Consider the following 72089-nt stretch of genomic DNA (forward strand, 5'->3'; position numbering starts at 1 on the left):
TCAAGACAATTTTTTTTATCATTACTGATTGGATCGAATCCAAACCCAATACCTCCCAAAGGGAGTTCAGAACTCCGAGGACATTCAGGCACACTTACTAAGAACCTAATTGAAGGGTTCCATAGACTCAAATGATTTTTAATCCGCAAACAGATGATTCCATTACATGAATCAACAATTCTGCCACTAGGAAACTGAACTGGTGTTATACCAATGTATCCATGTTTAGTGCACAGTGGCAACTGGTCTTCTCCATGTAATGTATAAAAATATGTCTCTTCATTTCTGTAACTCTTTCCATGTCTGAATAGAATTTTTTGTGGGGATCGAAAAGTGTGCATGCCTAAGAAACTGGGGCTAGAATACAACTACATAACGACTTAGAGAGTGACCTAAATCCGAGGAGAGATTTAGGAAGTAGTCTTGTAAATATTTAAATAAGTAACTCTTCACATAAATAATCTGACATTGTTTAGTCCTGCATTTTCATTAACAAGATAAAAATCAGCTGAAATATATCAAACTATTTGTGTTAGCTTTTCAATGAATCAAATTCTTGACTGAAATCAAACAAAATCAGTTAAGTTTAAATTTGGTTTTCCTTATTCCTTGTATAAATATGCCATATTCTTTATTGATGCAACAATACTGTTCATTTGCTACCTCTCCATGACAGAAGATAGAAAACTTGAAATTTTAGTAGCCATCATCGAATAAATTGATATGGAAAAAGATAAGATCTTAAAAGGGGAATTGACTATTAACAAAACAAGTTACTAGAGAAACGGAAGAAGAGGAACGGCGGATCATGATGAAGAAAAAAAGCTTAGACGCCTTAAATATGTTTGGATATAGGCCCAACCCAAATTTTATTAATTCTCAAACTCTTTAAAGTTTAAATTCTTTTCTATCTGATATTTATTTCGTTTATAAAATTTAATTTTGTTTATTTTTTGAAGTGTTTATATATAGAATTACTTATTTAACAGAATGATTAATGTTATTGCAAATAAGAAATTCTTATGAAATGTATATTTACTATTCAGTTTTTCACCAAACACACATATATACTATTCCAGCTTTTAAATTTAGTTAATTGTTTTAATTAATATATGTTTATTTTTTTTCTTTATTTTAGGAAAAGATTCAAAGGGAGAAGAGGAAGATGCAAGAAGAGATCGGGAAGGGAAAACACTTAAATGAAGAACATTGTATCCTTCATGCCCTTGGTGAGAGTCGCGTACAAGTTCATGGAGTTGGAAGGAAACCAAGCATCAACAATCATTTAATTCCAAATCAACATTACAAACCTTCTGTAACACCCCAAATTCTGGTATGTTATTTAAATAATTATTTTTCAAGTTTTCAAGAGGAACTCAACGAGTCAGTAGCCAGACTCGTCGAGTAGAGTCGGGATATTGAGCACGTTTAAGTTGGCTACTCGGCGAGTCCATATTCTGGACTCGACAAGTCCGCCAGTCTGGATGAAACCCTAATTTCAAGGGTTTGCACCCTATTTAAACAACTTTTTGGGACCCCAAGTCAGCCCCCAACACCCCCAGAGCATCCTTCTTGAAACCCTAGAACTCTCTTAGCATTTTTGTGTGTTTTGGTGTGATTCTTTGTGTTGGAATAGTGTCTAAGCATTAGGGTTGCATGTGCACATAGGAATGTTCATATGGCTAAAATCCATCAGTGGTATCAGAGCCTAGATTGGTTTCTATTGAATTGATGCATTGATTGCTTGTTTGATGCTTAAAAAATTGTTTTTTTGTCCTCTGCTTGATGAACTCGGCGAGTCCCATGGTGGTACTCGGTGAGTAGGCTCAACTCGGCGAGTCCATCTGGGTACTCGGCGAGTTCGAGCGTCAGAAAAAGGAAACTTCGGGATTTCTTGTTGTTTATCTTTGAGATACTTGCCTTAATCATATTAGATCAATATAAATCTGATTTTATGATATATATGAGTATATTCTTGACCTAATTGAAGATATTTATCAATTAATAAAATATTTGTTTCCTTATGTGATAATTGATTAATTATTTTAATTTAATTGGTAAATCATTTTGCAAGAAATCATTAAATAAATCAAATACGGATAATTATGTGATTAATTGTTAATTTAGATTATTTGTTATTTGATTCCCTATGTTTTAAAAAGGTTTAAAACTTGCCCTCAAGTTTTGAAATTTATGTTTTGTAATTAAAAGTTTAATTTAGACAATTTAAATTTCAAACCCTAGAATTTTTACAAGTTTAAAATTCAACCCTATACTAATATAATATTACAAGATATATATATATATATATATATATATATATATATATATATATATATATATATATATATATATATATGTATGTATAATTAAAATGCTAGTCTTACCGTTAGTAGGCCTCATTCACGAAGCCGGTCTATAAGGTGGGTATAAGGTTGCTGCCTATAAAATGGCGCTTAATGGGTGTACACTCACACCCACCGCTTGCTTGATCGGTGGAGGGTCGTTAGCCGAACGGGTTGGATAGGGCAACCTCATCTCTTCATTAAAAGTATAATATGAAATACAAAGTAACTACATGTTTTTAAAATTTCCCAATCTTAGTTACTTTAGGAAAAGTGAATTGATGCAATCCCATGAAATTACACTTTGCACCCTTGCTAAGAAGTTAGTGGAGCGTGTGTGGTTTACCGGCACACTAATTGGTTTTAAGCAAAGGTGGCAAAGGGTGATTCATTGTTTATCATAGTTCGATGGAGCGTGTGTGGTTTACCGGCACATCGAATAGATGATTGTTACAATGAAGGCACCATGTAAATTTGCATGGTAATTCACACCCACTTTGTGATCCTCGGTATCCCAATCACAAACGAGAGGGGCATATCAAGATTTAAACATGCCATTGAAAAGTTTCAATGAATCTCATCCAAACCTATGAATTCTCAGTACATTTAGAACTTAGAGTTATGTTTTCGTGATGGAGAATTAGTGAATCTACATTCACTTACCTTCAAATTGTTTGCATGTTAGATTACGGTATCCCTTTTCTAATATGTAAATATTGTTGTTGGATCCTAGCCCTAATTTTTCTTATTGGGTGATAATTAGGGATTCGTATTCTAATCTATCTTTGTCCTTTCTATTTGTAGATGTTGAACGCAAACAACGCTGCTGCTAGTTCATTCACATTGATGAGCCTTTGTCAGAAGGTGACTTTCGATGGGACGAACTTTAGCGAATGGATAAGATACATTCGCATAATTGCTCGCTATGAGGACAAGGAGTATGTCCTAGATGAGAAGCTTGAGAAAATCAACCCAAAAATCGTTACTCCGCCTGAAATGACTGCTTTTTGAGACTCATGAACGTGATGCAATGAAGGTACATTGCATCATGATTGCCACCATGAATGCCGAATTCCAAAAGTCCTATGAGGACATGTATCTGTATGAAATGCACCAAGACTTGTTGGAGAGATACCACCAAAACGTGAGGCAAGAGCGTTATGAGATTTTCACTAACATGATTTCCGCCAAAATGGGTCATGGAGAATCTCTTACCGTGCACCTGCAAAAGATGCAAAGGTATGTCGACCGTCTTCGCAAGTTGAATGTTGACTTTGGGGAAGACTTGGCGATCGACATGGTGCTTCACTCTTTGCCTCCGTGTTACAATCAATTTAGGATGACCTACCACATGAACAAAGAAGAGGTCACCCTAAGTAAGCTCCAAGGTCTCCTTAGGGTTGCTGAAAGCAACCTCAAGGACAAGTCTGTTGCACCCGCTCCCAATCCACCCGCTGCTCCTGTTTTGGCCATTGGGCAAGGAAGAGGTAAGAAGAGGAAGGCTCCGTCTAAGAGCCACCGCAAGGGAAAGTCCCGAGATGGTTCGTCTTCTAGTGGGACCAAAGTTGATCCTGCTAAACCCTGTCCTAACCCTAAGGAGGCAGAGTGCCATCATTGCCATAAAATAGGGCATTGGAAGAGAAGCTGCCCAGACTACCTGCAAGCCATCAAGGAAGGAAAGATCAAGCCATCTTTCGCAGGTATATATACAATTAAATCTAATGACTCATCTCATTCTATTTCTTGGGTCGTTGATACCGGTTGTAGTTACCACATTTGTTCTGATTTGCAGGGACTAAGAAGAAATAGGGATGTGGCGCATGGAAGAATAAATCTAATCATGGGGAACAAAAGATCGTCGCTTGTGACCAAGATTGGAGTGTATTCTTTAGTGCTTAGGAATGGTTTATCTTTAGATTTGAACAATTATTGCTATTCGCCAGAAATGGCTAGAAACATCATTTCATTTCATGGTTTGTTTAGACAAGGTTTTAGATTTTCTTTCAATAATGAGAATGGTTCTATTCTTGCTTATCTAAATGGTGTCTTATATTTTGAAGCAATACCATGTAATGGAATTTATGAAACTGTTATGATTGTAGATAACTTAGGAAATGATGTTTTATGCATGGATTCTTCCAATGGTATGGATAGAGCATCCTTGTGGCATTGTCGTCTTGGACATGTCAACAAGAAGTGCATAGCCCAACTCTAAAAGGATGGAGTGTTGAAGTCATTCGACCTAAGGGAAGATGACACATGCGAGTCTTGTTTGCTTGGAAAGATGACTAAGTCACCCTTCACAAGTACATGTGAAAGGGGTGAGGGTCTATTGGACCTAATACATACCGATGTATGTGGACCGTTTAGATCAACCACGAAGGATGGGAACCGCTTCTATGTGAATTTTACCGATGACTATAGTAGATATGGGTATATCTACTTAATCAAGAAAAAGTCAGAAACTTTTGAAAAGTTCAAGGAGTTCAAGAATGAAGTGGAGAATCAATTGGGCAGGAAAATCAAGATGCTTCGATCCGATCGAGGAGGAGAGTACCTAAGTCTTGAATTCCACGACTATCTCAAGGAGTGTGGAATAGTTTCACAATTGACGCCACCTAGGACACTGCAGTTAAATGGTGTGGCAGAAAGGCGTAATCGAAGCTTGTTAGACATGGTTCACTCTATGATGAGTTGTGCTTCGCTACCTATCTCTTTTTGGGGGTATGCCTTAGAGACTGCTGCCCATATCCTTAACCGAGTCCCTACTAAGAAGGTTGCCAAAACACCTCACGAGATGTGGACAGGGAAAGCTCCCTCGTTAGCACATATCAAGGTTTGGGGTTGCGAGGCTTTCGTAAGACGAGATACTCATGACAAAATTGAACCTCGTAGTGAGTGATGTATTTTCATCGGCTACCCGCAGAAATCCTTTGGATATCTCTTCTATAGACCGAAGGACAATGTTGTCTTTGTTGCGAGGAGAGGAGTTTTCCGAGAGCGAGAACTCATAAGCCAAGGAGACAGTGGGAGGCAAATCGAGCTTGAAGAGATTCAAGAGTCGATAGATGAAGGAACCTCTACCGCTGGCACTCAACTCGAGGAGGAAACTCCGGTTGAACCAATTGACGAATCATTACCTCTTAGACGTTCCGAAAGAGTTAGAGTTCAACCCCAGTTTTATGGTTTTCATATTACTACCGAAGGGGATACGTATATTAGTGATGGTACACTAATAAATCTAGATAAACCTAATAGCTATAAGGAAGCCATGGCAGGCCCGGAGTCTGTAAAATGGAAAGAGGCAATGGACAACGAGATTCAGTCCATGTATGACAACAAAGTTTGGAATTTGGTTGATAATCTGCCCGGACGTAAGACCGTTAGGTGCAAATGGATCTTCAAGAAAAAGAACGACATGGATGGAAAAGTACACACATATAAGGCGCGATTGGTTGCGAAGGGCTTTACTCAAACTCCCAGAGTTGACTATGATGAGACCTTCTCACCAGCTGCGAAGATAAAGTCTATTAGAGTGATGCTAGCTATTGCCGCATTTCATGATTATGAGATTTGGCAAATGGATGTCAAAACCGCCTTCCTTAACGGGAAGTTGGCTGAGGATGTTTACATGGCTCAGCCAGAGGGTTTTATCAATACAAAGCATCCAAATAGAGTGCGCAAGCTTGAGAAGTCCATTTATGGACTTAAGCAAGCGTCTCGCAGATGGAATCTTTGCTTCGATGAGAAAGTCAAAGAGTTTGGATTTGTACGAAGCGAAGATGAATCATGTGTATATGTCAAAGCCAGTGGGAGTATAGTCAGCTTCCTCGTTCTGTATGTCGATGACATACTACTCATAGGAAACGACGTCCCGACTCTGCAGGAGGTTAAGTCCTGGCTCGGGAAGTGCTTCGCTATGAAGGACCTCAGAGAGGCTTCCTACATTTTGGGAATAAGGATAGTGAGAGAACGAAGTAAGAGACTAATAGGACTTAGTCAGAACACTTACTTGGATAAGGTACTAAAACGTTTTAGTATGGAAAACTCGAAGAAGGGAGAATTACCGATACAAAGTAATGCCAAATTGAGTAAGACTCAAAGTCCGAGTACCGAAGCTGAAATAGCATAAATGAGCCGAGTACCATACGCTTCCGCAGTTGGCTCAATCATGTATGCTATGACTTGTACTCGCCCTGATGTAGCCTTTGCTTTGAGCATGGTTAGTAGATATCAAGGGAACCCTGGCAGAGCCCATTGGATTGCGGTTAAGAGTATCCTTAAGTACCTTCGGAGGACGAAGGAATGGTTCTTAGTCCTCGGAGGGAGTGATGACTTGAAGGTGCGAGGGTATAGTGACGCCAGCTTTCAGACCGACAGGGACAACTACCGTTCGCAGTCGGGCTGGGTCTTTACCCTGAATGGAGGAGCAGTGACTTGGAAAAGTTCCAAACAGGAAACCGTAGCTGATTCAACGTGCGAATCAGAGTACATTGCAGCGAGCGAAGCGTCGAAGGAGGCAATATGGTTAAAGAACTTCATCGGTGATCTTGGAGTTGTACCTGCCATAAAGGAGCCCATGGAGATTTTCTGTGATAATGAAGGAGCGGTTGCCTTGACCAAGGAACCGAGGGATCATGGTAGATCTCGACATATCGACAGAAAATATCACTTTATTAGACATCGTGTAGAAGAAGGACAACTCGTGGTGAAGAGGATATCATCTGAAGACAACCCAGCAGATCCGCTTACGAAGGGACTGAGTAGGGTTAAGCACTTACAGCATGCTAGGAGTATTGGGCTAAAGGATGATATTAGTATTTATTAGATAGTAGTAGAAACGTGTAATAGATAAATGTAATTAACATTTGATGATTAAATAAAGGAGTATTATTTATGAGTAATGTTACTGCCTTATGTTAATTGTTTAACTATTGTTTCATTTTTTTTTGCATGTTTTGACTTCCAGAATAATTGAGTTTATTAAGAATAATCGAATTGTTCAAATTGTCCACAATCGTTCATATGTTGGAAGTAGGTATGAATGAAGATTGTCATGAATTGGTGTGTAGATTGTCTAAATGGTATTAGACATAGCAAAAGTTTGCTGCAACGTTCATGAGTGCTTATGAACTAGTTTTGAGCATTGGAACAAACACCCGCTTGCTGGAATCACCTTATGGAATGTGATAAAAGGTGATCGCAAGATGATAATATCATATGGTCTTAAAGCCAAGATATATGGTTTGTTATTTGTTAATTGGTTGTACATTGATAATGCGAAACCGCATCAGTAACTTGATGTTATAAAACGCATTGTTGTGTATAGTTGATTAATGAATAAGTAAATGCATATAAGTCGAAGTTTATCTGTTACTTTTATCCTAAGAAGGTAAAAGCGACATCTCGGCCGCTCGATGATTTGATTTGACTTATGTGCCAGGCCCGGTCAGAACTGAATTGATGTGTTCGATTAAGTTCTATGTCAAATAAATCGGAGATCGAGAAACCAAATGCTAGACAAATTAGTTCCATAGAATTGTCAGCATGATATCTAAACAGAGGACTGTACGATCTCTTATCTGAAGGACAAGATTGATTAGATCAGAGCTTGACAGCGTCTTTGAGAGTTACGATTGCAATGGATTATGCTTGTGTATATAGTTACTAGACTTATCCAAGTGGGAGACTGTTGGAATAGTGTCTAAGGCTGCAACTATATTAGGCAATTATTTGATTCGGTTGTGCATGGTCCTTTTGGGTTGCCTTCACCATAGCAACTTGATAGGATGATTTATATGAGAGAAGGAATATTATTAATATATTATGAGAATAATATAAGGAATAATAATATTATTATTATTTGATTAATATAAGTCATAAATTAATTAAGAATTAATTTGGTGACTTAAAGAGATTAATTAAATAAAGGGGTATAAACTGTCAATTGTATGATAGTTTGATTTTGGGCTATAAATCCCTTAAGGATAAGGGGGGGGGGGGGGCGAATTCTAGGGCTTTGGATAGGCTTAGATTTCGTCCAAGGGCTTATCTATTAGGGTATTGGATTGCTTAGGGCCTAAGTTATCCAATTAGGGTTTAAGGGTAAAACCCTAGGAGCCTTACAAGTATAAATAAACCCCAAGGGTCAAGGGAAATCGACACTTGTGCTTAGAGAAGAAACCATGGCCGATTTGATTCCCTCTCCTCTCTCCTAAATCATCTCCTTTGCTAGTTGGTGTTTGTAAGCCATTAGAGGAGTGAAAATTGGGACTCTAAAGCTCCAAGAACAAGAAGATCAAGCAAGTAATTCAACGTAAACTTCTAATATCTGATTTCATATTGTTATTATACTCTATTAGCCATTAGAAGTCTTGGATTCAATGTATGTTCAATTAGAGAAACCTAGATCCAAGCATTAGGGTTGCATGTGCACATAGGAATGTTCATATGGCTAAAATCCATCACTTTGAAGATCTTGAGAGAAGAAGGAAGGTAGATCACGAGGAGAAGAAGGAGATCCAAGATCTTTGTGGCATTTTTCAGAGTATAGTGAGGTATAACTCGACCCTTTTCTGTTGTTATGCTTTAATCCCCTTTGGAACGCCATTAAAGCTATTCTTGAACCATTTGTTGGCTTGGTAGTAGCATAGATGACTCATTGAGATGAATAGCCTTCGGATTTAGCTAGGTTTGAGTTCCAGAAGCTTAGATCTAGTACCTTTATGGAGCCATTTTGCATGAAAGCTCTAGATCTACTCTTATAGTGTGCTTTGAGCCTTAAAACCTTCATTTGATGTTATTTACACGTAAAGTTGGAAACTTTATGTGTTAATCAAGCCCTAAGAACCCAGATCTATGAATGGAATGAACTGGATTCAAGCAAAATCGAGTATCTAGTGTTTGCATGTATACGACTTGGCGAGTCGTTCTTCAGACTCGGCGAGTCGAGTTGCGAGTCCCCTGTTTTCCACCTTTTCGAGTTATGCTGAGTGGAACTAGTGAGTGAGAGATGGAAGAACTCAGCGAGTCAATGCCCTGACTCGGCGAGTCCAAGGCAATCTTCATGCCTCAAGAACAAATTCGACGAGTTGTTCATACAACTCTGCGAGTCACAGTCAGAGTGTTCATATGTTGAAGGAGAACTCGACGAGTTGTGCATACAACTCGGCGAGTCGGATGCAAATTGACTGAGTGTTAGTTTTGAAGAGGAACTCGTCGAGTCTATGCCAAACTCGACGAGTAGTAACGGGCTGAAGCAAGAAAGTGAGAGTAAGGACTCGACGAGTTAGGTCAACTGAATGTTGACTTTGACCGATAGGTTGACTTTGACCGAGGGTAAGATAGTCTTTTTACCCTCAGTATTATTATCAATATTTGATTGAGGGTACTTATGAAAATTGTAGCCAGGGTGAAGCCGGTGCCACAGCCGACAGATTCCGGAGCAGTTCTTTCAGCAGCTAGGCTACGAGGTGAGTTTCCTTCCAGTAGGAACGGGTCTAAGGCCACAATGCCGGCCTGATTAATTAGTAGTAGTTTCCGGACATCGGTCCGATGCAGTAGTTAGAATGTTTGATGCCTTCGTGGCTCAGACAGGTTTTGTGTGTTATGTGTTTCGGGTATGGCCCGACTCAGTATGCAGTCCATGTTGTTATGCTAGTTGATATGTGCGTGCTATGTTATGTTCAGTAGTTCTGGACTTTGGTCCGATGCAGTCAGTTCCGGGCTTAGGCCTGATGCAGTTAGTTCCGGACTTCGGTCCGAGGCAGTTAGTTCCGGACTTAGGTCAGATGCAGAGGGCAGGGCCTTGGTTAGTTCCGTTTCCTTGTAACAATAGGTTCAGAACAGTTGGTTCATGTAATGGAACTTTCTGTTTGAAGACTAAAAATGGTTTGACTCTATGGAACCCTTCAATCAGACGCAAAGTAAGAGTGCCTGAATGTCCTCGGAGTTCTGAACTCACTTTGGGAGGTATTGGGTTTGGATTTGACCCAATCAGTGATGATTACAAAATTGTTTGGATATCATATGAAAAAGACAGTTCATTTGTTTATGCAGTGAAGACGGGCACTTGGTGTGAAGTTGCTTCCCCTAAACCTGAGTTTACTTCTGTGTTGTATGAGACTTTTTTATTCAATGGAGTGTTGCATTGGGAAGTAACTCGTGATCATATTAAATCACAAGATATATACCCTCCTTCCTATATACTGACATTCGATTTGAGTGCTCATGTTTTTGGTATGATTCCATTGCCTGGACCCACTTGGGATTGGCTAACAACAGGAATAACAACCATCCAAGATTCTCTAGCTTTGATTTCTTATCGTATGGATGTTGATGATACGTGGATTCGGGTAAACTTCCAGTTGATGGAGCTTTTCAATTCCAACCACAACCGCAAACGACCAACGAGTGTAATTTGTTGCTCACTACTTATGGGGAAGGGTTCCAAATTTATAATCCCAAGACAGGGGTGCGATTAGGAGTACTTGGATTCAATGCTGCTTCTAGTTTAATAGACTTTCGGGAGTGTGTCGAAACACTTCATTTGTTAGACATGGGGGAGGCTGCTTGCAAAACAACTCAACTATGAGGAAAAAATTTACATCATATATTTGGGTTTTTGACGCATTTTGATTACCATTTTAGTCTTTATCATTGGTACAAAAGAGTTGATGTTACTTACTGATTCCTTCATTCTATTAATAAAAAACCGAATATGTAATTTCCCACTTCTTTGCCAATAAAATGAGATCTTATTGAGGCTGTTTTAACGGCTTGACTTTATATAAATTGAACTTCAAGAAGCAGGAATTACATTGTACAATATAGAAGGTGTTGGCCCATGAGTTCCATATCAAATCCCTACACCATTTAGCTTTATTTTTAACCATAAAATGCTCAAAGTCTTGGCCTCATAAGTTAGAGTAGACAATATCTTCACTTTGCTATTGAAAATCATATCGTGCCTGTATGTCCATGTGGTCAATAATAGCACCCTTGAAATCGCTTCAAAAATATATTGAGACCTGTTTTCACACCATAAGTAGAGTTTATACCTTGGAAGGCATCAAATGAGTAGTTCAATATAAGAGTCCATGAAAGCATTGCAAAGCGGACACATGGTGCTGATGGGTTTTAGCCATAAGAACTTTCCTATGTGCGCATGCAAAACCCTAATGCTTGGATCTAGGCTTTTTAATTAAACATGCTTTGAATCCAAGACTTCTAATTACTAATTAGGTATAAGAACAATATTAAATCAGATCTAGAATCATACATTTGAATCTCTTGTTTGATCTTGTTGTCTTGGAGCTTCTAGAGTCATAATTGTCACTCCTCTAATGGCTTAGAAACACCAAATAGCAAGGAGGATGATTTGGGAGAGAGGAGAGGTGAGGGAATTCGGCTCGGGGTTCTCTACTTTAGATGAAGTGCCGATTTCCCTTTGCCATAGGGTCTATTTATACTTGTAGACTCCTTAAGGGTTACAGCTTAAACCCTAGTTGGATAATCTTCTCTTAAAGCAATCCAAATCCATTCCTTAGATAGACTTGGACGATTTTAAGCTATCCCTAGCTTCTAGAATCCGTCCACCCCTATCCAATATGGATTTAAAGTCTAAAGTTTAACTATCAAACAATTGACAGTTTATACCCTCTTATTTAATTAATCTCTTTAAGTCACCAAATTAATTCTAATTAATTCTATGACTTATATTAATCAAATAATAACATTATTATTCTTTATATTATTCTCATAATATATTAATAATATTTATTCTCTCTTAATAAATCATCCTATCAAGTTACTATGGTGAAGGCAACCCAAAATGACCATGCACAACCGGGTCAAATACTTGCCTAATATAGTTGCAGCCTTAGACACTATTCCAACAGGTGCATGCGTTGATTACCCCCTAAATGCGAGGTTGAACCAGGTGGACAATCTATCGAGTCTCAACTGCTAAATGAGGACGTTTATTTTGTTGGGAACTACCTTAGACCAATGAGGCTAAAGTCATTCATTGTCAACAGTCGAAAGGTAATAAAATTATGCTGCATTTGTTTATAATAATGTCTTTTTGTCTTCTTGATTCTACGGGCTGTTGGCCCTAATGATTTCTAAAGTATTGTGGAAATAATTGTAATTTTGCTACCTGTATTCTTGTAAATTAAATTACTAAAAGGATTCTATCTCAATGGTATCCAGTGTTGTCCTTACTCCTTGAGGTTTAGTGTTCAAGTCTCGTCGTGGACATAAATGGAATTAAGGAGTATTTTAGGAGTAAAATAGAAACACAATCTTATTGTAAAATAGAAACACAATCCATGGAGGTTGAGTGTTAACTAACCATTTGGCCCCATCATGATATATGTATTTCTATTATTCTATATATGCATAAATAACTAATTGTAAACTAGAAACACAATCTTATTTGATATTTGATATTTGATAATCTTATAGAAATAGCAAGCCTAACAAACTTGGAAGGTAAATAAATAATTAACAGATTCCACTAAATACTAAAAACTTCAAAAGGAATTATGAGTAAATTTAGGATTTTGATAAATTAGGAAACGAGAATTCTATAAAAAAAAACCATCCAATCTATTAACACATACCTTGAGATTTGAGAAAATACACAACCCTAGACTAAAACTCACCGCTGCGGGAAAAAAATGATTTCTCACCGGAAACATTATAACCACCGCTGGACTTCCAACTAGAATATATCGCCGCCGCCGGAGTGCTCACCACCATCTCTCTTGTGTCCGCCTCTATCGGTCCATGTCTCTCCTCTCCAGGGCCGTTTTACTACCCTGGGCTAGATAAGAATTTTATGCCCTTATATATAGAAAATTTACAAAATAAAAAATGCAGCAAATTTTATAATCAACCATATAATACAAACAAAAATCATCTAAAACGATTTCTTTGTGCATTTTTGAAGCAAAAACATCTCTTATTTTACAATAATTAATATTTTGCCGCCTCTAGAAGTCGAAAATCTGATTAGAAATGATCTTTTGACAGCAGCTAGAAATATTGTTCCTGCTTCACATCACATCAAAAAACACGAAGGTTTAGAAAATTTGTTTATACAACAAATATTAAACACAAACATATTAGAAATTAAACTCACCGGAATCCTAAAATCTGATTTCTGAAAAGTCATATACAAATCAGATTTGGAGAAAACATATTTGAAACAGCATATACAAACAGATTTCAAAATATACAAATCTAATTTCTTAAAGTCTGATTTCTGAAACAGCTCAAACTTGGAGAAAACGGTAGAACTCACCTTAAGTTGCTTACAGAAACAAAAACACCTGAATCAAATATAAAATCCAAGAAGTAAGAAATAAATCCGATTTATAAAACAAAGCAAATTAAACACATATTTCGAATGAACTCATCCAAATACGCTTTCAGAACCAACAAAACCCACATCTGATTAATGCAACAGTGAAAAAATGATAATAAATAAAAATCCAATAAGTTTTTGAGGATTCCACTCTTTTTTCCTATAATCAAATAGAGTAGAAATCAAATAAATAAAAAACTAATCTGATTTCTGAAACAGAAACCAAATCGAATGAAATCATTTAATAGTTGGAATATCAATATTTTTTGAAATTAGGAGAGTACAGAAAAACTCAAGATAAAGGTGTCGATTCTACTTATTATTTTGAATCTCAACTATTTTCAAGTGAAATCGACGAGTCTCATACTCTCATTCTATTTTTCAAAATAACTTATGAAAACGAGTTAAATAAGAAATTAATTAGTTTTTTGAAAACCTAAATTAAATAAACATAATTTTCGAATGAAAACACCCAAACTTGATTTCTAAATCAACCAACAAGAAACAAATCACACCAAAATCAATGAATAACTAAATCAGAACTTCAGAAGAAAGATTAGAGAAAATCGGACCTTGAAACCGGACTAGATCAGAGGAATCGTTGATATATCGTGACTAAGTGTCAACTAATAAAAAAAGAAATTGAGATAACGAGATTTGAGAGATATATGTTATCGATTTATGGACTGGAAGTGAAAAATAGAGAAATCAAATCGTACTTTTTTATTTGTTGGCGACGTTTCTAGGTAGGCAATGCCGCATTAATCCCATTGACAAAGCCAACAGGTTTCTAGGCAGTAGGCACCAAGCGAGAGGCGACGTTTGGTTTATCTATGCGAATGATCGAGGATACGATGATTATTCATTTGTTTGGCACGTCTCTTCCTTTCTCACGTTGAGCTCACATCACAGAACAAAATATGGGCTAAGTTTTTGGGCCATTATAATATATAGTATATGTAGCCGCACCATTTTGATGCCCTTAAAAGTTTGATGCCCTGGGCCTAAGCCCAATTCACCCATGTATTGGGTCAGCCCTGCTCCTCACAGCCATTGAGTAGCCTGAAACTTCGACATCGACCTCTGCTAGTCCTTTGTCGGAGGGCTTTCTCCACCGTATGCCACACTGCATCTCGGACCAGTGAGGCAACGACCTCCGTTGACATTGATTTATATTGACATTGATCTGTAAGTTGCTCTTTTATCTCTATCTTTCTTTCCATTTCTTTCACTAACATGTTACAATATCTACGTTTTAAAGAGTACTCGTTATAAACCTGTACCACTTTTAAGAGAATTAGCTATTTAGCTAGTCTATTATGAGGCTTAAGTATTTTTATTATTATTTAGACAAAATGTAAAAATAGTTCATGTGGTATGCATTTTTATGGGGTTTTAGTCCAAACCCTGACTTTTTGGGCTTCGTGGTCATTTTGAACTAGTTTCATTGCGGATTTGGTCCCTCGGTAAACTGAAATGACTTTAATACCCTTGATTATTTATTTTGTATTTCTAAATTCATTTTTGTTAAGTTTCAATAATTATTTATTCATTTTAGTAATTAAAAAATGAAAAAACCTTGATCTCGTCACCGCTACCAAGTCTACAAACAAGATACTCAGATTTGAAAACGAGGTCCTCAGATATGAAAGTTATCATCTCCTTGAGCTCGTCTCGGCTAAAAGAGAAGACGTACGGCGGCGGCGTTAGGGGTTGCTTTAACAGGAGGAGGAGGAGCAACACCTTCAAGAAGAAAAAATCAAATCGAGTGCATGGGTCTCCGATCTCCTCCTCAGCTGATGAGCTCCTCCTCCTCAGATTTGATTCCGTGTGTGTGGAGAAGAAGGAGATGGTGGAGGTTACCAGAAAAATCAATTTAAAGAAAAAATGAGGTGAAGGACACGATGGTAGTGGGGGACAGTAGGTGGAGAGTGTATGTGTTCTTGAGTGTGTGTTCATGAATATGAATCTATGTTCTTGAGTTTTGTATTTGGAGAGAGAGAGAGAGAGAGAGAGAGAGAGAGAGAGAGAGAGAGAGAGAGAGAGAGAGGCCCTCTTTTTATATTATTCATCCTTGTAGTTAAGTTTTAGCCAAACATGTTTTTTAAATTTTTTATTAGAAATGAAAACTTCACTCTATTTTCTTAAAACGTTTTCTAGAAAACCAGAAGTCCAAAAGTAATTTTTAACAAACAAACACATCCTGGGTCTCTTACTTTAATTAGACGGAGACATTGAACAGTAATTAAGGAAAATTGCAAAGCCTTTTCTAATGCAAGATAAAAATACTCCGTTAATCCAAACAAAATAAACAAAATCCACAGATCCTAAACATATCGAGATCTATCTAAAGATTTAAAAAAAAATCTTAAAACCCTATTCTCCTTACAACGTCATGCCGTCAACACCAGACACCACCATTCCCCGTCACCGCTGCCCCTGCTATATGCAGTCCCCGGTCTTCAATGACAACGTTTGAAACCGCAATAGTGGATGCTGAATGCCATCCCTTAACTCATGCCTATCGTCAGGTTTTGTCGTCAGAACCTTAATATATCTCACGTCTTTTATTTGGCTATACGTAAAAATTTGTCATAATAAAGAGAAATGATTCTTATACAGTTCTACCCAATATCCAAATAGCCAAATAGGATACGCTAGATATGACTGAGAATTCTTCTTTTAGTTTGTTGTTATATATGTTTACTTGTATATATATCTTGTGTACTTGTTAATTATTTGGCATTGGGACTCGTAAATCTATAATGCAAAATATCTAAAATGTCATAAATTAATAGATATGATACTAACCTTAAAAATGAAATCACACCAAATAGCCTTTGAAGCCTTTTCTCATATATATGCCCTATGCAGACGACAATTATGAACTCTGTCGAGACGACTTGTCGTCTCTAAAACTTATACCGACAACATGTGGTCTGTAAAAAGTCGTCGGTACAGGTCCGTCGCTAAAAGTCGAAAATGTCGTCGGTACAGATGTCGTCGGTATAGCATAGCCAGTCCAGACGACACGTCGTCTATAAAAGGTCATCGGGATTGATTTTCGAGGAAATAAAGAAATGTTTTATTCGGACCCTATACCGACTACGAGTCGTCGGTAAAAGTGTGACCCTATAGAGACGACTTGTCGTTTGGAAAAGTTGATCAATACAGACCACATGTCGTCTGCAATGGGAAAACCATTTTTACAGTTATAAAGCTATACAAACGACATGTCGTCTTTATAGCCCTTTTTTTAAAAATATTTTCCACATGTTTTGTTATATATACCATTTAAAACAAATCCAAAAGAGATATTTGTAGAATAATATAAACATAACATAACATACCATTAAAATCCAAAAACACTTAATAAACATATCATTCATAACATACCATTAATTTAATTTGATTTTACAATTAAAAGAAATTCTTCAGTTGAATTACAACATTTGACTATTGTAGTGTTATTATGAACTACAAAATTCATACAGAAATAAAAGTGACCAAAGGGATGCTGACTAAATCCTCCAAAGGGTTGCTTTTTTTTTAACCCATTTGCATTTATTATTGCTAATTGTCCAAAAGGCTGACACTTAGGAACATGGCTTCCTTCTGCAAGTCCTTCTTAGCCGATTATTATGATTACTGTTAAGAAGCATGAAAATATTAGTTAAATAGGTCAATATTGATCACTCTGTAGTTATACGGTTAGGTCTTTGGAAAAAAAATGAAAACAGATTACAAAAAAATAAGAAAAAAATGTGAAGATATAAAGTACATTGCTATTGACTGCATTTACCATCTAAATATGGAAAATGCACTAAATGGCAATGTACTTTTGCTTTTGAGTGAAGAGGTAGATAAGGTTAATAGCAGAAAATACAATAATCTTTGGGAGAGTACTGTGCCACATTCCATATTCGATTAATACTTTTTAAAGAATACTATACTATAATAAAACCAAATACACCCAACAAAAAATAAGCATATGATTTTGAAGAAAACATAATCTCAACTGACCTTCGGATCTTGTTCTCAAAGTATTTTGCTGCTTCATCATCCGGAAGACCAGCAAGATTCCATTCCAAAGAACAACTGAAACATGGTATTGACTAGGGATGAGCATAACCGGATACCCGCCTATTTTAGCTGGAATCGGAACCACTCCCAGAACCGGCAGTTCTGAAATTATTGGTTTTGGAACCGGAACCGCTTACAGCGGTTCCTAGAAATTTGGAACCGCTCCCGGAACCGCCAAGACCGGTTCCGGTTCCGGGTACCCGGTTTTTTGAATATTAAATTTCTTTATTTTATACATATGCCATTGAAACAAACTTATAAAAGCAATAGGAGTTCAAGATATAAACTAAATATATTAAAAAAAAAAACTTGATCTTAAAACAGAAACAAGTGGAATTTAACAAGTCAGCAATGTCTGTAGTTTCAATATGTGAAGGAAAAAGAAATTAAGAATTATCAAGAAACTAAGAATTGCAAACAAATTAACAATTGAATTAACTAACTACCTTTGCACCCTTCTCTTCATATCATCAATACTATTTCATATTCACAAAGAGACAATACCTTTAGACACTGACTGAAAATAAACCCAGGGAATATCCTTGTCACCATATCCAATTGAACGAGCAACTTTCTTAAAAGAGCAAAACTGCTTTTCAGGGACATAAATGTTTTCCTGATAAACCTGCATAATGTACATGAATGGTGTATGTCACCCTACTTAATCATGCTTTTACTAAAATGCCAATAAAAGTCTGGGGGGATTCATGTAACATTCTTTACCTCAGCTACTAGAAGAACCTGACCTTCTTTCTTGCAGAACTCAACAATGTCTCGTTGTTCTCTTCAGCAAGAACCTACACGTATTTAGAAAGAAAAAAAACTGGAAATTAATTATCATAGCATAGAGAAAACACATTTATTAGTGTTTAAAAACTAATATAGACTTACCTGGCCATTTGGGTTTCCTGGATTAATGAAAAAAAGGGCTCTCAGAGTAATACCCTTTTGTCTAGCAGTTGAGCTCAAAGACCTCAACTCCCTACCATGTTGCTTAATCAAGATAATAAGGAACCTGAAAAATCATTATGCATTGCTCTATTATCTTTCTTGTATCCAAAACGTTTTCAAAAAAGATACAGTGCATTTCCTTAAACCCTTAAACTGCACTTCCTGTTTTACCCCTGTGACTATATGTCTATATGCACCAGTAGCTCTACCAGGAGTTTGATCAAGAATCTGCCATGCTCGTTCGATGAAATCAGCATTGTAAGTTTTATATATGCAAATTAGTATACTTGAATGCATATATTGATTAAAAAGATGGAAAGTTTTCTATAAATATACTCATTATTAATTATTTCCCCGATATATACATCCCTGACATGCTTATTTAATAAGGTTTTTTAGTGAATCCAGTTCATTACATTACCTGAGCTAGAGAGACAATTTCACCACGTACAACATACTCACATTTCAAGACCTGGAAATTAAGGGGAAAAAATTAGTACAAAGGACATTCTAGCTAACCTTTCCTTGTTGGTGTTATAGAAACAGTAAAAGGGACTGGATCTACTTGAACTTAAAACCCCTAGATTAATCTTCAAAATCAAACACAAAAATTAAACAGTTATCTTGTACCGAACTCCGATTCAGGCGTTAAGATTTAAACTGTATAAAGCTCAAGTAAGCGAACTAAAGCAAACAAGATCAAAGCGATGAACAAAGTGAAAAACATAAATGAGAAGCAAGGAAACGACCTTTGGGTTGAGGGAGTCGATAGTAAGCGGCGGTGTTGACTTGTCAGAAGCCATGGATGTGTCGGAAGGAAGAGATGTGAAGAATCGAGCAAGCCTAGCAGAAGTGTAGTACCGATTTGAAGAAGAAGACGATTGATGATGGGGATTGAGATTACAGATGAGTAGAACCTGGGAAAGGAATAGAGATTACAAGTTCCTGGTATAGAAGAAAAAACCGGACATCCAAAGAGTCGAAATCCAAAAGAGAAAGGGGGAGAAAACCTTTGTTGGGCAGCCGACTGGGATCGGCGAAGCAATTGAGAGGAAAATGTCTGGGCAGTCGACTGGAAAATGAAGACTGAAAGGGTTTTTGTTATGGTAAAACCCTATAGAGACGACATAGAGACGACATGTCGTCTCTATAGGTAAACGAAAACGGCATTAAAAAATAAAATAAAATAAAAAAACGGATCACGCGGATCGGTCCCACCTTTTCCAAACGACATGTCGTCTGGATAGCTTGACCAAAACGACATCGTATTCCATTTCTGCAAGACGGATAAAAAAATATATCAAAATTAATTTTTAAGCACCCTATAGAGACGACATATCGTCTGCATAGGCTGACGAAAACGGCATCGTATTGCTTTTCTGCGACAAAGGATTAAAATAACTCGAAAATATGTTTTTAATTCCTCCTCACAACGACATGTCGTCGGTATAAAAATTCGATATACCCCCAATATTTTGCCCCTTCCCGCCGAACCTATGCAGACGACTTGTCGTCTGTATAGCTTTTCTGGTCAACGACATGTGGTCAATGTTTGAAAATTCTGTCCAGACGACATGTCGTCTCTATAGATCGACTTTTGCCGACGACATATGTCGTCTGGATAGGTGTCGTCTGCAAAGGGTTAGATCCTTGTCGTCACAACCGCAATAGTCGATGCTGAATGCCATCCCTTAACTCATGCCTATCGTCAGGTTTTGTCGTCACAACCTTAATATATCTCACGTCTTTTATTTGGCTATATGTAAAAATTTGTCATAATAAAGAGAAATGATGCTTATACTGTTCTACCCATATCCAAATAGCCAAATAGGATACGCTAGATATGACTGAGAATTCTTCTTTTAGTTTGCTGTTATATATGTTTACTTGTATATATATCTTGTGTACTTGTTAATTATTTGGCATTGGGACTCGTAAATCTATAATGCAAAATATCTAAAATGTCATAAATTAATAGATGTGATACTAACCTTAAAAATGAAATCACACCAAATAGCCTTTGAAGCCTTTTCTCATATATAGCAGATTCATTCCGGCTTTTTTATCTCTTCTCATTTGAAACCCATGGTTTGCCTGCCTGCCTGGCACCCATCTAAATTCCAATGCATCCCCTAATTAAGTGAATCAATATTCAAAGGAAGATCACAAAAGACAAAGTTGGAAGTATGGCTGTAAAGATATCCAGATTCATCAACATTATAATCATGTATTGATGATATCTTTTTGAAAGTATATTAGATAATGTAGTTGATCATAACGAAGATCAAACTTTGATCATTTGAGTATCTGTTTTGTATACATAGGACATGCACAATCGGTTCATTGCATTTTAATAAGTTTATCGATTGCAAGTATGACAAACAGAACTAAATAGAATTGTATCACCAATATTTATACATAAATAAATAGGCTTATATATGCCCTATGGCTTTCATTCACAACCAATTACTTTTTTGATTTTATCTCAGTTTTGACTTTTGAGTTAATTTGTTAATTTAGATGCATGACAATTGGACCTAGATCATGTAACTGGGAACATAACTATTTTATTATAAATTTTTTGTGTAAATATATTAATTACTTCTGTTGGAGTTATTCTTGTTCATTAGTTACACCGTCAATCTTAGTTGATGAACATCTGGTGCATCCATTTACAAAAAACATGAATATATATATATATATATATATATATATATATATATATATATATATATATATATATATATATATATATATATATATATATATATTGACAAGAATTCTAAACTTATTCAAACAGAGAAGAATTTTAATTGCACCCTATTACAACTGATTTTTATCTTGTTGGAAAAATGCAGATGTCAGAATATATATGCGAAGAGTTGATTGTTGAAATATTTACAAGACTACCACCCAAATCCCTCCTCGATTTAGATCACTCTCTAAATCGTTATATACTTGTATTTCTAGCCCTGGGTTCATGCGCATGCACACTTTCCGATCCCCACAAAAAATCCGCTTCACGCATGAAAATATTGACAATAATAAAATAGCAGAAGACGTTTATACATTACACGGAGAAGACGAATTGCCATTGTGTTTATGTCCCAAACGTGGATATATTGGTATAACAACAACAATTCTGTTTCCTTGTAGCAATAGGTTCAGAACTGTTGATTCATGTAATGGAACTTTCTGTTTGAAGACTAAAAATGGTTTGACTCTATGGAACCCTTCAATCAGACGCAAAGTAAGAGTGCCTGAATGTCCTCGGAGTTCTGAACTCGCTTTGGGAGGTATTGGGTTTGGATTTGACCCAATCAGTGATGATTACAAAATTGTTTGGATATCATATGAAAAAGACACTTCATTTGTTTATGCAGTGAAGACGGGCACTTGGTGTGAAGTTGCTTCCCCTAAACCAGTTTACTTCTGTGTTATATGAGGCTTTTTTATTCAATGGAGTGTTGCATTGGGAAGTAACTCGTGATCATATCAAATCACAAGACATATAGCTCCTTCCTATATACTGACATTCGATTTGAGTACTCATGTTTTTTGGTATGATTCCATTGCCTGGACCCACTTGGGATTGGTTAACAACACGAATAACAACCATCCAAGATTCTCTAGCTTTGATTTCTTATCGTATGGATGTTGATGATACTTGGATTCGGGTATGGAGAGATGCTTCTTGGTCTGTGGTTTTTAAATTGGGAACAGGTAAACTTCCAGTTGATGGAGCTTTTCAATTCCAACCACAACCGCAAACGACCAACGAGTGTAATTTGTTGCTCACTACTTATGGGGAAGGGTTCCAAATTTATAATCCCAAGACAGGGGTGTGATCAGGAGTACTTGGATTCAATGCTGCTTCTAGTTTAATAGACTTTCGGGAGTGTGTCGAAACACTTCATTTGTTAGACATAGGGGAGGCTGCTTGCAAAACAACTCAACTATGAGGAAAAAATTTACATCATATATTTGGGTTTTTGACGCATTTTGATTACCATTTTAGTCTTTATCATTGGTACAAAAGAGTTGATGTTACTTACTGATTCCTTCATTCTATTAATAAAAAACCGAATATGTAATTTCCCACTTCTTTGCCAATAAAATGAGATCTTATTGGGGCTGTTTTAACGGCTAGACTTTATATAAATTGAACTTCAAGAAGCAGGAATTACATTGTACAATATAGAAGGTGTTGGTCCATGAGTTCCATATCAAATCCCTACACCATTTAGCTTTATTTTTAAGCCATAAAATGCTCAAAGTCTTGACCTCATAAGTTAGAGTAGACAATATCTTCACTTTGCTATTGAAAATCATACCGTGCCTGTACGTCCATATGGTAAATAATAGCACCCTTGAAATCGCTTCAAAAATATCTTGAGCCCTGTTTTCACACCATAAGTAGAGTTTATCCCTAGGAAGGCATTAAATGAGTCGTTCAATATAGGAGTCCATGAAAGCATTGCAAAGCGGACACATGGTGCATGCGATGATTACCGCCTACATGTGAGGTTGAACCAGGTGGACAATCTATCAAGTCTCAACCGCTAAATGAGGACGTTTATTTTGTTGGAACTACCTTAGACCAATGAGGCTAACGTTTTTCATTGTCAACAGTCGAAAGGTAATAAAAATATGTTGCATTTGCTTATAATAATGTCTTTTTGTCATCATGATTCTACATGCGGTTGGCCCTAATGATTTCTAAAGTATTGTGGAAATAATTGTAATTTTGCTACCTGTATTCTTGTAAATTAAATTACCAAAGAGCTTCTATCTCAACGATATCCCGTGTTGCCCTCTGTCCTTGAGGTTGAGTGTTCAAGTCTCGTTGTGGACATAAATAGAATTAAGGTGTATTTTAGGAGTAGACTTTTTTGCTACCTTAGATTTCCAACCATTAGACTTTTTTAATCCGGCCTTTCTCATTCAATTTAACGAGTACTTGATATGCATTAATGGTCTTGTTTTGATTGTATGTTATTCATGTAGGCAAGCTCGAATCTAATGTGCGTCATAAAAAGTAGAAATTGGATTCTCTAACTATATGACCACATGAATGACCAGTTATATCTATGACAAACATGAGAGAGAGACAGATTTATTACTTCTTGTCGTAGAACGCTATTTCGTAAAATACATTAGGATTAAAATAAATGAGACTATTTATAGAGTGGTTGACCTAATAATAATGGGCAAAAAAATATGGGCCGAAGTCAATGCTGACAAAATTGGTCCCAGTGCGAGTCAAAATTTGCTCTCAAAGAAAACATGTTATGCTGCTTGAGCATTTGTTGCCCGCTTAAGGAATGTTGGCTGCTTACTCATAAATAGCCTACTCTTGCTAATAGGGGCGGAGCCTCTAAGCCAGGGGGCCATGGCCCCCTGATTTTTGACCTCCTTAATACTGATTTTATATATAATAGATTGGTTTTATTTGTTGACTAAGCATTTGGCCCCATGTTCATGATATACGTATTTCTATATATTCATATAAATAACTAACTATAAAATAGAAACACAATCTTATTTGATGTTTGTTAGTTTCTAAGCTCATATTTATTTAAATAAAAGAATATTATAAAGATTTAAGAAAAATTAAAATTATTGAAAATAATTTGATCTGGTAATTGTCAATGTATAATTATTAATTCTGTAAAATAATTTTTTATACCGAAATATAAATATTGTTATTATATTTTACTACTTTGCTAACTATTAGTAAATCATAGTCTACGTCTAAATGGTAAAACAATGACTATTGGTTTCAGCCCTTCCGATTGTCCGTGTTTCCCCGTGCTTGCTAATTGCCATACGCAACCTGCTTAAGCGGACTATCAATACGTAGCCATGCTTATGATAACTCCAATAAGCAACTCAAGCCTCTACACTCAACAAATTTGTTCATTTTTACCCCCTAGCTAGATTTTTCATTTAAAGGGAGGCCACACCTTAGCTGACACACTCAACAAGTTTGTTCATTTTTACCCTATAGCAGGAGTTTACCTTTAAAGAACGGTCACACCTTAGCTAATGGGATGAACTTGTTGGGTCGGAGCGTTGCTTTATTCAAGGGAGAAAAACAAAAGTAATTGACTAGAAATGGAGGAGGGCGTAAAAGGTTGTTTGGCAGGATTTGAATTTATAAGAGTTGAATTTTTAAGTGGCCTGAATTTCTAAGAGGGTCTGAATTTTTAACATCTGAATTTTCAAATGTTGTTTGGTTGGAACCTCTGAATTGTAGTGCTGAATTATAAAATTGCCATTTTACCATTCTATGTTATTTTTTGCTAAATTTAACATTTTTTTTTATAAAATAACTGAATAAACTTCTTGAATAATTATAAAAAATTTCCAAACACCATATAAAATCCAGATTAAACATAAATCCAAATCAAACATAACATTATCATTTCTTGATTATACCCAAAGCTCATGTTTCGTTGCTTTGTGAAATCTTTTAGAACCATCACCATCCATAACAAATCTAATGTTAATGAGCTCCGTAAACTTGTGGGTATGAAATCTCCTCTACTAATAGACACCACATTTTCAAGATATAACATTGTACTTTCATTTAGTGAATCCATAACATGCTAATAATCAGATTTCATCAAGCAAAACATCAAAGCATATGATTTCATCAGCAAAATATTATCATATTTCAGAAGGGAAAAAAAAAGCAAAGCATATGATTTCACTAGCAACATTAACAAATTTCAAAGATCAACAACAGATGTCAACGACAATTCAACACATAATAACAAGATCCCCAACAAATTTTAGCAAATGAACAAAATCAGCAACTTATATTAGCAACAAGGAACACATTTTCAATAAAAAAGAACAATGAGAAACTAGTAACATATTCTCAGCAATATATTTCACCAAATAAACACAATCAGAAATCAACCAATATATTTCAGAAATCAACACATTATCATAAATCAAAACTGAACCACAACTAACCTCAAAGTAAGGTTCTAGTTTGGTGGAACGACTTCAAAAGATGCTTTGAATTTAGAAAAAAAAAAAACTTTCACTGTAAAAAAAAAGAGCAACAATTCTCTGATACTCAAATTACAGGGGAAACATACTCGATTTTCAAGCATAAAACTTGAAATACATAACAATAGAAAAAGAAAATTTTACATGCAGAACACAGGCGAAGGCGACAAAGGTGAAGCCACCGGAGGTGGAGGCGGAGGCGGCACATGTGAAGCAAGAACAAAATTTTCTTGAAAACATTCTAGAAAGATTATACTTAATATCTAACATGTTATTATGATTATAATTATTCTAATTACTATTATTATTTCATGAATTTATAAATGTATTTTATATGTAAAAGAAACGCATTTGTTTATTTAAAATTGTATTTATACCTTTAAAAATAAATAAAGACACTTAATACTATATAAAAAAATTTGTAAAGGTATATAAATATAGGTATATGCATTTTTCATTTTAAAATTGTGTATAAATATTTGTATGTTTTTTATTTATGTTACTTATTAATATGTATATATAATGCAATTTATACGTATTTGTATCTATAAATACGTATATAACATTTTTACACGTATAGAGATATTAATAGGATTTTTATACGTTTTTATATGTATATTTTTAGATATATAACATTTTTATATGTATAAAGGTACAAATACATACACAATGTTTTCATCGGTAAATATATATATATATATATATATATATATATATATATATATATATATATATATATATATATATATATATAATTTACCTACTAGGTGACCGACTCTAGTAGGTAAAATTTGGCTAATTCAACAATGCTGAGAATGAGTTTCGGAGATGAAGCTAACCTGATATCAATGCTTTCATTATTCGCGTTTTTTGGCTTCGCTCTTCAAAATATCATCGATTCATGATTTTGGAGGTTAGATTTTTGGTAGCAAAGAACACAATAACAAATATTATGAAAGGAAAAATTAGGAATCTTTTGAGCAATTCCTGAACGACATCTAGAATTTGAGCGGTAAAAGAAAAAAATGGTAGCCTAAGAAGATGACATTTCCGTATGCTAAGGAATTTCTCTTGACCGGAGTGTCGAGCCCCTGTGTCCCCTCTTTATGCGTTCCTAAAGTACTTCTCCAATTAGGTATGGGGTTGTTTATGATTGTAAACCAGCGATAGAGATACCTACTATATGTAAGTCTTTAGTCGTCATAAATGGTGTTCTTTCGTTGAGATGCTACCATTTTCTTGAGAAGAGAAAAAGGTAACAATGGTGGTTTTGACAAGAGAGAGAGAGAGAGAGAGGGCCAACGACTGAAGAGCGGCTGGATTAGGGTTTCAAATTGACGAGCTGCTGTCTCTCGACGATAACGAATGAATAAGAGGCACAAAGGGTTGTTTCGGAAAATTACATAAGTATTTTAGGTGGGATAAATTGTTGGGCAGGGGGGGGGGGGGGGCTAATAAAATGCCATGTGACAAATTTGTTATTATTTATTAGAATAGGGGATAGGTTGGGAAAAATGAAAGCAATCGTTTATATACATATAATATTGGTCTTGGTGAAAAAATCAAGGGGCTATGGCCCTTAAGAGGATCTGACACAATTAGCATTTAAACAAGTGTCATTGTATGTAATTATTTATATTTCAAAAGCTTCCGGCTATTTTTGTCAAACATTCTTATAATAAATAAAAACTATAGCTTCCAACTACCTGTAACTTGCTACCTGCTACCATCTACCTACTACCGGTTAGACGGAGACATGGAGCGGTAATTAATGAAAATTGCAAAGCCTTTTCCAATAATGCGAGATAAAAATACCCCTTTAATATAAAATCCACAAATCCTAAACCGTGATCTATCTAAAGTTTTATAAAATGCCACAAAAATAGAGGAAAGAGGAAAACATGTCTCAAAACTTACCAAAAAGAAAAGCCTTCTCTAATGCGAGATTAAAATACTCCTTTAATAGAAAATCCACAAATCCTAAACATTATCGTGTGATCTATCTAAAGGTTTATAAAATGCCACAAAAATATAGAAAAGGGGAAAACAAGTCTCAAAACTCACCAAAAAGATAAAAAAAAAACCTTTAAACCCTACTCTCCTTACAACGTCAGGCCGTCACCACCGGACACCACCATTCCCCGTCACCGTTGCCCCTGCTATGTGCAGCCTCCGGTCTTAGTTGACAACCGTTAAAACCCCAATAGTCGATGCTGAATGCCATCCCTGAACTTAAGCCTATTGACAGGTTTCGTCTCACAACCTTAATCTATCTCACGTCTTTTATTTGGCCATATGTAAAAATTTGTGATAATAAAGAGAAATGATGCTTCAACAGTTCTACCCAATATCCAAATAGGATACGCTACATATGACTGTGAGAACTCTTATCTTAGTTTGTTGTTATGTTTATTTGTATATATATCTTGTGAACTTGTTAATTATTTGGCATTGGGACTCTTAAATCTGTAATACAAAATATCTAAAATGTCATAAATAAATAGATATTCTTGTTCATTAGTTACACCATCAATCTTAGTTGATGAACATCTGGTGCATCCATTTACAAAATAACATGAATATATATATTGACAAGAATTCTAAACTTATTCAAACAGAGAAGAATTTTAATTGCACCCTATTACAACTGACTTTTATATTGTTGGAAAAATACAGATGTCAGATTATTTATGCCAAGAGTTGATTGTTGAAATTTTTACAAGACTACCACCCAAATCCCTCCTTCGATTTAGATCACTCTCTAAATCGTTATATACCTGTATTTCTAGTCCCGGGTTCATACGCTTGCACAAATTCCGATCCCCACAAAAAATCCGCTTCACGCATGAAAATATTGACAATAATAAAATAGCAGAAGTCGTTTATACATTACACGGAGAAGACGAATTGCCCTTGTGTTTGTGTCCCAAACGTGGATATATTGGTATAACAACAACAATTCCGTTTCCTTGTAGCAATAGGTTCAGAACTATTGGTTCATGTAATGGAACTTTCTGTTTGAAGACTAAAAATGGTTTGACTCTATGGAACCCTTCAATCAGACGCAAAGTAAGAGTGGCTGAATGTCCTCGGAGTTCTGAACTCGCTTTGGGAGGTATTGGGTTTGGATTTGACCCAATCAGTGACGATTACAAAATTGTTTGGATATCATATGAAAAAGACACTTCATTTGTTTATGCGGTGAAGACGGGCACTTGGTGTGAGATTGCTTCCCCTAAACCTGAGTTTACTTATGTGCGACGTGAGGCCTTTTTATTCAAAGGAGTATTGCATTGGGAGGTAAATCGTTTTGACTTAGACTTTTCTTGTATACTGACATTCGATTTGAGCACTCATGTTTTTGGTATGATTCCATTTCCTGGATTGGCTCTGGACTGGTTGACAACAAGACTAACAACCATCCAAGATTCTCTAGCTTTGATTTGTTATCGCATGAATATTGATGATAGTTGGATTCTGCTATGGAGAGATGCTTCTTGGTCTGTGGTTTTTAAATTGGGAATAGGTAAACTTCCAGTTGATGGAGCTTTTCAATTCCAACCACAACCGCAAACGACCAACGAGTGTAATTTGTTGCTCATTACTTATGGGGATGGGTTCCAAATTTATAATTCCAAGACAGGGGTGCAATCAGGAGTACTTGGATTCAATGCTTCTTCTAGTTTAATAGACTTTCGGGAGTGTGTCGAAACAATTCATTTGTTAGACATGGGGGAGGCTGCTTGTGAAACAACTCAACTATGAGGAAAAGATTTACAACATTTGGGTTTTTGATGCTTTTTGATTACCATTTTAGTCTTTATCATTGCTACAAAAGAGTTGATGTTACTTACTAATTCCTTCATTCTATTAATAAAAAACCGAATATGTAATTTCCCACTTCTTTGCCAATAAAATGAGATCTTATTGAGGCTGTTTTAACGGCTAGACTTTATATAAATTGAACTTCAAGAAGCAGGAATTACATTGTACAATATAGAAGGTTGTTGGCCCATGAGTTCCATATCAAATTCCTACACCATTTAGCCTTATTTTTAAGCCATAAAATACTCAAAGTCTTGACCTCATAACTTAGAGTAGACAATATCTGCACTTTGCTATTGAGGACATTTATTTTTTTCGGAAACTATCTTAGACCAATGAGGCAAAGTTGTTCATTGTCAACGGTCAAAAGGTAATAAAATTATGTTGCATTTGTTATAATAATGTCTTTTTGTCTTCTTGATTCTAGGGGCCGTTGGCCCTAATGATTTCTAAAGTATTGTGGAAATAATTGTTTTTTTGCTACCTGTATTCTTGTAAATTAAATTACCAAATGACTTCTAGGACAGCGGTATCCGGTATTCCCTCCCTCCTTGAGGTTAAATGTTCAAGTCTCGTCGTAGGCATAGATGAAATTAAGAGGTATTTTAGAAGTAGATAGGTTATATTATATTTTCTGTTCAAAAAAGAAAAAGAAAAAAAAAAAACTTAAAAGTAATGCAAATGATTTAGGATATTATTTCATTTTGCTACCTCATATTTCCAACCATTAGATTTTTTTAATCCGGCCTGTCTCATTCAATTTAACGAGTACTTGATGTGCATTAATGGTCTTATTTTGATTGTATGTTATTCATGCAGGCAAGCTCCAATCTAATGTGCGTCGTACAGATTAGAAGTTGGATTCTCTAACTATAGGACCACATGATTGATCGGTTATGATTGATCAGTTATATCTATGACGAACATGAGAGAGAGATTTATTACTTCTTGTCATAAAAGGCTATTTCGTACAATACATTAGGATTACAATAAATGAGACTATTTATAGAGTGGTTGAGGGCAAAAAACGTCATGGGCCGAAGTCAGTGTTGGCAAAATTGGTCACAGTGCGAGTCAAAACTTGCTCTAAAAGAAAACATGCTATGCTGCTTGAGCATTTGTTGCACGCTTAAGGAATGTTAAGTTGGCTGCTGACTCATAAATAACCTACTCCTGCTAACAGGTGTGGAGCTTCTAAAGGGCCAGGGGCCATGGCCCACTGATTTTGGACCTCCTTAATACTGATTTTATATATAAAAGATTGGTTTTATTTGTTGACTAACCATTTGACCCCATGTTCATGATATACGCATTTTTATATATGCATAAATAACTAATTGTAAAACAGAAACACAATCTATACAACAACGTATTTTTGGCCCAGAGACGCATCAATAATCAGAGACAAAAAATAGTAAGCTTATGTTATATTTTTTTTCAAGAATCTTTTCAAATTTCAAATTCGGGCCATATGATGTTTTTGAAAGTCAAGGGCATAATTGTAATTTGACAAATGTTAATTTTGGTTTTAGTAGCATGCAACTGACTGTTAAATCTAAAATCAAATTGTATGCTTTATTGTTATTATCCCTATTACTCTCAGTTTCTAATTGGAATTCCCCATCTTTGCAGTGAACTGATTGTGTCACATATAAATAAAAAGAAAGGTGTGTAATTTATTTGTAATTTTGATTAAATTTTCTTTTTTTATCCATTTTCGTGGAATCTCCATTGTAATTAAAGGTGTGTATTCTATTTGTAATTTTGATAAAAGTATCCTTTTAATCCATTCTAATATTAGATTTAAGTTTAGTTAATGTTTCAGGCATAAGAAACATGACATGTTTATTGAAGCCTATGGTTACATATGCTAGGTATTTTAAAAAAGAAAAAGGATTTGACGCATGACATTTTAGGGAGTAGGGTAACCCCACCATCTTGCTTTACTGTGGACATCATTTGTGGGCTGAAAGGTCAAAAGCCTTATATAAAAAAGTGTCATCCTAAAAAATAGTGGTTATGTATTTCATCATTTATGTTGTTACTCTTAAAATTCGTTTATTTTTATGTAGTTTTTGTTTGTTTTCATTTCAAAAAAAAATAAAATAGACAAATAAACATGATTCGAAGATTGATGTAATTATTGTTTTACCCTTCAAGGATGGTTCAAGGTCACACATTTTGAATCTCATTTTTTTTCAGTCTGCAACTGCTGTCGTAGGAGGTGGAATTTTGTGAAAATGGGCTAGCAATGACTATCGGTGATCTGCATATGCTGATCTTCAACATAAGCTTGTTAAGAGGTGATATTTTGAATGAACGACATGCTGCTTGAAGTGTAAGTACGTTTCCATTATCAGTAAATGAATATAAATATCTTTTTATTATGAGTAAAGAGTAAAGTAGATTGTCTATATTGGTAAAAGGAGTAAATCATGTTTTTATTTCTCACAATTTGCCCAATAGGAACTAATATTTAATGTTTGTAATTTTCTGTTGAAAACATTATCATAAGTTGAAATGTTTTTTTGGGAAAGGATCCAACGATTCTTTTAGGATGAACTTCAAAATGTTTATTTTACCATTTTCTTTATTTTCTCTAGATTGCACAATAACCTTTTTGTGCCTCTTTTTGCATTTAAACGACTAAACTATTTTATGTTGTTATCAGTATCCTATTTGCTTCAAAAGTCAACATATTTTACTTTTAATTGAGGAACTAATGCATTGTTTTTCGGCTTCAAGGTATGATATTTAAAGTTGATTTTAAAAAAGACGAGAAATCCTTTCAACTTAAGGAAGGTCATTGGATGACCATAACCACAAATTACATAAATAAAGGAGATGTAGAGACTGTATCAACGAGCTACAAAAAAAAGTTCAAGTGACTTTTAAAGCTAGGAAACAACATTGAACCATCCTCAAATTTAATGGTAGCCCTTCACTTGATTGGCGTTGCATTTTTCATCAAGATATGTGTACTCAAGTAAAGATGGGTAGAGTTAGCATGATCCTTCATTTTCACTGCAAAATCAGTTGATTTTTGTTAACTTTCTTGAAAAATGTTAAGTTTATGATGTTGATCCTATGTGACAAAATGGAACAATTTAAAAAATTACTTCATGAGACTTTTATATTAGAATCTTAGCATATGTTTGGTTGATCATAATATCTCAATTGTCGCAAACAGGGCTCAAGAGATCTCAACTGGTTTATGTCAACCTAATGTTTAGCATATGTAACTATGTCTAGGCATCTGAACATAGTTAAATTAATTTTCTCACTCCCATTAATTTTAAGAGAATATGTAAATGGTCATAGCATTTACATATAATTAAGCCATATATGTCCATATGCATATATGATGCATGCAGTTGCAATTATGAATATAATCCTGATTTATAAATCATATATACTTCATTTAAAAATTAGCAAACACGAAAATTGAATGGATTTTTATTTTTATTTTTATTTTTTGTTTTCATGTTAGTGTTAGGGTTGGATACTTCTAACCTAGCATAACACAAAATCGAAATATTATTGGCAAATGATGACATCAAATGGAATTTGACATTTCTTGTATTTAACCCATGATTTTTAGAAAATTCAACCAATGTTTTTTACACAACCTAAAAAGGTACGTACGATTCATTAGAATTGTGTAGAATTGCGTAAATATGGATGATAGTTTAACTTTGTTACCTAACCATTTTTTATTTTTTTTATTTTTTATTTTTTTTGCTTTTTACTATTTTTTAGAAATTTTAATGATGAGTTATAAAAACTTTTTGATCGATTAGATCTTCGTAACAGGTAAGTAAAGAACGTAAAAAACAAGGAAATAAAACACAAGTATGGATCACAATGAGTCGAATGATTAGATTACTCAATCCTCAGCAGAGCTCGACTAAGAACTTCCGCTGTAGAGGACTTCTAGGGTTACAAAATAAGAACGATGAATATGCTGAACAATACTTTTCTAATCGTTTCTAATCATTTCGTTCTATGATGCATGCAAGCATCTATTTATATTAAACCCTACAAAACTCACGGATGGACAACCCATACCGGAGATAAACATGGACTAGCTAACGAGCCCAATAGACGCAACACAATACTGGACCTAACAATCTCCCCCTTTGCGTCATTTTGGAGCGAGACTACTGTTTCTTCTTGCTTGGACCAGCAGCGGGAGCCTTCTTTGTTGTATCAAACAGACGTGAGATAAGTGCAAGGATAGTCTGTCTGAAGCGAATGTACCATTGAATCATATCATCAAAGTACTTTATATCATCCGCTGTGTTCTGCTTGCACCGATGGAAGATCCCTAAGACGTGTTCCAAACAAGCAGTGGTATAGAGATGTTTGTCTGCCAAGGCGAAAAGACATTTATGTCCTTCGTTTCTGGTAAACATGACGGAGTTTCTCTTTGGGTCAATCTTCCCCATCTGCATCTTGTTGAGATCACTGGCAGAGCCAACAGGAGATATGGTAGGCTTTTTCTTGAATACGCTCGCTATCTCCTGATCCATCAGGGAAACTTCCATGACTTAGCATACAAGCATCCTCTTAAAGTGGTCGATGATCGGACCATATTCAGCTTCGTTTGTAAGAAGGATGTTGTGTAAGATAATCCAGTCATGGGGATTAAGGTTGGGAAGATCTGCAAGTGAGATGGCATGTTCGGTCTTGGCAGATCCCCGTAGTATCTTGAACCGAACGTTGGTGAAGTTGCCTTCCCTGTACGGCTTTAGAACCCGAACATTGATAATCTTCTGAGCGCTCCATGTTTGGTACTGTGGTTGAGCGGCCCTCAGATAGAAATCAACTAAGTCCCTATCAATTTTTGGATGAGGATGAGGGAACTCAGCAATGTTGGCAAAGGCATGAAAGATAAACGCCTTTCGGGTCAATGGCATATCGAACTAAGAGTCGACAGTGTTAGAACGATCTAAAGAGATCACGGGTTCTAGCCACAAGATACTGGGTGTTTCGATGGCTTCTTTAATCAGTCTCTTAAGAGTCCAAGGAGGAAAAAGGGTTTTCCTGCTCTCGAGAAGGTCGTGGGCTTCTTTCTGTCTCCTTTCGGCTTCTTCAGCCTTTCTAGCCACACGAGCGCTGATGTCAGCCTCTTTATCTCGACCCTGTCGCTTCAAAAGGTCGGCAATTGTCTCCTTATCATCATCATCACTCTCCTCAGCAATTTTCTTGCCTTTGTCTTTCACACCGGAACATGAGGCTTGGCCTACTGGAGGACGTTCGGTTGTGTGTGTTGCTGTTGAAGTAGGAGGCAGTTGAGACACCTTCTCTTTTTCTCCCCCTTGTTTCGGAATAGACATGAAATCAAGGAGCCCTTCAATTTTGCTCAGTAGAGAGAGGGTGGGAGCAAGCTTCTCTGCAAGGTCACGCCTCATAGAATAATTGAGGATCGGGTCATGTGCTTCAAGGATGTTTGAGATAGCTGAGTGGACATCCGAAACACACGATTTAACCACCTCTCTTTCAGATCGAAGAAACTCAATCTACTGTTGAGAGTTGGAGAGTTGAATACTCTTGACCTTCAGAGCGGTAGTCTTCCTTGCGAGAGCATCCATGAGGGTGTTCTCAGCAGCTAAGTCTTCTTGAAGCTTGGCAAGGCACTCCTCAATGGTTGTTCTGAAAGCTGAGTTGTCGTCAGAAATAGTTTGACGAAGTGAAGCGAACGACTTCAGCTCCGATGCAACTGTTGCAGCCAACTGGTTGACAATTGGTTCCAGCGTTGTTTTGGTGGCTGCAGCAGTTTCCTGTAAAGATTGTAACAGGGTAGAAGCATCAGTAAATAGTTTATCGACTTTTTCGGTCGCTGCCTCACAAGCTTTGGTTGAGGCGTCAATGGCGTCAGTGGCGGAATCAAGGGAAACTTGATAAGCTTTGGAAAAAGCATCAACAATTTTCTGAATGGCAGCTTCAGAGATGGAGGACTGAGATGTAGAAGATGAGGCGATGAGCGAATCGATTTTATCATGTAGCTCCTTGAGATGTCTTTTTGTGACAGGAGCATCGTCATCATCGTCACTCTGAACTTGAAACGGACTATAATAGACCGAATCGAAGGTCATGTCCTCCTCGCCAAGGAGTGGTTCTTCACTCTCTGATGCATGAGCAGGAGAAGATGGTGGTGGTGAAGCTTGAGGCTCTGTAGTAGTAGTAGGTTCGGGTTGGGTGGTATGTTCGGTTGTTGGTGTGGGTTCGGGTGCTGAGGTGGATTTGGGTGCGTCAGTATGAGCCCCCGTATCAGATACGTTGGTTCTTACTTCGGCAGTGGTGGTGGTTGCTTCGGTAAAGATGGGTGGTGGTACTGGGATGGAGGTGGATGGTATTTGAGTGGTGGAAGTTATGGGGGGAATGGAAATAGGAATTGTAACTGGTGGAGAAGAAATTGGAGAAGTGGAAATATGAATCTCTGGTGTAGGAGAGCGTGGTGGAGTGTTACCACGTTGAGATCCTTCAGAATCAGAACCCTCTTCCTCAGATTCGCTTGAGGACGAAGCGATGATCAGCTTTCTCTTTGGTTGGGTTCTTCGCTTCTTCATAGGAGGGGATTGGGCGGCTTTGGTGGTTTTCCTCTTCTTGGGAGATGGGCCTTTCGCTCCCTTTGCAACCTGCTTGCCCTTATCAGCCTTCTTTCCTCTTGGGGCAGGCTTGTCAGCATCGTGAATTGACTTGAGCGTCTTAGGAGTAAGGTCTCTCGGACCAGAACGTCGGAACTCCTTGTATGCTTTGATAATCCGGCTGTCAGCAGGAACATCACCGTACATTGATTCAGGGATTGAACCGTTGAAGGGAAATTTTGATGCGTCAGAGACAATGATCTTCGTGGTATGGAAGCTACCAATCGAAGACATTGGAGAACCAGCAACAATGGGGATGTGGTACTTGTCCATCACCCATTTAGTGACAAGAGTCCAGAACCGGGCGTATGAAATCTCTGAATGTCGAGAAGTGGAAGATAGGCTCTGAATGAGCTGTTGCCAAAGGACCGACCCGTAGTCCATATTGACATCGTTGTAGATCCCGTACATGATCGAAAGGAACAGACGACTTGCCCCGTCTGATCCAGCACTCCTTTCAGACAGCCCTTTGAAAAGCACTGTAAACATCCCATTCCACTGAGGGGGTAGGCACGATTTCATGAACTTCGTGACTGTGGTCAACACCTCAGTATACCCCATGTTGTAGAACATGTTGAAAAGATGACCCATTGGAATGGTTTCAGGGTTAACCCTCGACGAATCAGGTTCAAACCCTAACAATGAGCAGAATCTCTGCTTGGAAATCGACGCCTTTTGCTTGAATACGTCGAAGAAAATCCGGTCGACGACCTTGTCGTAGTGAGCAGTAGCAAATATCTGGGACAGGAACTCCATGGTGAGAGCAGGAGCAATCGGCGAGTACTTCAAGCATTCGATAATGGGGAACATGAAAGCGTCGTATGCTTGAGGAGTAAGATCAATGATCAAACTTTGCTGGGGACGAATCGATAAGATGTGTGAAGTAGCGTGAACTGATGAAGAATCTGCCATTGTTGTGAAGAGAATGGGAGAGATGATGAACAATAGAGTGTTGGAGAGGGTTTTCTTGCTCTCTGGAAATATGGGTGCAGTAACGAGGTAAACAAAGGTTTACGTTACCTTTTATACTGTGGGTAAAGGAGAGAGAAGAATCTTTTCGAAATCTTCGAGTGAAAAATGAAGAGTTTTTCAGAGGCGATTGACGCGTGACAGTTGTTATTGCCGATGATTACGCATGAGAGAGAGTGTCAGTCCCGATTTACACGCCTTCCCATCAAGCGCCATTTTCAGATGAAACGGTTCCAATTCGCACGTGTGGCCTTCTAGCGCCATTTGAAATCAAATCGATTGGACTCCCGCCTGAGTCAGCTTTTTATAATCTTATCCCTTTAGAGTTAACGGCATCTTTAAAGCAAAAAATTACCCACGTGGATTAATGTTGACCACAACCCGTTAATAACTGCCAATCCCATTAAAATGCCTTGTAACTAATGAAACCTGAATTTTGGAAAATCAAAAGGATTTTCATGCTAAGGACACTTAACTAGTGAAATGATTTTCCCACAAATAGACATACAAAAAGATAAGAATAAAATAAAATAAAATTATTTTTGGAGTTTTTGAATTTACGAAAAGAGAAAAAAAATAAAAAATATTTTTGGAATTTTTGATAAAAAAAAATAAATAAAACATAAAAAAATGAATACAAAAAAAATGTTGGAACCGAACCCGATCGTTCGGTCTATTTCGGTTGAGAAAAATTTTGGAACCGAACCCGAGCGTTCGGTCTATTTCGGGTGAGAAAAATTTTGGAACCGAACCCGAGCGTTCGGTCTATTTCGGTTGCCAAAAAAAAAAGTTTGAAAAAGAAAAGAACTTCGACAATAAGATAAATAAATTTGAGAAAATAATACAAAAGAATTACAACCAAAGAAACTACCTTTGAGTGATAAGCGAAGATCAGATGATACAACCGAACCCGAGCGTTCGGTTCATTTCGGTATACCAGAACAAGACACGAACCCGAGCGTTCGGTTCATTTCCGCATACTTGAGACCCGAACCCGAACGTTCGGTCTATTTTGCTTCTAACTTTCGATCTAGAGAAGTAATCTTTGGTACTGAATCCGATTCCATCATTCCTAGCCCTTGTAGAATTTTGTTGAATGAAGCTTCAGGAAGAGCTTTAGTGAAGATGTCAGCCAGTTGATCAGTGGTTCGAACAAAGTGAATTTCGACGTTCCCATCTTCCACATGATCCTTAATGAAGTGATACCTCAGGGCTATGTGCTTAGTCTTGGAGTGTTGCACTGGGTTATGACAGATCCTAATTGCACTTTCTGAGTCGCAATATAGTGGGATCTTTTTCATATTGAGTCCATAATCCCGGAGCTGGCTTTGGATCCAAATCACTTGAGATGTACAGGAGGCAGCTGCGATGTATTCTGCTTCAGCTGTAGACAGAGATACACAAGTCTGTTTCTTTGATTTCCAGCTAACCAACTTCCCGTCAAGGAATTGGCAGCCTCCAGTGGTGCTTTTCCTGTCTAGTCCACAACCTCCAAGGTCTGCATCTGAGTAGGCTTGAACGAAGAAACCTGAGTTTGATGGATACCATAAACCGAGAGAGGTAGTTCGTTTCAGATATCGGAGTATGTTCTTCACTGCAAGCATATGAGGTTCACGAGGATTCGCCTGAAATCTAGCACAGTAACAGACAGAAAACATTATATCAGGCCTGCTAGCAGTAAGGTACATTAAAGAACCGATCATCTGGCGATATAGCGTAATATCAACTGCCGGTTTATCCAAGGATGGTGTGAGCTTGGTGCCGAATGCCATTGGAACTTTAACTTTTGAGTCTCCCATCATGCCAAATTTAGCAAGAAGAGTCTTGGTATAAGCTTACTGGTTGATAAAGATGCCTTCGGGTCCCTATCTAATATTTAAACCAAGGAAAAAGTTAATTGGACCCATTGAGCTCATTTCAAATTTAGTCTCCATCAGCTTTCTGAACTCAACCGTTAAGCTAGGATTCGTTGAGCCAAAGATGATATCATCGACATAGATTTGAACAATCATAAGGTGGTTACCTTCCTTCTTACGAAAGAAGGTTGGGTTAACCGAACCTTGTTTGAATGTAGACATCTTTAAAAACTTGGTTAGCGTTTCATACCATGCCCTAGGTGCTTGTTTCAGACTGTAAACCGCTTTGTCAAGAATATAGCAGTGATTAGGGTATTTTTCATTAACGAAGCCTGGAGGTTGCTCCACGTACACGGTTTCTTCAAGTTCTCCATTCAGAAATGCGCACTTTACGTCCATTTGGTAGATCTCAAAGTTCTTGTGTGCAGCATAGGCAAGAAATATTCGAACAGATTTCAGCCTAGCTACAGGAGCAAAAGTTTCCTCATAATCAATTCCTTCCTCCTGGCAGTATCCTTTCACCACTAGACGAGCTTTGTTTCTTATCACATTGCCTTCCTTGTCTATTTTATTTCTGAAGACCCATTAGAGACCAACAACTGAGGCGTCTTTAGGAGTTGGAATGAGGCACCAAACCTTATTTCTTTCGAACTCGTTGAGTTCGTCTTGCATAGCTTGAACCCAGTTAGAGTGATCAAGAGCAGTATTTACTGTCTTCGGTTCAACTTTTGAGATGAAAGAGTTAAACATGCAGAACTCTACTTTTGAGAATAGAGATGCTTGCTTTTCCTTTAGTTGAGATCGGGTCAGGAATTTTTCGGAGACATTACCCACTACCTGTGAAACGGGATGATCTTTGGTCCACTTGACAAGAGGAGGGTAATTTGGATCATAGGATGGATCCAATTCAGCATTCACCATTTCTTCTAATTCAGATTGGCTATCATCGTCATAAAATACATCGGCATTCTCCCCCTCGACAGCTGAGCTTTCAGGTGTAGCTGGACTTTCTGGTGCTACAAGACTTTCGGGTGGTGTTGAGCTTTCGGGTGCTACAGTACCTTCGGGTGCAGTAGAGCTTTCGGGTGCAACTGAAGTAGAGATCTCACCCTCAACTTGTAAGCTCGACTGTTTTGGAGAAGATGGATTCTCCCCCTCAACTGAAGCGCCTTGCTAATGAGGTTCGTTTGGAACTTGTTCTCCTTTACTCATTCGTTTGGCAGCATCTTCGACGATTTGCTTCAGATGGTCGACTTTGTTGTCTGCTGCCTTGGCTTCCGATATAGTAGCTTTCTCCGGTTCATCGAATAATTCCACAAACTACTCAAACAAATTAGCAATTGAGGCCGTGACTTGACCTGTTTGAGAGAAAATTTCCCCAATTGTTTCTGCAGAGGCCTTCAGCTTCTTGACGTAGCTGTCATCGAAAGTCACATAATACGTTTCTTCAATCTTCCTCGAATGCTTATTTAAAACCCGATATGCTTTTGAAGTGAATGAATATCCCAGAAAAATTCCTTCATCAGCTTTAACATCAAACTTGTTGCGATTTTCTTTAGAGTTGAAGATGAAGCATCGTGAGCCGAATACATGGAAGAATTTAACGTTCGACTTCCTGTTGTTGATGATCTCATAAGGAGTAAGAGTGAAACGCTTATAGAGATAGGATCTGTTCTGCGTAAAACATGCTGCAGCAATAGCATCAGCCCAGAAATATAAAGGTAGAGAAGCAAAACTTAACATGGTTCGGGCCGCCTCACACAAAGATCGGTTTCGTCTTTCGACAATTCCGTTCTGTTGAGGGGTGTAGGGTGCTGAGAAGTTGTGACTGGTTCCTTTTTCTGCCAAAAAGTCTTCAAATTCTTTATTCTTAAACTCCAGTCCATTGTCGCTCCTGATGTTGCGAACAACTTTCCTCAGTTGCACTTCAACCTGCTTAATAAACATCTTTAGCTTGAGAGTGGCCTCAGATTTGTGCTTCAGAAACAACACCCATGTAAAACGTGAAAAGTCATCAACGATAACAAGAATATACTTGCTACCACCAATTCTTTCGATAGATGATGGACCACACAAGTCAATGTGAAGTAACTCAAGTGGTTCAACAACTTTAGTGTTTATAATGGATGGGTGACTTTGACGACTCTGCTTCCCCATTTCACATGTAGCACACAAATGTTCTCGATCAAACTTGAGCAATGGAAGACCCCTAACATGACCTCCGGTGACAAGCTTGTTGATATCCTTGAAGTTGAGATGAGAGAGCCTTCGGTGCCACAACCAGCTTTCATTAGAATGTGCTTTGGATAACAGACAGATAGTTGGATTTCCTTTGATAGGTTTGAGATTGAGAGGAAACATTTCGCCTTTACGCTCTGATTTGAGAATTACCCTTTTTGTTTTCTTCTCTATTATTTCCGAACCCTCATCGTCAAATGAAACTTTAAGACCGGTACCTCCAACAAGCTGAGATACACTACTGAGGTTATGATGTAGCCCTTCAACGTACGCAACCTTTCTAATTGTGAAGTCACCATTTGTTATCATCCCATAACCTTTTATCGTTCCATATGAGTTGTTCCCGAACTTAAAATTTCCATCATTTTGAAGAGATCGAAACTCCCTTAGCTCTTCTTTCCTCCCTGTCATGTGACGTGAGCAGCCACTGTCAATATACCATTCTTCGTCGAACTGCTCGTCACTAATAACCTGCAAAAATTAAGCAGATTTAGGAACCCAAAGTTTCTTGGGTCCACGTGAGCCTTTCACAGGAACAGGAATAGTAAGAGAAATGTCAACAAGATATGTTCTTTTTATTAAAGTTGTTTCATCTTTCTTCTTAATGGTGAATACTTTAATTTTGTTAGGATTTGTTACATTCGGTTTGGATTCAGGTTTTGGCGTTTAGGCCTTGGACTGCTGTTGATCATTCTTGAATGAGGAAACCTTCGATTTTCCTTTCAAATCTGTTGAAGATTTTGGATTTTGAGTTTGAACAGAATTGGGTTTAGAATGAGGTTGAGAGGAATTAGAACGAGAGAATTTGGACTGAGAAGTTTTATTGACTTGAGGTTCTAAGTGACCCTTTTGTTTTTTGTCACTAGTGGGACCAAACCTTGAACTTTGGTAGCTTTTGCTTTTGGGACCAAACCTATGCTTTCGGTAGCTGGTGCTCTCTAAATCGAACCTGTCCCTTCGGCTGTTATTCCTTTCCGAACCGAACTTGTCCTTTCGGTTGTTGTTACTCTCTTGCGGCCTGACAACACTTTTCTTTGACTTTGAATTTTTGTCATGATAAGAGAAATGGACGTTTTGAGATTGCCAAAATTGTCTTCGTTCTGAGGGATTCTTTTTGTATCTCAGATTCCTTTGCTGCTTTTGATCCTTCACTTGTTTCGGCTGTTGGTGGATGTTGGCCTTTTGCTTCTGCTTCCTATCAGCCGGTTCACTTTTAACAGATGATGTTTCGCTTGTAGAAGTGACTTCTTCTACAGGAACTTCTTTTGTACCACCAGTGCTTGGCACATCGAAGTTGTCAGGCTTGTTTAGTGGCTATGGCACATATCTGCCTTTGGTTTTCCATGACGTCCGCTCTGACAGACCGACAGTTTCGTCAGCATTATTTATAGGAGCAGACCAGAAAAACTCATCACAGCCATCTGCATTATCTTCGTTCACTATGGCGGTGAGTTCGGCTGTCTGATGTTCGGTTACTCCTGTGACCTTATACACCTGATTTGGTGTTGTTCTCACCTTTTGGTACACTACAGCCTTTTCTTCAAGAATCGGGGACTTATTTTGGGATAAACGTGCAAACTCCACTGAATTTTCAGAAATAAGATTTTTGTGGTTTTCGGGTTCGCTCTTGACAAACTCAGAACAGTCAACTTCATCCTCTATAGAAATTACGCTGATATCATCATCCTCATTAAGTTCAGATGCGTTTTCAAGATCAATTTTGTTTTCTGAACTTAAATTGGCATTCAACGAGTCAAATTTTTGTATGGTTTCGGTCCTTAGTTTCAGCTTATCGTTTTCATCTAAAAGGTTTTTCAGCATGTCCTTATGGTCCTTGGACTTTATGAAAGATTCAATTTTGTCCAGTCCATACATATAAGTCGGATTCACATCATCAGACGAAACTACACTTTCGCAATTATATGCTTCAGCATCGATTTCATCCTCCTTAAACTCAAGGAAGGGCAAAATCATGCGATGAATTTTCTGCCTTATTTCACAACTCAGATGAAGTTGAGTGATGTTAGCATAAAGACGTTTAGCAATTAAACAAAAAACATTTCTCTGTTTCAAAAGTTTTAAATTGTCTCTTTGTAAATAAATGTTTCCGTCTTTAGATTTAATCAGCTCCGACTCCTTCAGCTCTATCCACATCCTCCGTTCCTCACTCTTGGATGACACCCTGCTTATTTGGTCAGTTAGGTTAGAATTGGTGAATCTTGTTTGAGTTAAACAACTATCCAAATTTGAGATTCTTGAATTTAAGCTATTTAATTCTTTTTCATATGATTTCTGTGGGACTTTGAATGAAACAAAAAGAGATTGTACCTTCTTGATCAATTCATCAAGCTCATTGATCTGCACACTGAGAGGTTTTGCTGTGAAGCATAAGTCCTTTCGCTCCTTGGTTTCCTCTTTTCCGCCATCAGTATTGTATCCCCTCACGTGAGATACATCAGTCACCATCAAACATTTCCCACTACTTTCGTCACCTCTTGCCACATACGCCTTTCCATGTGAAGGCCTTCTCACTTCATCATCCTCAGAGTCGGTAGACCATACTTGCACGCCACCGAACTCGTCATCCGCTGCCGAACCCTGTAGAATAAGAGCATTCATAGAAGGGTTAGTAGCAGCTTTCTTCCTCTTGATCTCATCCAGCTTTTTCATCAACACAGCTTCTTCATCTTTCTCCTCATCCTTCTCTGTCATTTTCTTCAGAACACAGTCTTTGGCATAATGGTTCTTTCCTCCACAGTAGTAGCAGTTCACACCAGAATCTCCTTCAACTTTCGCCTCTTTCTTTGGTTCCTCTGTCTTCGACTCCTCCTTAACCTTTTCAGAACTATAGCTTCCCTGCCAATTTTGGTTCTTATTGGTAGGGAACCTTTTCTTGATGAACCTCTTTGGATTAAATACCATCATTGCATAATCTTCAGAAGTAAGATCATAATCTTCTAAGTTGAGATCTTCATCTTCTACCATACTTTTGCTTTTAGACAGCAGGGCCAAGGACCCCAAACTTGAGACCACATTTTTCTCTTGCAAGACAATCTTTTCTTGAGATTTCAAGATTCCCACCAGCTTGGCCAGTGAATAAGACTTGAACTGCTCATGGGCTTTAACAGTGGACACGACAGCCCTCCACTCGGATCTTAGGCCATTCAAAAAAAGGTGACCTTCTGTTCAATTAGCTTCCTTTCTATATCATGTTTGATCATATTAATAAGAAGATGATTGAAGCGATCGAACGTCTGAGTAACAGTTTCATCAGAATTCTGCTTAAATTCACCAAATTCAGACAACAGCAACGTCTGAATGGAATGCTCCAAATCTTCATCTGTGGAATAAAGCTCTCGCAACCTATCCCAGATTTTTTTAGCGGTACTGCAGGAACTCACTAACCTGAATGTATCAGATTGAAAAGCGAATCGGATTAGTCTCAATGCTTTGATATTGCACTGAAACTTCTCCTTTTCGTCTTGAGCAACGTCTTTTACATCTTTTAACAGATCATTATATTCTTTCTGAGTTTTGATGATCTTTGATGTTCCTAAGTGAGTGAATGGTCCAGACACGATTGCTTCCCAAATAAGATATCCATTATCTTCAGATCCGATGACATAATCTTCAAAATGATGCGCCCAGACTTCATAATCCTGGGTGTAGAGAATAGGAATCTTTGTCGTTGATCCAATGCTGTTTGAGATGTTGATAGGATTAGATTGTGACTCGTCCATGCTTGATCGTTTAACCTGTTTGAAAGATCAGACTTGTAATACGTAATATTAGGGCAAAACAAATAAATGCTGAGTTACGTCAATTATGGAATGACGGCTCAATAAATATCAGTTAATGCAGAATAACCCTAATCGCAAACTCTTTCACAGAAAAGATGTGTATTGATTACACAGCCTCCTGCTCTGATACCAATTGATAAGTTATAAAAACTCTTTGATCGATTAGATCTTCGTAACAGGTAAGTAAAGAACGTAAAAAACAAGGAAATAAAACACAAGTATGGATCACAATGAGTCGAATGATTAGATTACTCAATCCTCAACAGAGCTCGACTAAGAACTTCCGCTGTAGAGGACTTCTAGGGTTACAAAATAAGAACGATTAATATGCTGAACAATACTTCTCTAATCGTTTCTAATCATTTCATTCTAGGATGCATGCAAGCATCTATTTATATTAAACCCTATAAAACTCACGGATGGACAGGCCCATACCGGAGATAAACATGGACTAGCTAACGAGCCCAATAGACGCAACACAATACTTGACATAACATTTAAAATACTTGAATTATTCCTTTATTTTTAGACAATATGATGTTTTTATATAGTTAACAAAATCAAAGACATTTTTGTAATTTTTAAAATTAACGACAATTTTACATCTTTATAATAAAGGAAGCTCAATATGCGAAAATAAAAATAGCCACCATTTCGTTCAAGATGAAAAAGAAGTTACATAACAATAAAATTTAGGCTTTAGTTATGTATTTATGCGACCTAACAATTTTTTATTAAGTTATATAAATAAGTGGGGTTCTTAACAATTTATTTAGTCGTTCTAATTTGTTTTCCGTTTATACCATAAAAACATTTTTCTTATAAAATAAAGATAACATCTTAACATAAATAAATTAATCTCAATAGTAAAAGCTAAAATATTTCAACCAACTCACCAACCCCAACATATATGTCTACAATCCAAATATGTCAAAAAAAAAATACCGTTCAGCCTTAAAATCTCCACATTTGCTTCATTTTATTACGTGTTTATATTTTCCGAATATGACATGTTTTCGAAAAAAAAATGAATGAAAGAAAACTAATGGTCGTCCGCCGCTGTGCGTGGGTGTCCTGCTAGTGTGTGTGTGTGTATATATATATATATATATATATATATATATATATATATATATATATATATATATATATATATATATATATATATATATATCATTTGCATTTAAAGCAAAAACATCTGTTATATAACTAATTTTAAATAACAAACGCAACAAAAATATATACGAAGTAAATATGAAATAGATACAAGTTATAGGGCCCTTGAGGAATTGGTCTTATATCCCAACATAAAACCAAAAATATATACGAAGGAAATATGAAATAGATACGAGTTATAGGGCCCTTGAGGAATTGGTCTTACATCCCAACATAAAACCTATCTTTTCTTGCTAAATCTTTTTCCTTCTTCGTCGTGATCCGGTGTTCCTCTTCTTCCTCTTCTCTGGTGAGTGGTTTTGTTAATTCCCCATTAAGATCTTTTTTTTTTTTTTTTTTTGCTTTCAAGTTTATGTATTGATGGCTGTAAAGATATTCAGATTTACCGACATTATAATCACGTATGGAAGATATTTCTTTTGAAAGTTTATTAGATAATGTAGTTAATCATAACGACGATCAAACTTTGGTAATTTGAATCTGTTTTGTATACATAGGACATTAGCAATCGGTTCATTGCATTTTAATAAATTTATCGATTGCAAATATGACGAACAAAATTAAATCGAATTGTATCTCAGTTGCAAATACGACAAATCAAATTAAATCCAATATATTTATACATAAATAAATATGCATATAATTGCCCTGTGGCTTTCCTTCACAACCAATTACTTTTTCCATTTTCTCTCAGTTTTGAGTAAGTTTGTTAACATAGATGCATAACAATTGGACCTAGATCATGTAACATAACTCTATTATTATTAATTTTTTTATTGTAAATATATTAATTACTTGTGTTGGAGTTATTCTAGCTCATTAGTAACACCGTCAATCTTAGTTGATGAACATCAGGTGTATCCATTTACAAAAACATGAATATATATATATATATATATATATATATATATATATATATATATATATATATATATATATATTGACAAGAATTCTAAACTTATTCAAACAGAGAAGAATTTTAATTGCACCCTATTACAACTGACTTTTATATTGTTGGAAAAATGCAGATGACAGATTATCTATGCGAAGAGTTGATTGTTGAAATATTTACAAGACTACCACCGAAATCCCTCCTCCGATTTAGATCACTCTCTAAATCGTTATATACTTGTATTTCTAGTCCCCAGTTCATACGCTTGCACACATTCCGATCCCCACAAAAAATCCGCTTCACGCATGAAAATATTGACAATAATAAAATAACAGAAGTCGTTTATACATTACATGGAGAAGACGAATTGCCATTGTGTTTGTGTCCCAAACGCGGATATATTGGTATAACAACAAGAATTCCGTTTCCTTGTAGCAATATGTTCAGAACTGTTGGTTCATGTAATGGAACTTTCTGTTTGAAGACTAAAAATGGTTTGACTCTATGGAACCCTTCAATCAGACGCAAAGTAAGAGTGGCTGAATGTCCTCGGAGTTCTGAACTCGCTTTGGGAGGTATTGGGTTTGGATTTGACCCAATCAGTGACGATTACAAAATTGTTTGGATATCATATGAAAAAGACACTTCATTTGTTTATGCGGTGAAGACAGGCACTTGGTGTGAGATTGCTTCCCCTAAACCTGAGTTTACTTATGTGCGACGTGAGGCGTTTTTATTTAAAGGAGTATTGCATTGGGAGGTAAATCATTTTGACTTAGACTTTTCTTGTATACTGACATTCGATTTGAGCACTCATGTTTTTGGTATGATTCCATTTCCTGGATTGGCTCCGGACTGGTTGACGACAAGACTAACAACCATCCAAGATTCTCTAGCTTTGATTTGTTATCGCATGAGTATTGATGATAGTTGGATTCTGGTATGGAGAGATGCTTCTTGGTCTGTGGTTTTTAAATTGGGAACAGGTAAACTTCCAGTTGATGGAGCTTTTCAATTCCAACCACAACCACAAACGACCAACGAGTGTAATTTGTTGCTCACTACTTATGGGGAAGGGTTCCAAATTTATAATCCCAAGACAGGGGTGCGATCAGGAATACTTGGATTCAATGCTGCTTCTAGTTTAATAGACTTTTGGGAGTGTGTGGAAACACTTCATTTATTAGACATGGGGGAGGCTGCTTGCGAAACAACTCAACTATGAGAATTTTTTTTACAACATTTGGGTTTTTGACGCATTTTGATTACCATTTTAGTCTTTATCATTAATACAAAAGAGTTGATGTTACTGATTCCTTCATTCTATTAATAAAAAACCGAATATGTAATTTCCCACTTCTTTGCCAATAAAATGAGATCTTATTGGGGCTGTTTTAACGGCTAGACTTTATATAAATTGAACTTCAAGAAGCAGGAATTACATTGTACAATATAGAAGGTGTTGGCCCATGAGTTCCATATCAAATCCCTACACCATTTAGCTTTACTTTTAAGCCATAAAATGCTCAAAGTCTAGGCCTCATAAGTTAGAGTAGACAATATCTTCACTTTGCTATTGAAAATCATACCGTGCCTGTACGTCCATATGGTCAATAATAGCACCCTTGAAATCTCTTCAAAAATATATTGAGACCTGTTTTCACACCATAAGTAGAGTTTATCCCTAGGAAGGCATCAAATGAGTCGTTCAATATAAGAGTCGATGAAAGCATTGCAAAGCGGACAAATGGTGCATGTGATTACCCCCTACGTGCGAGGTTGAACCAGGTGGACAATCTATCGAGTCTCAACTGCTAAATGAGGACGTTTATTTTGTTGGGAACTACCTTAGACCAATGAGGTTAAAGTTGTTCATTGTCAAGAGTGGAAAGGTAATAAAATTATGCTGCATTTGTTTATAATAATGTCTTTTTGTCTTCTTGATTCTACCGGCTGTTGGCCCTAATGATTTGTAAAGTATTGTGGAAATAATTGTAATTTTGCTACCTTTATTCTTGTAAACTAAATTACTAAAAGGCTTCTATCTCAACGGTATCCAGTGTTGTCCTTCCTCCTTGAGGTTGAGTGTTCAAGTCTCGTTGTGGACATAGATGGAATTAAGGAGTATTTTAGAAGTAAAATAGAAACACAATCTTATTGTAAAATAGAAACACAATCCATGGAGGTTGAGTGTTAACTAACCATTTGGCCCCATGTTCATGATATATGCATTTCTATTATTCTATATATGCATAAATAACTAATTGTAAACTAGAAACACAATCTTATTTGATATTTATATTTGATAATCTTATAGAAATAGCAAGCCTAACAAACTTGGAAGGTAAATAAATAATTAACAGATTCCACTAAATACTAAAAACATCAAAAGGAATTATGAGTAAATTTAGGATTTTGATAAATTAGGAAACGAGAATTCTATAAAAAAAACCATCCAATCTAGTAACACATACCTTGAGATTTGAGAAGATACACAACCCTAGACTAAAACTCACCGCTGCCGAAAAAAAATGATTTCTCACCGGAAACATAACCACCGCAGAACTTCCAACTAGAATATATCGCCGCCGCCAGAGTGCTCACCGCCATCTCTCTTGTGTCCGCCTCTATCGGTCCTTGTCTCTCCACTCTAGGGCCGGTCCATTGTTTTTTACTACCCTGGGCTAGATAAGAATTTTATGTCCTTATATATAAAAAATTTACAAAATAAAAAATGCAGCAAATTTTATAATCAACCAAATAATACACAAAAATAATCTAAAACGATGTCTTTGTGCATTTTTTGAAGCAAAAACATCTCTTATTTTACAATAATTAATATTTTGCTGCCTCTAGAAGTCGAAAATCTGATTAGAAGTGATCTTTTGACAGCAGCTAGAAATATTGTTTCTGTTTCACATCACCTCAAAAAACACAAAGGTTTAGAAAATTTGTTTAGACAACAAATATTAAACACAAACATATTAGAAATTAAACTCACCGGAATCCTAAAATCTGATTTCTGAAAAGTCATATACAAATCAGATTTGGAGAAAACATATTTGAAACAGCATATACAAACAGATTTCAAAATATACAAATCTGATTTCTTAAAGTCTGATTTCTGAAACAGCTCAAACTTGGAGAAAACGGTAGAACTCACCTTAAATTGCTTACAGAAACAAAAACACCTGAATCAAATATAAAATCCAAGAAGTAAGAAATAAATTCGATTTATAAAACAAGGCAAATTAAACACATATTTCGAATGAACTCATCCAAATATGCTTTCAGAACCAACAAAACCCACATTTGATTAGTGCAACAGTGAAAAAATGATAATAAATAAAAATCCAATAAGTTTTTGAGGATTCCACTCTTTTTTCCTGTAATCAAATAGAGTAGAAATCAAATAAATAAAAAACTAATCTGATTTCTGAAACAGAAACCAAATCGAATGAAATCATTTAATAGTTGGAATATCAATATTTTTTGAAATTAGGAGAGTACAGAAAAACTCAAGATAAAGGTGTCGATTCTACTTATTATTTTGAATCTCAACTATTTTCAAGTGAAATCGACGAGTCTCATACTCTCATTCTATTTTTCAAAATAACTTATGAAAACGAGTTAAATAAGAAATTAATTAGTTTTTTGAAAACCTAAATTAAATAAACATAATTTTCGAATGAACACACCCAAACTTGATTTCTGAAACAATCAACAAGAAACAAATCACACCAAAATCAACGAATAACTAAATCAGAAATTCACAAGAAAAGATTAGAGAAAATCGGACCTTGAAACCGGACTAGATCAGAGGAATCGTTGATATATCGTGACTAAGTGTCAACTAATAAAAAAAGAAATTGAGATAACGAGATTTGAGAGATATATATGTTATCGATTTATGGACTGGAAGTGAAAAATAGAGAAATCAAATCTTACTTTTTTATTTGTTGGCGACGTTTCTAGGTAGGCAATGCCGCATTAATCCCATTGACAAAGCCAACAAGTTTCTGGGCAATAGGCACCAAGCGAGAGGCGACGTTTGGTTTATCTATGCGAATGATTGATGAGACGATGATTATTCATTTGTTTGGCACGTCTCTTGCTTTCTCACGTTGAGATCACATCACAGAACAAAATATAGGCTAAGTTTTTGGGCCATTATAATATATAGTATATATAGCTAGACCATTTTGATGCCCTTAAAAGTTTGATGCCCTGGGCCTAAGCCTAATTCGCCCATGTATTGGGCCGACCCTGCTCCTCTCAGCCATTGAGTAGCCTGAAACTTCGACATCGATCTCTGCTAGTCCTTTGTCGGAGGGCTTTCTCCACCGTATGCCACACTGCATCTCGGACCAGTGAGGCAATGACCTCCGTTGACATTGATTTTTATTGAAATTGATCTATAAGTTGCTTTTTTATCTCTATCTTTCTTTCCATTTCTTTCACTAGCATGTTACAATATCTACGTTTTAAAGAGTACTCGTTATAAACCCGCACCACTTTTAAGAGAATTAGCTATTTAGCTAGTCTATTATGAGGCTTAAGTATTTTTAATATTATTTAGACAAAATTGTAAAAATAGTTCATGTGGTATGCATTTTTATGGGGTTTTTGTAACGACCAAAAATTTCAACCAATTTAAAATTTTTGAAAACAACCCGATTCCATTAAAGTTATTACAAAAAGGTTTTCAATACAATTTATTTTAAGTATTCCCAGAATCTCATCACAACATAAACACGAGGAGCGGTACGATCACGCCTTCGCCTTGCCACGGTCTCCTAAAGAACCTGAAAAACATAAAACCACAACTGTAAGCCCGAAAGCTTAGTGAGATATCCCCAAAATACCAACCACATATACCATACACGCATAACATGCCATAACATATCCGATCACAGAACAACCATGCACTTCGGGTCTACTGTGTGACTGGTCCGCCGAACCGGCCAACAGTCCACCTGGTCCACCCTCCGAGTTTAGCCATATACCTCGAGTCTGCAGTGTGATTGGTCCGCCCGCACCGGGCCTTCAATCCACCTGGTCCACTCTCCGAATCTAACCACATACATCGAGTCTGCAGTGTGATTGGTCCGCCCTCACCGGGCCTTCAATCCACCTGGTCCACTCTCTGAGTCTACAGTATGACTGGTCCGCCCGCACCAGGCCTTCAGTCGGCCTGGTCCTCTCTCCGAGCCTCGGCACGTCTGGTCCGCCCTCTTGGGGCTTACAGCCTATCCGGACCGCTCGCTGGGCCTTCGGGACAACCGGTCCGCCCTGGGTATCTTGGCCTACAGCACAAAGCAGGACCCACCTCAACCCAACTCCAGTCCAAAAAACCATGTGCACATAACATACAATCATATAACAATTCACAGTCAACAAGCCGATCAAACAGATCACATAACATATCATCATCCTAACCAGGATACCGACCTAACCGGTCACTAGCATATCATCACCCTACATCTCAGATTACCGATCTCAACCAAGTCTCTAACATATACCATCCTAGCTACCAGGATGCAAACATATCAAAGCATAACATAACAACAAGTACCCGGATCTCAATCCGATAAAGGGTCGGCCTTGGTGCCTTAGACCCTGTTGATATAGTGAGGATAACTCACCTCGAAACTGCCGACTGAACAGATAACCCAAGCTGCTCCGATCACTGATACGATCTCCACCACTGGACAACCACCAAGGCACTGAACTCAAAACAATATCCAATCAATTACCAAAATACCCCTGGAAACCACTGGTCAACCCTTGGTCAAAGTCAACCCTGACTGACTCTACTCGCCAAGTCAACCCGATGACTCGCCGAGTCCCCATGCTCAAAAATTCCCCAATCCGCGACTCAACTCGCCGAGTCACCCCGAGACTCGCCGAGTTCAACAACTCTGAGTCCACACACACACAACTCACCGAGTCATCCCCTGACTCACCGATTCACGGCTCATCCAGAAAAGATTGGGACTCTTCGACAAGACTCGCTGAGTCCAAGAACAGACTCGTCGAGTCTAAGGCTATCTTCAACCTACTCGCCGAGTTGTTCTTCCAACTCGTCGAGTTCCAGGCCATCTTCATCCAACTCGCCGAGTTGTTCTTCCAACTCGTCGAGTTCCAGCCTATCTTCAAGCAACTCGCCGAGTCCACCCATGTGACTCGCCGAGTACCACCGGGTCTGAATCCATACAGAGGCTTTCCAAGCCATGCAGATGATCCAAACCATAGATCTATCCGTCCATCACGTAAAGTGGCAAACTTTACGTGAATCCAAGGAGATCTAGGCACTTTACACTCTAGGGCTAGGGTTTGGGACAAAATAGCTCCTTCAAACACTCATCAACAGGGACTTTATGACATATAGGACCATCACAAGCTTAGATCTGAAGTAGCATCCTCAGATCCAAGCTTCTATCTCAATTTAGATGCCATACCAACCACCACACATGAACCCATGAAGAAAATAGCTTAAGGAAATGGTTCCCTACCCTTGGAATGAGCCCAACCAACTATAGATTGCTGATTCTCCCAAGCTTCCTGATACAAGCCTCCAATCTTCTAGCTTAAAGCACCGAATATCCTTCTCCAAGCTCTAATTCACTCAACAATGGGGTTTCCTCACGAAATTAGGGCTTCTGGAACTCAAGGGATGATAAGGAGGTTGGGGAGGAGACATAATGTTCTTTATATAGGGCTCAACCTCCGGATTTAGGGTTTTCTCCACTCAGCACCAACTCGCCGAGTCCACCCATGCTACTCGCCGAGTTGGTCACTTAACACGCGACTAAAGTCGCGACCCTACTCGCCGAGTCCACTCGTGGACTCGCCGAGTCGCTCCTTCCCATTTTACTCTTTTAGCCCTTCAACTTTACTCTTGCTATTCTGGGATGTTACAATTCTCCCCCACTTACATTAGGCTTCGTCCTCGAAGCCTGCAACAACTCAACTGTTAGAAATACTCCTGCCACGCATCACCTGGCATTAACCCAACCAGGTTCCTCAAAACACAACCACAGAACCAGAAACTCACTTTCTCCTTCCTTACGGTGTCCTGACCACCGTCTCGAGCCGGCCACCGGCTTTACCCTCTGATAACTCCACTTAACAACTGAGTACTACTCATGATGCAACACTGCTCCAAATTACAACCATCACTCGACCCATATGAGCTAGGAAATAACCATGCACCACCGGATTCCCGATCCGAGTCCAACTTTAATCATTCTGCTGATAGAAAGACACATTCTTCAGAGCAACTCCCATGAGTTCTCCTCTTGCAATCACATACACATGCTGAACTAGCTCTAGCACCCTCAGGTTGGGAAAACCCGATACACTGATGACATTTCCAAACATCCCCCAGGATGAACCACTACTACATACACAATTTCCTGATCAGAATCACACTGAGAGCCCAAGACTCCCTCCCTGCATCCCTTCCGAGCCCTTTGGCTCTACACCCGCGGAATTCCTTCCGCGACCTCAGCAGACATCCCAAACCGGATGTGATTCCATGCCACTGCCGCAATCATGCTGCTCAAAGCCCATAATTGGATCACTATAATCATAACTCTGCTCTGCCGCTTTCACTTCCGTGAATTTGCACTCCCTCTCGGAGTTACACTCCTCTCTCTTTCCTTTGCCAAGGAAATCCACTTGCTCGCCTTGTCACTCCGACAAGTGCCACGGTGCTCGCCCAACGCTACACCACTCCTTCATAGCGTAACCGCACACATGCTCTGACTCTGATCGCAGGGACTCTCAAGCCCATGCACAAACTCCACTAATCAAGATCAAAACCCGGGGCCAGACCTTCTAATGCTATCATGCCGCATAAACACAATCCATATCCTCGAACCGATCTAACAACGCCTGCAGAGTCTTCAGCATGACTGGACCGCCTCACCAGGCCTTCAGCCATTCTGGACCACTCTCAAAACCTTCAGCCAACCTGGACCGCTCTCTGTGCCTTCAGTCTGGCTGGACCGTCCTCCGAGCCTTCGGCCTGACTGGTACGCCTACCGGCCTCCGGTCTATCCAGACCGCTCAACTAGCATTCATCATTCCGAGCTACCTCTCCGAGAAATCCTCCCATGCATACTGTTCTAGCCCTCTAGGGGTTCTGAACTCTATCTCCATCACACATAATCGATCCCGGCCTGATCCCAGGCCCTCCACAATCAAATGCTCTAGGTCTGTATCCTGCCCTGCATGCCCGACACTTGCTCCTACTAGCCTACACTCTGGGCTGACATAACACTGCTGAATCCCAAACAGCTAAGCAACCTCACATGCTCAACGATCTTCCGGAGAATTTTCCAATTCTCCCCCACTTATAGCACTGACTATCAAACACCAGTCACCATTACCGACCACCCAAAACAACCTTGCACAAAACCAACACTTACACGCGGACTGCTTCCCACAAGCATAAACAACCTTAACAAAATCCCATATCAACACTGATTATCCCGCTCGAAAGAAATCAATTTGTAGCTAACCACTCCTCAGAAAGCAGATGCTACCCGGCCTTCAGACCAATGCCAGGTTTCCACTAACAACCCCCCATAATTGATAACCACGAAATTCCCAAAACTAAACCCATAGCCATGCCATAACCCTCAAAGAACAACGAATACCACACCGAGAACCACACAAAGATACTAGCACATAAACAATACACCACAATAATCACAAGATAACAAGACATCAAGGAAGAAACATACCCGCAGCTGCATCCGACACTGCTCTGACCTCCTCTGTTGTAAGCTGAAAAGCACAACCCTGAGCCCTTGGGGGCTCCGCTCCACCCTGACCTCCACCCGTGATCCTCAAAGTGGCCGGTGCTGGAGCCTGCACCGGTCCTGCAGCGAGCTGTGGACAGCAAACCCTCAAATGTCCAACCTGATGACAATGATAACAAATCATCAAATCCCGAACCGGCGCTGACTGCCGACAATCCCTCGCATAGTGCCCCTCCTTTCCGCACTTGCGGCATGCACCACCGGACCTACAAACTCCGGTGTGACCCCTCCCACACTTCCCACAAGTGTGGCTGCTCAGATCTCCCACTCTAGCATCAACGTTTTTGGACCGTTTTGGCGTCGGCTGCGACTGCACCGGAGCCTGCCTCAGCTCACGCAACTGCAACTCAATCTCTAACTCACGCCGCCTGGCAGCCTCCTGCAACTCCAACAAGGTCTCGCACCTCTGTGTAGACACAAACTGCCTGATATCCCTCTTGAGCATGCTCAGATATCGAGACATCTGAGCCTGCTCCGAAGCGAACTCAGGGCAGAACATCGCCCTCTCTGTGAACATCCTGGTGATCTCAGTCACCGACTCCGAATCCTGGTTCAGCTCAAGGAACCCCTGAGCCAATCTCTCCCTCTCAACTCGCGGAACATAACGAGTGCTGAACATCTCTCTAAACTGATCCCATGCAACCGCAGCCCTCTGCGCATCCGAATATGACCCCGTGGTCAATCTCCACCAATCCTTCGCCCCGAGCCTCAATAGGTTTAGAGCACACCTCACCCTCTGCTCAGCAGGGCATGAACACGTGAAGAAACACCCCTCCACGTCCGATAAACACCTCATAGCAACAATCGGGTCCTGAAATCCATCGAAGGTGGGAGGCTTCGTATTATCAAAGTCCCAATACTGAAAGCCCCGACCGGCTCCTCCCCCTGCCGCTGCTACAGCCGTTGTAGCTGCAACGGTAGCCGTCTCTGTGAGAGCTGCATAGCGCTCATCAAAATACTCAACCATGGCGGTCTTGATCGACCCAAACAGTTCCGGCAACTCGGCCCGGAACAACGCAGCAACCTCATCATGCAGGATCTCACGAATCCTCGCATCCAGCTCGCACGTGCTCATCTGACCAATAACTTCGGGCGGCACAGACCCGCCCGGAACTCCCTCTCCTGCTCCCGATCCTGACCCGGATCCACTCCCAACATGCCTTGGAATCTCCATACTGAAAAACACCACAAAAATCTCAGACACTTCCCACTAATCCGGGAACCAACTCTCTCAACCCAACCCTAGAGGTCATGGTTTCCCTGATACGCGTATGGGTCCGGTGCCTCGCCGAGTACCACCGGGTCTGAATCCATACAGAGGCTTTCCAAGCCATGTAGATGATCCAAACCATAGATCTACCCTTCCTAAGGCCATCCATCACGTAAAGTGGCAAACTTTACGTGAATCCAAGGAGATCTAGGCACTTTACACTCTAGGGCTAGGGTTTGGGACAAAATAGCTCCTTCAAACACTCATCAACAGGGACTTTATGACATATAGGACCATCACAAGCTTAGATCTGAAGTAGCATCCTCAGATCCAAGCTTCTATCTCAATTTAGATGCCATACCAACCACCACACATGAACCCATGAAGAAAATAGCTTAAGGAAATGGTTCCCTACCCTTGGAATGAGCCCAACCGACTGTAGATTGCTGATTCTCCCAAGCTTCCTGATACAAGCCTCCAATCTTCTAGCTTAAAGCACCAAATATCCTTCTCCAAGCTCTAATTCACTCAACAATGGGGTTTCCTCACGAAATTAGGGCTTCTGGAACTCAAGGGATGATAAGGAGGCTGGGGAGGAGACATAATGTTCTTTATATATGGCTCAACCTCCGGATTTAGGGTTTTCTCCAATCAGCACCAACTCGCCGAGTCCACCCATGCTACTCGCCGAGTTGGTCACTTAACACGCGACTAGAGTCGCGACCCTACTCGCCGATTCCACTCGTGGACTCGCCGAGTCGCTCCTTCCCATTTTACTCTTTTAGCCCTTCAACTTTACTCTTGCTATTCCGGGATGTTACAGTTTTAGTCCAAACCCCGCTTTTTTGGGCTTCATGGTCATTTTGAACTAGTTTCATTGCGGATTTGGTCCCTCGGTAAATTGAAATGACTTTAATACCCTTGATTATTTATTTTCTATTTCTAAATTCATTTTTGCTAAGTTTTAATACTTATTTATTCATTTTAGTAATTAAAAAATGAAAAAACCTTGAGCTCGTCACCGCTACCAGATCTGCAAACAAGATACTCGGATTTGAAAACGAGGTCCTCATATATGAAAGTTATCATCTCCTTGAGCTCGTCTCGGCTAAAAGAGAAGACCTACAGCGGCGACGTTAGGGCTTGCTTTAACAGGAGGAGGAGGAGCTCGCCAGCTGAGGAGGAGATCGGAGACCCATGCACTCGATTTGATTTTTTCTTCTTGAAGGTGTTCATCCGAATATCATTCATCAGATTTGATTTCGTGTGTGGAGAAGAAGGAGAGGGTGGAGGTTACCAGAAAAATCAATTTAAAAAAAAAATGAGGTGAAGGACACGGTGGTAGTGGCGGACGGTAGGTGGAGAGTGTATGTGTTCTTGAGTGTGTGTTCATGAATATGAATATATGTTCTTGAGTTTTGTATTTGCAGAGAGAGAGAGAGAGAGAGAGAGAGAGAGAGAGAGAGAGAGAGAGAGAGAGAGAGAGAGAGAGAGAGAGAGAGAGAGAGAGAGAGAGAGAGAGAGAGAGAGAGAGAAAGAGAGAGAGAGAGAGAGAGGTGGGCCCTCTTTTTATATTATTAAAAAAATTATTAAAATAAATTAAATAACTATTAGATTTTTAAAAAAATTGAAAGAAAAATGAAAAATAAATACCACAAGCATATTAAAGTCATTTCAGTTTACCGATGGACCTAATAGGCAATAAAACTAGCTCAAAAGGATCACGAAGCAAAAAAAAAAAAAATATATCAGAGTTTGGACTAAAACCCCCTAAAAAAAGCATATCACATGGACTATTTTTGCAATTTTGTCTATTATTTAATGTTTGTTAGTCCTAAACTCATATTTATTTAAATAAAAGAATATTATAAAGTTTAAAGAAAAATTAACATTAATGAAAATAATTTGATCGGCTAATTGTCAATGTATAATTAGTAATTTTGTAAAATAATTTTTGTAAAGTTAAAATAATTAGTTGTACCAAAATATAATTATTGTTATTATATTTTACTACTTTGTTAAGTATTAATAAATCATAGTCTGCATCTAGATGGTAAAACAATTACTATTGGTTTCGGGCCTTCCGATTAAAGTGTCCATCCCGCCCTCCCCTCCCCCCCCCCCCCCCCCTCCCCCCTGCTAACTAACTACCATATGTAACCTGCTTAAGCGAACTGCCAATAAGTAGCCATGCTTATGATGACTCCAATAAGCAACTCAGCCTTTACACTCAACAAATTTGTTCATTTTTTACCCCTAGCCGGATTTTACATTTAAAGGACGGTCACACATTAGCTGACGCACTCAACAAATTTGTTTGTTTTTACCCCATATTAGGAGTTTACCTTTAAAGGTAGGTCACACCTTAGTTGATGCGATGAAGTTGTTAGGTTGGAAAGATGGTTTATTCAAGCGAAAAAACGCAAGTAATCGACGAGAAATGGAGGAAGGGCGTTCAAACCCATATACCCTCCCCAGAAAGCCAACACCTTTACTGCTAGACTAAAAGAGTTTGTTTGAAAACTTTCCTAAAAGATTATACTTAATATCTAACATGTAGGTTTTCTTATTATTATTATTATTATTATTATTATTATTATTATTATTTCATGAATTTATAAACGTATTTTTATAAGTAAAAAAATGTATTTATTTATTTAAAATTGTATTTATACCTTTAAAAATAATTAAAGATACTTTACACCATATAAATAAGTTTGTAAAGGTATATAAATATAGGTATATGCTTTGTTTATTTTAAAATTGTGTACAAATATTTGTATGCTTTTTTATGTATTTATACATATTTATATGTATATATGTATATGTAAATGCAATTTTATACGTATTTATATCTATAAATATGTATATAACATTTTTACACGTATAAATATATTAATAGGATGTTTATATGTTTTTATATCTAAAAATAGATATATAACATTTTTATACGTACAATGGTACAAATACATGCACAACATTTTTATATGTGTTTTTAAAGGTTAATTATATATATATATATATATATATATATATATATATATATATATATATATATATATATATATATATATATATATATATATATAAACGTTATATATGTATAAAAATATTTCTATATGTTAATTAAATATGTATAAGAATTTATTTGACAAAACTGTAAGATTGGTCCCTGTGATATTCAAAAAACTTTGGATAGGGTACAAAAAGTTTTCAACTTGCATGGAATGTCCAAAATCAAAGTTTTTCTGGCTTTTTGGTCCTGAGACACTTGAAAAGTCGATTTTTCTCTTTTCGTTTCTTTTTTTCTATTTTCTTTATTTACTTTGGTATTTAAATAATTAAAAATAAAAAATAAAAATTAATCTCTCTCTCTCTCTCACAAAAACACAAATCGATTTCTCTCTCAGTAAGATGCATTCCTCAACAAACTACTTGTCGGAGCTACTCTCAATACACCACTGTTAACCACATTTCAAAATGGGAAAGAACTCGAAATTCTTCAAATCACTCCCCGGATTCAGGACCACCGAAGCCCCCACCACCCAATCTTCACGTTCAGAGCATAAACAACCAATGCGACGGTGGAGTTTTGCGAAATTGCACAAAGAGATTCCTCACCGTCGACTCTGGGACACTTCCAAAAAAATTCCCTTTTTTTAGACCTCCGATGTTAGACCCGTGCATTCTTGGGCCTCTGATTGTGCTTGTAACTCAAATTTAGATTTCATTTTCTCCCATAGAGTTGCCCCGACGGATAGAATTTGGTTCAAAACTCGATTTCAGACGTTCAACCCTTCCAGATCAAAAATTGATTAAAAAAATAGATTGGAAATTTCAAGAAAATGATATTGTTGTATATTTGGCCATTGAAGTTCCTAAATCGAGGTGGAGGTATACAGAGACAAAGTTTTATTGAGAAATCGATATCTTACCTTCAATTTTCATTTCGTTTTTAGGGTTTTGTTGAGATATAGGCTTTGCACCGCCGCTTGCCATGGAGGTTATATCCGGAATTGCAAAGTTAGGGTTTCCAGCGATGGTGAAATAGTTATGGTTTTTTTTGCTTCATCTTTGTTTCCCGGTACGAAATAAATGATCACAAGGACGACAAGGCACTGGTGTGGATCGGAAGAGAGGAATGTATCTTACAACCAATTACAAAGCAAATACTTACCTGAGCCGGAGTCGAGAGAGGATGTGAGTGAAGAAGATACAACGGTGTTCTTGAATGTTGAAGAACAAAGCAATAAATGTGAGTGTTATTGGTTGTTGACGAGAGAGAGAGAGAGAGAGAGAGAGAGAGAGAGAGAGAGAGAGAGAGAGAGAGAGAGAGAGAGAGAGAGGATGATAATTTTTATTTTTTATTTTTTTATAATTTTTTAAATTATAACACAATAAAAAAATGGAAAAAAGAAATAATAAGGGTAAAATGGACATTTCAATATTTTCAGGACCAAAAGTAAAGAAAAAATCTTGATTTTGGATCATCCATACAAGTTGAAAACTTTTTGGACCAATTTTATAGTTTTGTTAACTTTATTTGCATGTATAAAAACGTTTTATATATATATATATATATATATATATATATATATATATATATACACACACACTAGGTGACCGACCCTAACCGACCCTAGTAGGTAAAATTTGGCTAAGAGGCAAAACTAATCATATTTTCTACCATTTGAGCATAAACGAACATTTTGTTAAGTATTAGAGGCTTTTATATCAATAACCCATAAATATAACTGAGTTTGTAGGGCCTCGAGTATAAATAGAGTTTGGGTTAGGCCTACATCCAAACATATTTAAGTCGTTTAAAGCTTTCTTCTTCGTCGTGTGATCCATAGTTGTCTTCTAATTGTTCTATGTTGAGTGGTTTTGTTAATAGTCAGTTCCTCTTTAAGATTTTATTTTTTTCTCCTATTATTTTATGCGAGGATGGATACTAAAATGTTTAAATTAACCGACCTTATAATCTTGTAAGCTACATTTATTGAATATTTCTCTTTGAAATTGTATGTTATGATAACATAACTTTTTTATTACTAAAATTTAGTGTAAATATATGCAAATGTATTATTGTCTAGGATTTACTCATGCTCATGGTCGTAGCGGATGTTTATAAATTGCATTCAATGTTGAATTGAATGGTTCCAACTTCTTAATGATCGGGCTTACATCCAAACATAAAACCTATCTTTTTTGCTAAATCTTTCTCCTTCTCCATCGTGATTCGGTGCTCCTTCCTTTCTCGTATCTGTTGAGTTGTTTTCTTAATTTCCCTTTAAGATCTTTTTTTGCCTTACAGTTTATATGATTATGGCTGTAAGGATATCCAGATTCATCGACACTATAATCATGTATTGATGATATTTTTTGAAAATATATTAGATAATGTAGTTGAGCATAACGACCACCAAACTTTGGTTATTTGAATATCTATTTTGTATACATAGGACATGCGCAATTAGTTCATTGCATTTTAATAAGTTTATCCCTATCGCTTTCGTTCACAACCAATTACTTTTTTCATTATCTCAGTTTTGAGTTAATTTGTTAATTTAGATGCATGGCAATCGGAAGTACATCATATAACTGAGAACATAACTATTTTATAATTATTTTTTTATGTAAATATATTACTTCTATTGGAGTTGTTCATGCTCATTAGTTTCACCGTCAATCTTAGTTGATGAATATCTGGTGCATCCATTTACTTATGTAAACCATCAAGACATAAAACGGCTAGGGTTTTATATTATTATCAAATAAGATGTACAAGATACAATAAAAGGAAAATACATACTAGCTAATTACAGTTTTCTAGCTAATGGGTCAACATAAGACCCAATACAAAATAAAGTCCATAATCTTATTATGTTAATATCCCCTTCAACCTCACAATGCAACAAAGCAATATCCATTGAGAATTTGTCAGACATAAAATGAAATCGATGAGCAGTCAATGGCTTTGCAAGAATATCAACAATCTGCAAAGTGGAGGAAACATAAGGAAGAGAGATAGTTCCATTCTGGAGACGATGTCGTGTGAAATGACAATCAATCTCAATTTGCTTTGTACGCGCATGAAACACTGAATTCTTGGCAATCATTATCACACTCTCGTTCTCATAATACAAAGGGGTAGGCTGAGAGATGTGAATGCTGATATCTGCAAGAAACCATCTCAACCAAACAATTTCTCAAGTAGCGATAGCCATGGCTCAATGCTCAAATTCTGTAGAAGATCGAGAGACAATATCTTGTTTCTTGCCTTTCCATGGTATCAATGAATCTACTAGAAAAGCACAATACTCAGTAGTGGACTTACGATCATAAATATGACTATCCCAATTTGCATCACAACAGGCATATAAATCAAGAGAGGATGTTGATGGAAACACAAGAGTGGGGAACTGATTACCATGTAGATATCTCAAAATACAAAGAACGACTCCCCAATGAACAGTAGTAGGAGCAGTGACAAACTAGCTAACCACACGAACTGCATGAGCAATATCTGATCTAGTGACAGTCAGGTAAACCAAAATCCCTACAATGGTATGATAAAGGCTTGGATCTGATAATGGGACACCATCAGTTGGAGAGTACTTTGCATTAATCTATATAGGCATATCAACTGTCCGATTATCCGTGAGTCGTGCACGTTCGCTTTCAAAAATGATGAATATGAAGTCCGAGAGGCTGCAGGTACTATGGATCCTCTGACTCCCAATCGGGTTTTTCATTTGTTTCGAGAAATATATCGATCAATTCTGATTCTTTCTTTTTCTCTTGATTCTTTTCCGATCGAGATGTATAGATCCTATTCACGGATTTAGATCTGTAAGAGTATTATTCCGATAGACAATTCTTCTATAGATTTCATTAATATCCGAGGTCACTAGTTTATCCTCATCTATATGATAGATTGGTCTCAACTCAGGAGGAAGGCTAAGGAGAGGACTTACTTTGTTTTCTTTCCTACGCAAGTCTGGTTCTATCTCGGGTAGTTCGAGTAGTAGAAACAAATCAGAAATATACTTCGTCTGAGATAAAAGATAACCATTTGGAGACCGAGCAACTTTAATCCCCAAGAAATACTGTAGTAAACCCATGTTTTTCATAGCAAAACGGTGAGCCAAATCACGCTTTAAAGACTCTATACTATCATGATCATCATCAGTAATAATCATGTCATCGACATATAAGGAAAGAATAATCTGAACTGCATTCGTATATCGAACAAATAGAGCCGAGTCATTGTTACTTGGTTGAAAACCAAACGAAGTAATCACCATAGAAAATTTCTCAAACCAAGCACGAGGGGCTTGTTTGAGGCCATATAGTGTCTTCTAAAGCCGACAAACTTCACCTGATTGGTAAGCAATACCAGGGGGAGGAGACATGTATACTTTTTAATGAAGATTACCATTTTAGAACACATTCAACCATATATATGGTCTAGCTCTGCCATTGTTCACTACCTTTCATATTTGCATAAAAGTGAACCAAAGAGTAACAATCATGATAAAACATAAATATTAAATATGTAACACAAGATGTGACTGAAACAAGTCGCATTAATTACTAGACAACCAAAATGTTGAAAATATGCTAATTACACTATTATCAACCTACAATTTTGCATCGAATATGCAAGTCACTATAGAATCAACCAAAATGTAGGTATGATTATGATCAAGAAGTTTAAGCTTACAGTCTCATTGACTGAACCAACATCTCATGTTGTAACGACCCAATTTTCGCGTCCAAAAATTTCGTTTTAAAACATTACTTTAGGAAATATCATCAGTTAAAAACATTGTTGGATCAAACCATAATACAACGTAGACCAAGTTAAAAAGTAAAATCATACAACCCATCAAAATATCAGAGTATAAATCCCAGAGAATCTCGTAAATGCGGAAACCAGAGTGTGTGCATGATGTGCCGCTACCGCGCCAGCTCCTTCCCTTTCGATGAAGAGGTACCTGAAACCAAAACTGTAAAACGTAAGCACAAAGCTTAGTGAATTCCCCCACTGTACCACATACCACATAATCACATAACATACGTAAATTGTCAGGCATATCTGGGTGCCCGACCTACCCCTTCGGTCCTCTCGACCGGATATTGCCTAGCATATCTGGGTGCTGGCCTCCCCTTCGGTCCTCTCGACCGGATACTGCCTAGCATATCTGGGTGCTGGCCTCCCCTTCAGCCCTCTCGACCGGATACTGCCTAGCATATCTGGGTGCTGGCCTCCCCTTCGGTCCTCTCGACCGGATACTGAGGAAACCATGTCTCCCCTCTACCACTACCACATAACATGTAACACAATATCAGAATCTATCTATCATGGCTGGGTATGACTACCCCTTCGGCCCTACCGACCGGATATCTTGGGGACTATCTCCCCCTACTGTTACTAGTACATAAATGCAACACAGGTAGTAGTAATCCCTTAGATGAATATCACAAAGACAATCATCTACATACAACTCCTACTGGTGGGCCGGCATTGTGGCCGTAGACCCACCGCTACTGGAAGGTAACTCACCTCGAAGTAGCTGCTGATCTGATTGGGAACTGACTGTCTACTGCTGCTGCTGCTGCTCCGGAAATCCTCCGGCTGCAATTCCCACAACATACTCAAGCAAATACTGCTGGCTGACCTTTGGGTAAAATGACCATTTTACCCCTGGTCACGCCCTAAGTCAAAGTCAGAGTCAACTTTTAGTTGACCCGACTCGCCGAGTCCCTACCCAAACGATTGCCCTGGGTCTCATTTCTACTCGTCGAGTTAGGCTATGACTCGACGAGTTCTTTTTCTAAACTGATATTCGAGTCCTTCATCCTACTCGCCGAGTTGTATGAACAACTCGTCGAGTTCATCTTCATCCGATGAACACTAATGCTAAGACTCGCCGAGTCGTATGAACAACTCGCCGAGTCTGTTCTTGTTCTAAGGAGATTGCCTTGAACTCGCCGAGTCAGGGCATTGACTCGTCGAGTTCCTCCATAGATGAGTTCAGCTGCCAACTCACTGAGTCACACCCTGTGACTCACTGCACACTCAACACTACGAAAAGGGGACAAACTCGGAGACTCGCGAGCAGACTCGCCGAGTCGTTGCCATGCACTCACTAAATACACAGATTTGCTCGATTCCAGTCCATGCCATTCACAGATCTGGACTTCTAGAACACGAATCACACGTAAAGTTTCCAACTTTACGTGTAGATATTCACCCACGAGGGTTTTAGGGTTCAAAATGTACTCAAGAGGGTAGATCTAGGGTCTTCATGCAATGAGGGTCCATAAAGGCAACAGATCTGAGCTCCTAGAGCTCAACCATGCCTAGATCTAAGGGCCAATCAGCCTATTACGAGATAATTTGCACATACAAACTTGGGGATTGGCTCAAGGATGACTTACATGAAGTTATAAGCATAGAAACAGGGGAAAAACGGATTATACCTTAAAGGAACTGCTGAAAGAGTGCAAAGATGCCTGGATCCTTTCCTCCCTCTTGATCTACTTCCTCTTTTTGCCTGAAAACCTTCAAGAACACACACAATAGCCTCAAACTCTCAAGGAACAAGCTTAGAACGAGGGTTGGGAGCTCTGGGGGGTGAATGGGGGCTGGCCTGGGGCGGATATGTTGTTTAAATAGGGTGCAAACCCCTGAAACTTAGGGTTTCATCCAACAGCGGTGACTCGCCAAGTCCAGAATATGGACTCGCCGAGTCGCCAACTTAAAATGGTCCCGGGTCCCGTCCTTACTCGGCGAGTATGACCTATGACTCGCCGAGTCCAAGGTAAAAAGAAAGAGAATACTCAAATAAGATTTACGTACCAGGAATCAGGTGCTACAAATCTCCCCCACTTATTTTAGACTTCGTCCTCGAAGTCTGCTGCTCGATCCTGAAACAGCTCGGGGTAATGCTCCATCATCTCGTCCACCGGCTCCCAAGTCCACTCCTAACCCTTGCGGTGCTGCTATTGCACCTTCACTAGCTCCACCCTCTTGTTCCTCAAATCCTTCGACTTCCTGTCGAGGATTGCAACTGGGCGCTCAATGTAATTCAGGCTGGCATCAACCTGAATATTATCCAATGGCACTACTGCTGAATCGTCCACTAGGCACTTCCGCAGCTGAGAAACATGGAAAGTGTTGTGGATCTGGCTGAGCTCGGCTGGCAGATCCAGCCTATACGCCAGCTTGCCCACCCTGGCTACAACCCTAAACGGTCCGATGAATCTCGGGCCCAACTTGCCCCGCTTCCTGAATCAAATGACGCCTTTCCAAGGCGACACCTTCAGGAGAACCATATCCCCGACTTGGAACTCCAAGTCGGATCGACGCTTGTCGGCATAACTTTTCTGCCGACTCTGAGCAGTCTGAAGCCTGCTCCGGACCTGTTGGATCCTCTCGGTCGTCTTGAGCACCACCTCGGTGCTCCTCATGACTCTCTGGCCAACTTCACCCCAGCATATCGGGGTCCTGCACCTTCGTCCGTACAATAGCTTAAATAGGGGACGGTCAATACTCGCGTGATAGTTGTTGTTGTATGAGAACTCGGCCAGGGGAAGATAGGTATCCCAGCTACCACCGAAGTCTAGCACGCACGCCCGCAACATATCCTCCAGAGTTTGGATGGTCCGTTCGCTCTGGCCATCTGTCTGCGGGTGAAAGGCGGTGCTAAAATGCAAACGAGTGCGCAACTCGTCATGGAATCTCTTCTAAAATCTGGAAGTAAAACGCACATCCCTGTCCGAGATCACCGATACTGGCACCCCGTGCCGCGCCACGATCTCCCTGATATAGATGTCAGCCAATTTCTCGGCCGATATGCTCTCCTGAATCGGAATAAAGTGAGCACTCTTGGTCAATCGATCCACGATGACCCAAATCGAATCCACTCCACGCGCGATCCTGGGAAGCTTCGTGATAAAATCCATCGTGATATCTTCCCATTTCCACAGTTGAATATCCAACGGCTGCATCTTGCCATGCGGTCTCTGATGTTCGGCCTTGACTTTCCTGCAGGTCAAACACCGCTCAACGTACCATGCCACATCCCGCTTCATGCAGGGCCACCAATAATCTAGACGAAGATCCCTATACATCTTCGTCGCCCCGGGATGAATAGAGAATCGGGACTTGTGCGCCTCCTCCATCAAAATCTGGCGCACGCCTCCGTGATACGGCACCCACACCCTACGGTGTAATGTCAATAGTGCCCGACTATCATAATCAAAGGAGGAAAACTGACCCATCACATGCTCGCTTTTCCGATGCTCCTCCTTGATAGCCTCCAGTTGAGCCTCCCGAATTCGCTCTAACAGGGGAGTCACCACGGTCATCCTCATGCATACGTCCCTGATCGGCGCCGCCTTGCGGCTAAGCGCATCGGCCACCACGTAGGCCTTCCCCGGGTGGTAAAGGATCTCGCAATCATAATCCTTCACCACATCCAACCACCGACGCTGCCTCATGTTCAGATTCGGCTGATCCATAAGGTACCTCAGACTCTTGTGGTCCATGTAAATGGTACATCGAACCCCGTAGAGGTAATGTCGCCAAATCTTGAGGGCAAAAACCACCGCCCCCAACTCCAAATCATGCGTCGGGTAGTTCGCCTCATGAGGCTTGAGCTGCCTCGAGGCGTAGGCAATGACATGCCCTCTCTGCATCAAAACCGCGCCCAAACCTGAAATGGACACATCATAATGAACCACAAAATCCTCTATGCCCTCTGGCAGGGCTAAGATCGGCGCCTCGCACAATCTCTGTCTCAGTGTCTCAAATGCAGCCTGCTGCTCGGGTCCCCACCGAAAGACCACGGCTTTCTTCGTCAGCCGCGTTAGGGGTACGGCTATCTTAGAGAAATCCTGAATAAATCTCCGATAGTAGCCTGCTAATCCCAGGAAACTTCGAATCTCAGATGGAGACTTTGGAACCTCCCATCTCATCACGGCCTCGACCTTGGCCGGATCGACCAGAATCCCGTTCTAGTTGACGAGGTGTCCAAGAAATTGCACCTCGCGCAACCAGAACTCACACTTGGAGAACTTGGCATACAAGCTCTCCCTCCTCAGGGCCTCCAACACCTCTCTCAGATGCTCCTCATGCTCCTCCTGAGTCTTGGAATAAACCAAGATGTCATCGATAAAGACTATCATAGACCGGTCCAGCATCGGTCTGCAAACGCGGTTCATGAGGTCCATGAATGCGGCAGGAGCATTGGTGAGCCCGAACGGCATCACCACAAACTCATAATGGCCATAGCGTGTCCGAAACGCGGTCTTCTGTGTATCCTCCTCCCTGACCCTCATCTGATGATAACCCGAACGCAAGTTAATCTTGGAGAACCAAGATGCTCCCTGAAGCAGGCCAAAGAGGTCATCAATCCTCGAGAGTGGGTAACGGTTCTTCACCGTTACCTTGTTCAACTCCCGGTAATCTATACACATCCGATGCGACCCATCCTTCTTCTTCACAAATAGAATCGGGGCTCCCCAAGGCGAACTGCTCGGACGAATGAATCCCTTGTCTAGCAGCTCCTGCAGCTGCGTAGACAACTCCTGCATCTCAGGAAGAGCCAACCGATACGGTGCTTTGGCTATCGGAGCCGCACCGAGGACAAGGTTAATCCTGAACTCCACCTGTCGCTCTGGAGGTATCCCAGGTAGCTCCTCCGGGAAAACATCTGCAAAATCACGAACCACCGGAACCTCGCTCACTGTCGCCTTACCCGCCTCCCGGGTATCCATCACATACGCGACATATCCTGCGCATCCCTGTTGAAGATAGCGCCTAGCCCTCGCTGCTGAACATACAGTGGGTCCACACTGTGGCCTCTCGCCATGAATCACTAACTCTCCCCCGATTGGGGTCCTGACCCGCACTAGCTGCTGCGCGCAGTCTATCACCGCCCCATTAGGGCTCAACCAATCCATGCCGATAATCACTTTGTTCCCACGCAACGGAATAGGAACCAAGTCTACTAGGTAACGCTCCTCAAACAATCGCAGAACGCAATCTCGAAACACCATCGATGCTCGCACCGATCGGTCATCAGCAATCTCTACCTCTAAAGGGAAATCTAACTCACCTGAAGCCTCATGAAACCTCTTGCTAAGCGCAAGAGAAACAAACGATCGGGATGCACCCGAGTCGAACAATACCTGAACTAGGATGTCGTTCACATGGAACGATCCTAATGCATACATATACATACGGAGCACATATCAATATCATAATATCATAAAACAAAAGATAGAGGTAAAGAATCATACCCGTCACCACATCGGGTGCGGCGCGTGCCTCCTCGGTAGTCAACTGGAATGCCTGGCTCCTCACCGCCGGAGCCTCTGCCTTGCCCTGCCGGTCATCCGTGATCCGCAGGGTCGCTGGAGCTGGCGCCTTCACCGGCGCTGAAACTGTCAACTGGGGGCAATTGGCCTTCTTGTGGCCCCTCTGGTTGCAGTGGAAACACAGCAACTCTGATGTCTGAATAACTGCTGCCGGAGTAGTGCAATCCCTGTTAATGTGTCCAGACTTGCTGCACTTGTAGCAGCCTGATGATCCCATCCTGCACGCCCCCTCGTGCGACTTGCCGCATTTCCGGCAGCGTCCTCGTCCCTGTTGGCCCTTCGGCCCCACATCTGATCCCTTGGGCTTCTTCCCCGAAGCCCCTCCTGTCTGACCCTCCTCTAACTTCCGTTTCCGGATATGCTCTAAATCTATCTCCCTCTCCCTCGCCCTGGCAATCATGGAGTCCAGGGTGGGGCAAGCTGAAAAGCTAACATGCTTCCGGATGTCAGCTCGTAGCATATCGTGATAACGAGTCCTCCTCGTATCCTCGTCACCAGCATACTGGGGCACCAATAAAGCCCTCTCCCAGAACTTGGCGGTGATCTCCGCCACAGTCTTCGTCGTCTGTCTCATGTCCAGAAACTCCTTGGCCAGCTGCTGAAGCTCAACAGCCGGCGCAAACTCTGCCCTGAACTTGGTCACAAAGTCCGACCAGGTCATAGCCTCGATAGCTGAGGCTCCCAATGAGTCACCCACTGACTCCCACCAATCACGGGCTCGGTCCCGTAAACACCCTGCTGCATACCTCACCTTCGACCCCTCGGGGCAGAAGCTAGTCAACTGTGCAGACTCGATGTCTGCAATCCATCGCATGGCAACAATGGGGTCTTTCACCCCGTGGAAATCTGGCGCACCACTGCCCCTGAAGTCCTTAAAGGACAGTGTGCGAGATCCCGACTGGCCAGATGCCATGTCGCTCCTGAACGCCCTGAGGCGATCCTCCATCAACTCGATGATCCCTTCCTTGATCGACCCGAAGATAATGGGAGTCGACTCAAGGATACCCCTGGTGATCTCTGACGCGATGAACTCGCGTAGTCCCTCATCTACCGGCTCGGAACCTGATCCCGAACCTGATCCCTCTCCTGAACCGCCATCTATCGACCTCGATCGTAGTACCACCATTGGGCAATACATAAATAGCAATCATTAATGATACTAATACTCCTTGAGGAATCATATCTACCACAAGTTCCCTGGTCTCATCTTGGCCTCCCTTGGTTCGGGTACGGATCCTCTGCTTTCAGTAGTACGGGCCCATACTACCTTCCACATCTATCCGTACCTTCTTCAAGGTATGCCTTGACTCCACCAGATCCCTTTCACTAAGGCTGATCACTACTATAATCATCCCAGGCTCGCCCTAGGGAAATCTCCGTCTCTACTCGATCCAGTCCTTAGTTCCTGCAGGCCTCCTTGTAATGCCAATTAGCCATCACCCGAATACCATCACATGCAACGAGACTCAGATAA

At 38.8% G+C, this 72089-nt stretch overlaps 3 protein-coding genes and 1 long non-coding RNA gene across 6 annotated transcripts; 3 read left to right on the plus strand and 1 right to left on the minus strand.

Annotated features, from left to right (window-relative positions):
* Positions 1–17085: 17085 nt before the first annotated feature.
* LOC128127000 (uncharacterized) lies at positions 17086–19931 on the minus strand. Of its 3 annotated transcripts, none has more exons than XR_008224984.1 (7): positions 19500–19931; positions 19172–19222; positions 18691–18814; positions 18523–18596; positions 18304–18424; positions 17740–17814; positions 17086–17364 (listed from the first exon to the last, which is right to left on the minus strand). It is a non-coding gene; the product is annotated as an uncharacterized LOC128127000 (long non-coding RNA). The 3 variants fall into 3 exon arrangements; XR_008224985.1 differs by having other exon boundaries at positions 18691–18978; XR_008224983.1 differs by having other exon boundaries at positions 18691–19222.
* A 1805-nt stretch (positions 19932–21736) lies between these two features.
* LOC111898429 (uncharacterized) lies at positions 21737–22195 on the plus strand. Its single transcript, XM_023894342.2, has one exon. The coding sequence runs from the start codon at positions 21737–21739 to the stop codon at positions 22193–22195; it is 459 nt and encodes a 152-aa protein (XP_023750110.2).
* Positions 22196–28449: 6254 nt separating this feature from the next.
* On the plus strand, positions 28450–29538 carry LOC128127392 (putative F-box protein At3g16210). The gene has a single exon (XM_052765873.1). It carries the CDS (start codon positions 28450–28452, stop codon positions 29536–29538), a length of 1089 nt encoding a protein of 362 aa, XP_052621833.1.
* Positions 29539–47315: 17777 nt separating this feature from the next.
* On the plus strand, positions 47316–48404 carry LOC111898433 (putative F-box protein At3g16210). The gene has a single exon (XM_023894344.2). The coding sequence runs from the start codon at positions 47316–47318 to the stop codon at positions 48402–48404; it is 1089 nt and encodes a 362-aa protein (XP_023750112.2).
* The last annotated feature ends 23685 nt before the right edge of the window (positions 48405–72089 follow it).

This window comes from Lactuca sativa, chromosome 7 (genome assembly GCF_002870075.4).
Source record: "Lactuca sativa cultivar Salinas chromosome 7, Lsat_Salinas_v11, whole genome shotgun sequence".
NCBI classification, from domain to species: domain Eukaryota; kingdom Viridiplantae; phylum Streptophyta; class Magnoliopsida; order Asterales; family Asteraceae; genus Lactuca; species Lactuca sativa.

What these genes read in the sequence shown, in the direction of transcription:
- LOC111898429 (XM_023894342.2), top strand. Translation starts at nt 21,737, where the DNA reads ATGCACACTTTCCGATCCCCACAAAAAATCCGCTTCACGCATGAAAAT.
- LOC128127392 (XM_052765873.1), top strand. Translation starts at nt 28,450, where the DNA reads ATGTCAGATTATTTATGCCAAGAGTTGATTGTTGAAATTTTTACAAGA.
- LOC111898433 (XM_023894344.2), top strand. Translation starts at nt 47,316, where the DNA reads ATGACAGATTATCTATGCGAAGAGTTGATTGTTGAAATATTTACAAGA.